This window comes from Pyrus communis, chromosome 6 (assembly GCF_041283825.1).
Source record: "Pyrus communis isolate YQ-2024b chromosome 6, ASM4128382v1, whole genome shotgun sequence".
Classification (NCBI taxonomy): domain Eukaryota; kingdom Viridiplantae; phylum Streptophyta; class Magnoliopsida; order Rosales; family Rosaceae; genus Pyrus; species Pyrus communis.
Window position 1 is genome coordinate 5,625,069 of NC_142570.1, and position 69,972 is coordinate 5,695,040.

The 69,972-nt window shown below is 36.2% G+C and overlaps 7 protein-coding genes across 12 annotated transcripts; 4 read left to right on the plus strand and 3 right to left on the minus strand.

Moving 5' to 3' along the window:
* The first annotated feature begins 4,884 nt into the window (after nt 1-4,884).
* Nucleotides 4,885-7,772, plus strand: LOC137711033 (cycloeucalenol cycloisomerase). 2 transcript variants are annotated; one of them, XM_088695584.1, is made up of 9 exons: nt 4,890-5,047; nt 5,160-5,302; nt 5,505-5,588; nt 5,988-6,029; nt 6,207-6,307; nt 6,456-6,566; nt 6,640-6,831; nt 7,153-7,250; nt 7,345-7,772. In XM_088695584.1, exons 2-9 carry the CDS (start codon nt 5,191-5,193, stop codon nt 7,535-7,537), a joined length of 933 nt encoding a protein of 310 aa, XP_088551710.1. In that variant the 5' UTR covers nt 4,890-5,047; nt 5,160-5,190; the 3' UTR covers nt 7,538-7,772. The 2 variants fall into 2 exon arrangements, with proteins under 2 accessions (XP_068306329.1, XP_088551710.1); XM_068450228.2 differs by lacking the exon at nt 6,207-6,307 and having other exon boundaries at nt 4,885-5,047.
* Nucleotides 7,773-8,307: 535 nt separating this feature from the next.
* LOC137710840 (ribonuclease J) lies at nt 8,308-15,924 on the plus strand. 2 transcript variants are annotated; one of them, XM_088695585.1, is made up of 17 exons: nt 8,308-8,654; nt 9,191-9,413; nt 9,770-9,893; nt 10,219-10,275; nt 10,549-10,740; nt 10,818-10,895; nt 11,328-11,510; nt 11,636-11,716; nt 12,370-12,435; nt 12,536-12,628; nt 13,074-13,199; nt 13,502-13,615; nt 13,792-13,887; nt 13,963-14,060; nt 14,168-14,670; nt 14,931-15,376; nt 15,476-15,924. In XM_088695585.1, exons 1-17 carry the CDS (start codon nt 8,468-8,470, stop codon nt 15,569-15,571), a joined length of 2,763 nt encoding a protein of 920 aa, XP_088551711.1. In that variant the 5' UTR covers nt 8,308-8,467; the 3' UTR covers nt 15,572-15,924. The 2 variants fall into 2 exon arrangements, with proteins under 2 accessions (XP_088551711.1, XP_088551712.1); XM_088695586.1 differs by lacking the exon at nt 8,308-8,654 and having other exon boundaries at nt 9,241-9,413; nt 9,770-9,879.
* A 1,622-nt stretch (nt 15,925-17,546) lies between these two features.
* LOC137711724 (putative calcium-binding protein CML19) lies at nt 17,547-18,487 on the plus strand. The gene has a single exon (XM_068450982.2). The coding sequence runs from the start codon at nt 17,784-17,786 to the stop codon at nt 18,204-18,206; it is 423 nt and encodes a 140-aa protein (XP_068307083.1). The 5' UTR covers nt 17,547-17,783; the 3' UTR covers nt 18,207-18,487.
* A 1,447-nt stretch (nt 18,488-19,934) lies between these two features.
* On the minus strand, nt 19,935-25,375 carry LOC137710900 (conserved oligomeric Golgi complex subunit 2). Its single transcript, XM_068450058.2, has 12 exons — nt 24,750-25,375; nt 24,140-24,346; nt 23,285-23,621; nt 22,604-22,765; nt 22,353-22,452; nt 22,037-22,252; nt 21,847-21,955; nt 21,427-21,627; nt 21,084-21,188; nt 20,576-20,701; nt 20,352-20,486; nt 19,935-20,255 (listed from the first exon to the last, which is right to left on the minus strand). The coding sequence occupies exons 1-12, from the start codon at nt 25,203-25,205 to the stop codon at nt 20,142-20,144; spliced, it is 2,268 nt and encodes a 755-aa protein (XP_068306159.2). The 5' UTR covers nt 25,206-25,375; the 3' UTR covers nt 19,935-20,141.
* Nucleotides 25,376-26,971: 1,596 nt separating this feature from the next.
* On the minus strand, nt 26,972-37,827 carry LOC137709933 (uncharacterized). 3 transcript variants are annotated; one of them, XM_068448914.2, is made up of 28 exons: nt 37,532-37,827; nt 37,186-37,384; nt 36,919-37,028; nt 36,659-36,775; nt 36,301-36,447; nt 35,784-36,146; nt 35,515-35,672; nt 34,713-34,834; nt 34,524-34,615; nt 34,081-34,321; nt 33,877-33,934; nt 33,098-33,243; nt 32,935-33,005; nt 32,673-32,846; nt 31,965-32,036; nt 31,694-31,795; nt 31,521-31,610; nt 30,604-30,679; nt 30,409-30,502; nt 30,232-30,301; nt 29,899-30,078; nt 29,550-29,672; nt 29,382-29,465; nt 29,111-29,295; nt 28,827-28,965; nt 28,688-28,747; nt 27,671-27,775; nt 26,972-27,567 (listed from the first exon to the last, which is right to left on the minus strand). In XM_068448914.2, exons 1-28 carry the CDS (start codon nt 37,625-37,627, stop codon nt 27,454-27,456), a joined length of 3,588 nt encoding a protein of 1,195 aa, XP_068305015.2. In that variant the 5' UTR covers nt 37,628-37,827; the 3' UTR covers nt 26,972-27,453. The 3 variants fall into 3 exon arrangements, with proteins under 3 accessions (XP_068305015.2, XP_068305014.2, XP_068305013.2); XM_068448913.2 differs by having other exon boundaries at nt 35,775-36,146; XM_068448912.2 differs by having other exon boundaries at nt 35,515-36,146.
* Nucleotides 37,828-42,969: 5,142 nt separating this feature from the next.
* On the plus strand, nt 42,970-46,184 carry LOC137710930 (SWI/SNF complex component SNF12 homolog). 2 transcript variants are annotated; one of them, XM_068450096.2, is made up of 3 exons: nt 42,970-43,099; nt 43,367-45,164; nt 45,752-46,184. In XM_068450096.2, the coding sequence occupies exons 2-3, from the start codon at nt 43,606-43,608 to the stop codon at nt 45,819-45,821; spliced, it is 1,629 nt and encodes a 542-aa protein (XP_068306197.2). In that variant the 5' UTR covers nt 42,970-43,099; nt 43,367-43,605; the 3' UTR covers nt 45,822-46,184. The 2 variants fall into 2 exon arrangements, with proteins under 2 accessions (XP_068306197.2, XP_068306198.2); XM_068450097.2 differs by having other exon boundaries at nt 42,987-43,134.
* Nucleotides 46,185-63,228: 17,044 nt separating this feature from the next.
* Nucleotides 63,229-65,377, minus strand: LOC137709851 (cytochrome P450 94B3-like). Its single transcript, XM_068448832.2, has 2 exons — nt 64,496-65,377; nt 63,229-64,099 (listed from the first exon to the last, which is right to left on the minus strand). Exons 1-2 carry the CDS (start codon nt 65,277-65,279, stop codon nt 63,345-63,347), a joined length of 1,539 nt encoding a protein of 512 aa, XP_068304933.2. The 5' UTR covers nt 65,280-65,377; the 3' UTR covers nt 63,229-63,344.
* Nucleotides 65,378-69,972: the final 4,595 nt, after the last annotated feature.

A 69,972-nucleotide genomic window follows, 5' to 3' on the forward strand; every position in this document is an offset into this window, starting at 1 on the left:
TGTTCAATGGGAAAACTTATTATAAGCCTTCTTATGACAATAATGGGTTTAAGGAAATGGGCTGGAAGCCCAAGTTCTATTTGGCCCTAAGGCCTTAACCTGGGTTTTAAATCACACGAGCCAAGTCGGTTCAACCCTAACCCTAAACCTGGTTTGACCAAACTGGTTTGATCCGACAATTGACTTTGACTTTGATCGTTGACTTTGACCGATCAACAGTCAATGTTGACTTTGCCCGTTGACTTTTCGGGTTTTCTTCCTGGACCCCTCCTAGGCTAATTCCGATGTCCTGAACCTATTTTCGACGTCCGTTTTCCCAAATTAAGTCATTTGCGTAGAGTTGACTAAATGTACCCTTTATGTACGTACGTGAAATTAATAGTGGTGTTCTGTTATTCCTTTTGGCACGGATTTGCACCAACGGTATACGGTGAGTGGACCCCTTCTAAAAATGCATGTTTTAATAACAGAAATGCATACATGAAAAACATGATTTAATAATTATGTTTTATGAAACATTTTATGAGATAACATGCTTATTGAGGTTATTTTGAATTATTATTATTTTTCCTATAATCCGTGTTCTTTATAGAATATTTGATGGATGACGATATAATATTTTGAACATGTTTCAAACATCTCTTTATAGTATATATGATGGATGACTTTATATTATGAAGTTGCTTTTCAAATATATGTATGTTCAATGGTTTTGTACTTACTTAGTGGTCCCTATTCCGCTACGGGGTGAGGGATAAATTCCATCTCGGGTGAGGGTACGGTGTTGGCATAGGGCCTAAAGATGGTTTTCCTCTGGAAAATTGGCATATGGATGGGGAGCTGGCATAGGGCCTGAAGGTGATTTTCCTCTGGCAATTGGCACAGGGACGGGGAGTTGGCATGAGACCTGGAAGGATATTGGACATTCACTAGTGATTACGATATATACGATATATGTTTTGAGACATTGCACGGCATGCTAGGTTTCGGAAAACCTATTTTTATCATGTTATATGAGTTTTCATAAAACTTGGGGGTTAGTATGTTGATAACTGTTTATTATATCTATATCAACTTGGTCCACTCATATTTGTTTTGTGTCTCCTTTAGGACTTAGAATCGAGGTATACAATTCCAACGTTCAGGCACTTTCGCATAAGCATATTCGAGTCATCACGGTGTAGGACCCATCCTCTTATTCATTCAATTTTATATTATTTCTTTTTAGTATTTTAGTTCGTTGTATACTCTGAACACGTTCCTTAAACGCATATTCATTATATTTAAATTTATAAGTCTTATTTATTCCTTGTTCTCAGCATTTGCATTCAATAAATGGTTTTCATCACCTTCGGATGTCGGCCAACACGTGTATATCCTGGTGTTCGGAGAATATCGGGATCGGAGCGTTTCATACACACTAAAGGGGGAGTGTTATAAACTTTCTAGTTTAAGTGTGATGTGTAAATCCTAGATTAGATTTGATTGTAGTTATTCTTTCCTATATGAACTTATATTCCTTGAGGATGAAGGATTTCTTCTTCCTCTTATTATTATAAATAAAGACACTACGTAGGAGAGAATAATACACACATTTCCTCAACACAATTCTACAAACATATATCTCGCTCTTCTCTCTTTGTCGCCAGCCTCCTTCCTCTTAGACCATCTCCAACAATGGTTTATAACCTAAAATTTCCCTTTTTTTTTCCCCTCAAAACCCACTCCAACCCATGTGCTAAATAAAACCTAAAACCCAAAACTTAAAAGAAGGCCAAATACCAGCCCGTTTTTTAGGCCAAAAGTGATTATGGGTCCTACCTGTTGTGAGTGAAACACGGGCTGTGAAGCCCAGTTTCCTTTCCGCCAGACGCCCATGCGCCGCATGCGCCAGGATTTTGCAATCAGCCGACAGCCCCACGTGGGGCTGTTCCCTCAGGTTTCAAAGCAAAAGCAGCCTAACGGCTACTTTTTGTAATCCAATGGTGACTTTAAATGGGCCGTTGGTTAATCCAATGGTCTAGGTTCAAATTTTTTTTTTATTTTAGTTTTATATTTATGTATTTATTGAATCCAACGGCTTAGATCAAATATAATTAAATATAACGGTAAAAAAAAAGATCTAACGGTCCAAATTTAAATCCAATGGCTAGAATAATTTTAAAAAATTATTTAACTTAAAATTCAACCAAAAACTCTATAAATACCTATGTATTTGTTCAAACATCCACACAAAACTCACTTTTCTCCTACAATTCTTCCAATTTTTCTTTATACCATTTATTCTCATTTCCAGAATTTTCAAGATGGCAAAAGAGCATGTTAGAGGTCGTAATTGGACCTTTGACGAAGATATTGCTTTATGTTTGACATGGATTTCGATTAGCGAAGATGGTGCCGTCGGCACCAATCAAAATAGAAAGGTTTTATGGGGTAAAATCGTTGATAAGTTCCATGAAAACTCCAACGCCGATCGAAGGGAAGTTGGTGGTGTTTATGATCGGTGGAAGATTATCAACAAAGCATGCACTTTATGGAAAGGAAGCTTGGAGAGAGCCATGGTTGACATGCCTAGTGGATGGGGCGCCTCAGAAATTGTGAGTTTATTTGTTGATATTTTAGTTGTCATTTACATAATAGTATTTTGCAACTAATTGTTTTTATGTATTTGTTGCATAGGGTGACAAAGCAATGGCAATTTACCAGACAAGAACTACACCAAAAAATCAAGCTTTTAAGTTGCATCATGCTTGGAACATCCTCAAGGATTGTCCGAGGTGGGGAACCGATGCGAACCAACAATGTGGAAGATTATTTCATAATGAAGCCCCACCCCCAAATGATGTCAATGAAGGTGTGAATTTTGCCGACAATGAAGGTGTCGAACAAATGACCCCAACTTTTTCTTTTGCAAGGCCCCCGGGTAGAGATAAGCAAAAGGAAGCAAAGAGAAAAGCGAAGTCCCAAGATCCGACACGTGCACAATTTGCTAGCGAAATGGCAATAATGAACGAAATCCAGTGCCGTCGACAAGAAGAATCGCCCCAAATGCTTTTGGCCATGAAGGAAGAAGGGGATAGGGAGCAAGAAAGGTACGAAACTAATTTGATAATTGAGGACCTTGACAAATACACTCCAGAGAGGAAGAGATACTTACGTGGTAAGTAAAAGGAAATTTTATGAAGGAATGCCACAATGAGTATATTTCAAGATGATGATTCATCTCAAGACTATCACCCAAGTCCATCACCAAGTCAAGATGGTGAATATCATTATTAAGTTTATGTAGTCTATGAGTTTTCGATTGTATTAAGTTTATGTAGTTTATTAATTGTTTTTTTTTATTTTATAAGTTTATGTGGTTTATTAATTGTCTTTTTTATTTTTTAAGTTTATGTGGTTTATTAAATGTCGTTAGTATTAAGTTTATGTGGTTTATCTTGATTTTCATGTATTGATTTAGTGATTTTTTAAAATTTATTGGAACCTAAATATTTTTAGGTTAAAATGTTCATAAAATTAATTTAGGATAGTCTACATAAATTTTTTTTTTTAAAAGTTAATTTAAAAAAAAATAGCCTTAATTCATTCTTTGATAATCTGGGGCTAAAATTTTAAACCAGAAGGGTTGGAGTAGAAAAACTGTTTCTGGGCTAAAACCTAAATTTTCTGGGCTAAATATTTTTAGGTTTTAGGTCACCATCGGAAATAGTCTTATAAGATAAAATAGGCCACAACAGTTCGATACATTTCAAGTTCGTATTTAGCTTGACTCATATTTGACTCATTAAATTTTCTTTGAATTATGAGAAGAACAAGTCAAGCCGAAATCAATTCATCAAAAAAATAAGTCAAGCTTGAACTTTACTATATTCACCGTTTATATAGAGGAAGTTTGCACAGAATGAATAATCTATTGAATAGTAACTTTAAACCAAGTCCATCTACATAGAAAAGTTCAAAGCATTGTATTTGTTTTCTTATTTTCTAAATTCTTTTAATACAACTAAATATTTTACATCAAGATGTGACAAATTTAGGTTAGGTCACACATTAATCACACTAATAAGTTAATATTAAAAGACATTTTAGCTAAAATTGCCTTTAAAATTGGTATAACTCTTTACTTTGGTCCTTAAAATTTAAAATTAATAGAATTGGTCATTGAGTTTGTCCACCATTAATTATTTTGGTTTTGCTGTGGAAAATCATCGTTAAATAAGTAAAATGGCCAAAATACCCTAATTTTTGTCAAATGATTTTGACCAATTGTTTACTAAATTGAGAGTATTTTTGTCATGTTGGTCCTTATTTTAACATAGATTTTTATGGAATGATCAAAATGATAGACGGTAGACCAACTCAGGGACCACTTTTATCGATTTCAAATCTCATGGACTAAAGTGATGAGTTATGCCAAGCTCGTAGACTACTTTAGCTAAAACGCCATATTAAAATCATTGTAGCGAGTTAGTATTACGATCTAGTGATATTCTTTTTCATTTTTACGTGAGAGGTCTTGGTTCGATTCTTGCCAAAGACGAATTTGAACCACATTATTGCTAGCCATTATGAGGCTTAACCCACTCCCCCACTTCCCACTATTTAGTGTAGATAATATCGTTTGTTAATATATATATATATATATATATCAGTGTGCACGACACCGTTGTATGAAAAAAAAAATCCTACTTATGTGGTACCAAATTTGATAACCTAATTGTAACACAAATTTTGGAAAAAAAAAAAAAAAAAATTGTAACACAAATTAGATTATTTTCTTCAAGGCCTTAGGTACATGAGTAAATACCGAACTTAACAGACCCCTTTTTGCAAAACCCGCCACCTCAGCTAATCTCTTCAGCAAAGTACGACAAGCGACAAGAAGTACAGAACAGCAGCAGTCTCGAGGCGCAATCACGACGGAGCTCACTCTCACTTAGACAGTGAAACACTGAAACACTCATAGCACCGCCCACCGCCTCCGCGCTCCGCCCCGATCCGAATAAAAACACCGGTTCTTAAGATCCGAATATCAAAATGGGCGGTAAAGTTCATACTCCTCGAATTCAAATACTTCAATTAAGTAGGGTTTTGAATTTCGGTATCCGAATTCGAATCCGGGTTTTTGACAAGCCCGTGTTTGGCAACGCGTGCAGGTAAAGAAGAATCGGATTGTTATTCGAGTTTATGGTTGGCTCCAAATCCAAGCAAGAGATGGGGGGAGCTCTTCTTCCTTCTCTACACTCCCTTCTGGCTCACTCTCTGCTTGGGAATCGTCGTGCCCTTCAAGCTCTACGAGGTTCGATTTCCTTATCATCTGTTTGGTTACTGACAAAATAACGAAGAAAATCGATGAAAATTGTAGAAAAGATGGAAACTTTAGTTGCCAAAATGTATTTGTAGTCCATAGCAGTAAAAGGTTTTGATTTTTGGTGAAATTGGTTAGTTTTCTTTTACCATATATTTTTTTGTATGGGAAATTTGATGTGGGTTTGTGGCAGAGCTTTACGGAGTTGGAGTATTTGCTAATTGGATTGGTTTCTGCAGTCCCTGCATTTTTGTTGCCGATGCTCTTCGTCGGGAAGGTAACTACTCGATCGTACTAAGTTCAGTTTGAAATTTGTTTTCTTGGGACAAATTTTCGGCTTAATTTGTAATGTTGTGTTCGGAATAACATTTAAAGTTTTCGTTTTCTACTTATCGAATGATGGTTAAATTAACAATTCCACTAGCCCTTTTATTTTTGGCGTCGAATTATATTCCTTGCGGTACAAACTTCATTACTTTCTTGAAACTAGTAGTACTTTAATCCAACATACGAGAGAGATAGAGAGAGAGAGAGAGAGTAAATATTCGCTGATAGAACCGATGTATGATTACGCTTTTAGTGCAATAGAGTGGAAAGCTTGGATTGTATTACCAGAGTTTGTTTATGTTCTAACCTTTTCTTTTTTCGTTTTAATTTTTTGCGAGTATTGTTGCAGGCAGATATCCGCTTGGCTTGGAAGGATCGTTATTGGGTGAAGGCAAGTGTTTTCCTGTGGTGAAATTCTTTATAAGTCATAATTAGGACAAGGTCATCGAACAATGAAACTTATAATTGGATTATCAGCTTTTTTCTTATTGATGATTTGTCTTTATCAATGAAAGTCTATACCTTTTGCGGCCAGTTATGCTGGACTTATCGCTTATTTGGAATGCAGTGATATTTCTCTTCTTGGTGCTTTGTATAATGCGCATACATTCATCATTTGTTTATCAAGTTGCAAAGCATGTGATAAAACAAATTTTCCCATTGCGACTCGTGAGTCTTGTTCTTGTCATTTGAAGGTTCTTTTCTTGTCACTGATTTACTACACTAATCGATCCACTAGCACTTTGTTTAATATAACATTCTCATCTGTATTATAACTTTATGCTTAGCTAGAACCGAACTTTGATTTCTGTAACAGGCCAGCGTGTGGGTTATAATTTTTAGCTACGTTGGGAATTACTTTTGGACCCACTATTTCTTCACCGTTTTGGGAGCTTCGTATACTTTCCCATCATGGAAAATGAACAATGTAAGCTGGAAATCTTGAAACGCTCTGCAATGGACTACCTACCTTTTGTAATAACTTTTTTAATTCTGTGCAGGTACCGCACACTACCTTTCTTCTCACACATGTTTGCTTCCTATTTTATCATGTCACATCCAATATAACGCTTCGCAGACTACGCCATTTTACTGCTGGATGTCCAGAACAAGTTCAATGGGTTGCTGAGGCTGCATGGATTTTGGCTCTTTCTTATTTCATCGCATACCTGGAGACTGTAGCTATTTCTAATGTATGTTATATAATTGTAAATTTTTCCTAATTTCCAAATGTGGCTTAATATTAGGTTCTAGCTAATGTAGAATGCAGAAGTTCATACATGTGTAGTTTCATCACGTATTCCTCTAGACGTATTCTTGCTTATCCTATCGTATTCCATTTGACCCCTTATGGCCTTGTCCACTATTTCCGTTGGTAGATGACACGCCTGCAATATGATGGAGCTCATACATAATTTGCATAATGTTGCTATTACATGCTTGCAGTTTAAGGATTCGTGAATATCTACATGAGTATATGCCGTTACAATGATGCTTGCTTTAACTCTGTGCAGTTCCCTTACTATCAATTTGTGGACCGGGCGTCTATGTACACAGTTGGTTCCTTGTTTTATGCTATCTACTTCATTGTTAGCTTTCCCATGTTTCTGAGGTAAGAACTGCACAACTTTTTTGTTTACCTCATTGATCAGAAATATAGGGGATCTTTTAGAATGCTCATTGTATCACCTTGTTAATGTGCACAGGATTGATGAGAAGCCTGGGGATCCATGGGACTTGCCTAGAGCGGCTATCGATGCTCTTGGCGCTGCAATGCTGGTCACCATAATATTAGATCTATGGCGCATCTTTCTGGGACCTATTGTCCCAATTCCAGAAACAAAACAGTGTCTTCAACCTGGACTGCCATGGTTCCCGGGACACGCAGCCCAAATTTGACAACTCCTTGTGCAAACAGGGAGCTCGATGAGTTAGTTCCCGGAGCAGGAAGATACCAAGCTTCGGGATTCATGCAGCAGTTGCTGCAATGGTTATTGTACCATATTTGGATGAGTGTAACTTTTATCTTGTTGTACCTTGGTAATTTATTCAGACGATATTTTGATTGAGTGTGAATTTATAACTCCATTGCGAATATGAATAGCGTATACAACTACAAGTCTGTTTTTTGGAAGATCTATTAGCAAACAAAAATTGCATGTCGACAAAAGAAATGGGAGATGATTTTTTGCTTAGAATATTCAAATACTCACCCCAAAAATTGACGGATTGAAATCTAACCTCAACATTTATGTGAAAAGATTAAAGATCAAGGCGGTGTCGTTGGCATTCTGAAAATGGTTATAATCCAATCCTTTTTTATTGTTTTCATGAGTACTGTCATATTTAAGGTCGTGTTTCGGATTCTCATTTTTTATGATAAATTTTAAAGTTCGTATGTCAGATCAGATGACTGTTCGACAAACATTAACTTTTTATTTGGTCATACAAAAGATCTTACTCTTCTCTATTATCGCTTGTATTTGTGTATTTATTTAGTTTCACTCAAAGGAAATTGGTAATACTAAGAGAGAAAAAGGCACTAAAACAAGTATATACTAGTACGATTCTATATTACAAATGTAGGGTGGGAAAATGATTCAAGCAAAAACTCATTCACACGTGCGAGGGCTTTATCCCCTTTATCCTTCCTTAAAAATGATAAGAAAGATATTTCTGAAGCCTACAAAAATCCTCACTCCCGCTCCCACTCTGCATTCTCCCTCCCTCCCTTCTTCTCCCGCTTCTCAGCAAACCCCAACACCCACGTAGATTTCCTGGGTTTCGTTTCGACGTTTCGGACCTTCCGAATCGTCCAACTCATCACTCATGCAATTAGGGGTTTTGGGGGGTTTATCTGTCTACCATTCTCTCTACCCGGCTCCGTTCAAACCAAGCGTGTCGGCCCAAATGGCTGCTCTCGGAGTTCTCTCTCCGTGCCCTTACAGCCTCCTGTGGCGGCCGAAAGCCGTGGGCCGCTGCTTTTCGTGCTCCGCTGGCTCTCCTACTTCAGCAGGTATTTAAATTAAGAAGTTGGGTTTATATTTTATCTTGTGTGTGTGCTGGGAAAGTTGAAGGATATGAAAACTGGGAAGTATTCTGAAATTTAGTGACCATAAATTTGAAATTGATGATGCTTTAGTTTAATTGGGTGCCAAAGTTTTTATTTTATTTTATTTTATTTCTCTTTTAGGATAAGGTGCTTAGAGTTTATTGGAATTTGAAGCAGGTAATTAGGGCTAAGTGGAATTCAAAACAAGGTTTAGTTTTGCTCTCTAGGTGGTTTGCAATGTCTTAGGCATTCCATTTTTTGACAAAAGATTAAATTTTGTTTAAAAAAATTAATGTTTTTAGTGACCAAAGGTGGGTGAAGTTTATGAATATGTTCTATATCTTATAGTTATAACTTGTTTCAACAAGCAATCGAACCGGAAGTTATGTTCCATCTCACAACCTATCATGCTAATTTCTATGTTTATTAGGAAGACATCTTTTACTACCAATTTTTTTGGAGATAATTTTGATGGTTGTTTTTTGGTTTGATTCATTTAGGAACACGTGGGTCGAATGTAAGAAGATCGGGAAGAATGGAAGGGCCTCGAAAAAGTATGGAAGACTCTGTTAAACGAAAGATGGAACAATTTTATGAAGGCAGAGAGGGCCCCCCAATCCGTGTTTTACCAATTGGTGGCCTGGGAGAAATTGGGATGAATTGCATGCTGGTTGGGAATTATGACCGCTATATTCTGATTGATGCTGGTGTTATGTTTCCAGAGTATGTGAAGTAGGCTAGGTTTCTATTGTTTATGCTCATGAAAGATTGTATCTGGGTGATAACTCGATGTATTTCTGCCTAGTATGACTTATCTTTTCTTAGAAGGTTTCTTCTGTCCACATTTTTACTGCTATGAATGCCGTTTATTTAAGTAGATTCAACAAATTTCGTAATACCAGCATAATTGGAAGGATACATTTGTTCCATACATTCAAAAAGAAGAATTTGTGTGCATGAAAAATGGATCCTTATTTGTATTTGCTTCTATGAATGCCTGTTGAAAGTGATCCTTATTGGTCTTCTCTTTTCTTCTACTTATGCATTGACCCTTGATTATATGTTATATGCAATTTCAGCTTTGATGAGCTCGGAGTCCAAAAGATTATACCTGATACCACCTTTATCAAAAAATGGAGCCACAAAATTGAAGCGATTGTTATTACACATGGGCATGAAGACCACATTGGTGCGTTGCCTTGGGTAAAGTTTCCTTCTGATACTTTGGAAATGCCATTTTGGCTCAATATCATAATTGTTATTGATGAATCTACTGCATTTTTTATTTTTGTAGAAAGAAACATCATAAAAGGACTGATTCCATAAATCACTTATTTTTGCTGTTTCTTTTACTTCTAGGTGTTTTTCTTGATGAAGATGAACACCGTAAATGTTGTTCTAGTTAAGAAGAGTTGTATAATATGGCAAATGTATCAAAGTTTTTGAATTACACATTCTGCTGGAAGTTTATTATTTTGGTCTTCATGGATTTTAGTTAATAGTTAATACATATTTTTTCTCTAAACAGGTGATCCCAGCTTTGGATCTCGATACACCAATATTTGCATCATCCTTTACCATGGAGGTAATTTTTGCGTAACTTCAGCAGCCAAAAGTTTTTCTCATGGTATGTAAATTTCAACAATGTTGTTTGCTGATGTTGACCTCCCACGGAATGTTAAAATACTTTCTTTGCAGCTCTTAGCCATATGCTTTTGAGGTTTTTTGTATCTCATATTGTCGATGCATATGAATATTTTTGTAATGAAGGATGCCTGTTCTCTTGAATTCCTGGGTTTTTTTTCAAATTTTTGTGTTAGCATAATGTTCAAAACGTTGATATTGTTCTTTTGAACAGCTTATTAAAAAACGCCTGAAGGAACATGGGATTTTTGTCCCGTCAAGACTTAGGACATTTAGAACAAAGAGGAAATTTACGGCTGGACCATTTGAGATTGAGCCTATTCGGGTGACACATTCTATTCCTGACTGTTGTGGATTAGTTCTTCGCTGTTCTGATGGGACAATTCTTCATACTGGGGACTGGAAGGTAACATTTCTTACCTGTATATCTTCTTCTCTTCTTTGATTAAATTCTCAAACTTAATAAAGAATTATGTTAAACAGATTGACGAGTCACCATTGGATGGTAGAGGTTTTGACCGTGAAGCTTTGGAAGAACTTTCAAAAGAAGGAGTAACATTGGTTTGCCCCTCAGTCTAGTAATTATATATTTTCTGATTTCTTATCTTTTGGGATCCACTTGGTAGTGAAACTGGGATTTTTCTTGGGGACAGAATAGGGTTTAATTGTTTGTGCTGTTATAATTTAGAATGTGAGATTCATGTTGTTACTAACCAATAACGGCATATATAAAATATTCTGAGTCTAAAATATCTTCTCAAAAGATGGAGTTAATTCATGAATTGTGCACGTAGTTCTTACATTGAATAATTAAGAATCATCTTGTAAACCAGTGATGTAAGTACATGAAATCCATATTTTTCGTCAAAACTGTTTTTCATGAAGGAAAAGTTGAAGATATCAATTAATGTACATGAAATCCATATTTTTTGTCAAAACTGTTTTTCATGGAGGAAAAGGTGAAGATATCAATTAATGTACATTAATTTTCAGATGATGAGTGACTCTACAAATGTACTCTCGCCGGGAAGGACAACTAGCGAATCTTCTGTAGCAGATGCATTGTTGAGGCATATTTCAGCTGCTAAAGGGAGGGTTATAACTACTCAGTTTGCTTCAAACATACACCGACTTGGAAGTGTGAAAGCTGCTGCTGATTTCACCGGCAGAAAGTTGGTAGGTTCTTCTGACTTTATCCAACACAATCCAGTGTGCTTGTTTTCTTTAAAATACCCTTCACCTTAGTTTAGCATGAAAAAAAAAATATGTGTCTAAGAAAGTGTTATATTGTGATCTGTTAGGTATTCGTTGGTATGTCCTTGAGGACATATCTTGATGCAGCTTGGAAGGATGGGAAGGCACCAATTGATCCATCATCCCTGGTAATAATGCATCTTCTCTATTTCTCTTTTGTACATGGGCTGATGTAGATCCCGTATGTTTTTTTCTTCCCCAAGTCTTTGTCATGTGTGCGTGTCCTTATCATATGAGATCTTGTGTTGCTTCATATGACATGAAAATACAATTACAGAGTTAAAGAGCTAGCTTCAGCTTCTATTGGCTGAGAAAAACTGTTTAGCAGTAAATAGACCGTGATTAGAAAATTTGAGTCGCATCATCTTTACATTCAACCTTATTTGAACCAAACGAGATAGCAAGTGGAAGTCCTTTTCTAGTTCCTTGCTCGTAAACTCTAATTGGGCCCATACACTCTATTACTCAATAACGTTGTAAGCCATCAAGTTCCTTCTTTCTACTTTGACCTGCATTTTGTGTGATTATGCAGAAGTATTATGTTTCTAGTTTAAATCTTCTAGTCTGGATAATTAAAGGATCTCATTCTTTTTGGGGAGAGAGATAGTAGAAAACATACTGGTTGTTACATTTAGGATTTAGAATGGGTGCCTGACGGAATCATTGGAGTTATATATGGTTATCATTTAGATCTCTAAATTAGTAGTGGCATCTGTTCACTTTTCTCCTCTCTTTAGTGAGAGATCTCATCATAAAGTTTTATTTTATTACATCAAATTAGGTGAAAGTGGAAGATATTGATTCCTATGCTCCAAAGGATTTGCTGATTGTCACAACTGGCTCTCAAGTAAGTTTATCTAGATGGCCTCCTATGGCTGCCCGGTTCCATAAAGTAAAACCTTCATCTGGACCTTTTTTCTGGCAAATGATGCATGCTATTGTGTCAGGCAGAACCACGTGCTGCTCTAAATCTTGCATCATTTGGAAGTAGTCATTCTGTCAAGCTGACCAAAGAGGACGTAATTTTGTATTCAGCTAAGGTAAGAGAACTTGATTGAATAAGCCTCCTTTTCCAATTGATTTTTCATATAAGTTACACCTATATGAGTTTTCAGCATAACCAAATTTATTTAGATGAATAAGAATTTATAAGACTTCAACTTCTTTTGTTTATTGGCATATACTGCCTATACCCTATTAAGTTTCCTATACTCATGGTTAACAGATCTAGCTTTTCATTGAAAAAAGAAAGAATGAAGAAAGTTTCCGAAATTTTTCCAAAGTTTAATTTCAACATGGTCCATGGTCAAATTTTAAATTTTCAAAACTGGAAGTTACACACAGAATATCAGCTTAAATATTTTGGAAATCTTTTCCAATTATTCTTCTATTTTTTCAGAATTCTGAGATCTGCTTTGATAGATTTTGTCGCTGCATATGCTGAGATTGATCTATTTGGCTTTTTTGACCTTGTTTACCTTATAGGTAATTCCTGGTAATGAATCTCGGGTAATGAAAATGTTAAACCGCATATCAGATCTTGGCTCAACTATAGTGATGGGTAAGAATGAGGGACTGCACACTTCTGGTCATGGGTATCGCGGAGAATTGGTAAGTCTTTTGAATCTCAAGATTTTGATTTCAAATGGTTTAATTTCTTAAATGGTAGGATTTTATTCTAATATTCTGAAAGGTGATAATAAACTCGATATTAGTGGCACTTTTGCATCTTCTTATTTAGAAAAACAACACAGTAGCGTATAATTTTTTGTGCAAAATCTGTGCAGGTTCCTTGCTTTTAGAACAATATAGACATGGCTGTCTTTCTTTGTTTCACCTTTCATGTGCAATTTTCATTTGGCTCCATCTTATATATATTTTAATTGGGAAAGAATCTTTTTTTTCTTTTAAAGGAAGAAGTGCTTCAAATCGTGAAGCCGCAACATTTTCTGCCGATACATGGAGAACTCTTGTTCCTCAAAGAGCATGAATTGCTTGGCAAATCAACTGGCATTCATCACACCACTGTGAGTCAATCCGTTCATCTTGTTATACTCAAGGAACTTGTCCTGTTGATGCTTCCTTGGTGGATGATATGGTCCAATCATATGTAGTATGCATGATAGTAGTTTTCGTCTGTGGTCATAATGTGGAAGGATTCATGGTATTAAGATACTAAAACATGAAATTTTTTACGCATCAGGTTATAAAAAACGGGGAAATGCTTGGCGTTTCACATTTAAGAAACAGAAGAGTACTTTCTAGTGGTTTCACCATGCTTGGAAAAGAGAATTTGCAGGTTGGTGTTAAGCTTTAATGTCCATTATGAGAAGTTAATTGAGCAATTTCTAATCAATCTACTATTATATTACAGTTGAAGTTTAGTGATGGTGATAAAGCATTTGGTACTTCAAGCGAACTGTGTGTTGATGAGAGACTAAGAATCGCCTTAGACGGCATAATAGTGGTCAGGTAGATCTCATAGATTCTTCAGTGACACATGTGACATGCATATTCTTAATGTGGAAATTTCTATATGATAGCATCCTGATGTTCTTTTTTGTTTTTCTGGTCTTAAGCATGGAAATTTTACGCCCTCAAAACGTAAACGATTCGGCTGAAAATAGCATAAAAGGGAAGATAAAAATTACTACTCGATGTTTATGGCTGGACAAAGGAAAGCTTATTGATGCACTCTATAAAGCTGCCCACGCTGCACTATCAAGCTGCCCCATAAATTGTCCTCTGGCTCACATGGAAAGAACAGTGTCTGAGGTATTGAGGAAATTGGTAAGAAAGTACAGTGGTAAAAGGCCAGACGTCATTGCCATTGCCATGGAGAACCCCGCAGTAGTTCTTGCTGATGAGGTCAGTGCAAGACTATCTGGAAAATCCCAAGTTGGTTCTGAGATGTCACAGTTGAGGAAAGTATATGATCGACATCAAAATAAGGGTCTGTCAACTAGGACACAAGCAGATGACGGCAGGACACAAACATATTTTCAGAGTCAGTCAACTAGGACACAAGCAGATGGAGACAAGGACAACACATTACAGAGCATCTCGCAACAAGATACGGAAGGTCCTTTACTCCCTCTCTCTCTCTCTCTGCATTCAGTAATTATACGCAACACTCCGCTGTAAAATGTGTTTCTTAGCAGTAACTGTCGATATTATCATATGGAAGAACTTGATCTCAGTTTTCCATTCATTATGTGTTGTAGACTTTTCTCTTTTCATAACTGTCACCTCTATGTCAATCTGATATATCTAAGTATTTTTTCCTGGAGTTGTGATTTACAGCATTGACGTTGAGTATGTTTTATTCTTTCATCTCATCAGAGTCCGAACTAGAAGATGATGGCATTGAAGTCGAAGGACTCCTACCCGAGGAAGATTCTGCTACTTCAAGTTCCAAGTCAGAGAAGCTTTCTTCTGATTCAGAGGATTCGGAGGATTTTTGGAAATCATTGGTTAGATTATCAACTGGTGACAAATCAGTACAAGATGAAAATGGTTTGGTTGCGGAACAGGAACATCCACAGAAAGATGGTCCTGAAAACAGTGAAATACCAAATCCTTCAAAGCCTGTGAAACGCAATAGATGGAAGCCTGAGGAAGTTAAGAAGCTTATTACAATGCGGGGGAAACTGCGTGGCAGATTTCAAGTTGCGAAGGGGCGAATGGCCCTCTGGGAAGAGATATCTAGAAACTTGTTGGCTGATGGGATCAACCGAAGCCCAGGACAATGCAAATCTCTGTGGGCATCCCTGGTTCAGAAATATGAGGTTTGTCCACCTCCACCCTAATGCCAGCGTTCCTTCTTCCATTTGTGCTTGTTACTTTGGTTTATCATTGCACTAATCAAACGACGTCTTCATGAACAGGAAAGCAAGAGCGGAAAAAGAAGTAGAAAGAGTTGGCCATACTTTGAGGAAATGGATGGAGCTTTGTCTGATTCCGAGGAATTGGCAACAAAATGATCGCTAGAGGCGAAAAAAGTTCCACGAACTTCTGAAAAACTCCCCAAGAAACAATACTTGATCCAATAAAGCTCGAGGAACAGCCAAAGGAAAGTTCACCAAGACTGAAGGTGTGTATGGTTGTCAGATCAAAGGGATTTGAAAATGAGAAACTAAAGTAGGTTCTTGTAGCATTTGTACCCCTTTAACCTCCATGGATATGATATATCAGTCAATCAAATAGATGAGCAAAGGGTCAGGGTGGGAATTTTGTACTGGGAAGAAACCCTTGGTGCCATAGTTTGTGATACCCATTTTTTTTCAATATTTATATTCTTATTTTATGGAATAGTAAATGTAGAAAAAATTTCTAACCCTTGTTGATTTTGTCATGGTTTTTTTCTTTCTGATTATTTAGACTATCGTGATTAAATTGCAAATTTGAACTTAACCAGGGTAATGGTTTTTTCCTATGCACTTAAAATTTGAATTTTCGTTTTGAATAGTTCAAATTCAAATGGATTTAATGTAAAATGTCGCTTTGTATCAAATTATCAAGACTAAATTTAATTGTCGAGTCAATGTTCATGTTTAGGTTCATGACTAATTAAATTAAAAACCTTAGTAAAAAAGATAATTGCTGATGATTCACAAATCATCGGAGAATGAGAAGGATTCTCTTCTCTTCTAATCTCTCTCTTCCTTTCTTCTTTCATACTTGAACGGTTACTGTTAAGTCACGTCAACATTTTATATTGATTTTTTTATAAAAACAATAAGAAAAAAAAAAACAATATGTGAGAGAAGGAAAAATAATCCTACTCTATCGGAGAATACATGCAGAATAATTTGAGTTTACATGGAGGATTGACTACACTAGTATTCTTTATAAATACATCTGATCTGGATGGATGACAACTGAATTTTGTATCACAACGCGTGGAGCTTTGATTTTGTATTTTTTTTTATTTAGTTTTAAAATGCAGAAAACCAAAAGAGCAATTTTGTACAAACTTCATTTGTAGTGTACTAATACAACACGTGTACAATTTTTTTTTCTTTTTTTTGAACAAGTCATATTATTTACGCGGGAGATGGTGGGTTTAGTCTTGTAATAGGTTAGCAATAATGTAGTTCAAATTTACTTTTGACGAAAATTGAACTTAAGCCATCCCACTTACCAATAAAGAGAAATAACATTATACCGTAGTACTAAATGACTAGTCTGTTATGTTTAATTAACTAGAAAAAGAAAATTTGAGTTTGCGAACTCTCAAAAGTACCGTACCACCCCATGGGGGGCGGCTTATGCAGGTACCATCCGCCTCCATTTAGGGAGCAAGCTCTTGGGTAGAGAAATTGGATTAGGGTTGGTGTGAGAAAGTGGGGTAGAGTTAGTATGATAAATCAAGGAACACGTGACCTGTGTGCCAGTGTAATCTCTAATACACGGAGATTCCATTTCCCTCTTTTTACAATATTCACTGATAATTTTTACTCGCTGTTAGAATCAGACTAGTCACGTGATCAAAAATATTCTGCTGAAGTTTCCTCCCAAGCTAAGATCAATTGGTTATAATTTAGGGTAAATTGACATTTGACATTTGACATCTTGAATTATTACTTCAGTTGAAATTGACCCCATGAATTATTACTCCAGTAAATTGTCAATTTCAACTGGAATGATAGTTCAGGTGATCAAACTGCAATTTATCTTATAATTTACTACTACGAGTACATCTCATACACCATATTGATACGTCGTGTACGCGTGTGTACAACGCAGTGTTTTGCCAAAAAGTCAGAAGTTGGAATATGTTGACCATAAAAGAGTGTTCGTATGGTCTCTCTTTCTACGGCGTTGAACTTCTTCCGTCTTCTTCCTTGCGCAATATCTGCTTCTGCGTTCCTTCCCTTTAACTATTTTTCCTCTTGACCTCACGCATGACTCTGTGAGCAGCCACGCTTTTCCCAGCTATTTGGGGTTTAGAAAACTCACAGCAACTTCTAACCATGATCATGGAACCTGGCAATAACTTGGTCCCAAAACCGTTATATATTTGCCTGTATCGCTGTGATAATATTAACCCATTGCAATCAAATTCATTTGGGCTTTTGCTAACTTTAAGTATATATAATTAATAGTTTTGCGTCGTTGCAAGTGGCTTGTAGCTCAAGTAGTTCAAAGCGTTTATCCGAGTTCCTCTTCATTCTCTTCTGATATCGCTTGTAAATGGGAAGTCACAAAGGATACGAACGTGTTTTCAGATACTTTGACGAAGATGGTGACGGAAAGGTTTCGCCTGCGGAGCTCAGGCGCCGGCTGGGGTTAATGGGTGGAGAGCTGCTGCAGAATGAGGCGGAGGCGGCAGTGGAAATGCTGGACTCGGACGGAGACGGGTTGCTGGGTTTGGAGGATCTTGTGGGGTTAATGGAAGGAGGGGAAGAGGAGGAGAAGGTGAAGGGTTTAAGGGAGGCTTTTGAGGTGTATGATGTGGAGGGGTGTGGGTTTATTACACCCAGCAGCTTGAAGAGAATGCTGAGCAAGTTGGGTGAGTCCAAGTCCGTTGATGAGTGCAAGGTGATGATCCAACGGTTTGATTTGAATGGAGATGGGGTGATTTGCTTTGAAGAGTTCAGAATCATGATGCAGTGACAGTATGCAGTTGCAGTGCTCTTGTGTGTATACACATAGTGTATCCATTTATTGATTATTTTATTTTATTTTATTTTATTTTATTAATATTAAAGAGAGGGAGAATGATTCAAAACTATTACAATAATTTAAGGAGATGAGAATTTCGAATCTAGATGCGTGGGTAGAAACTTAACACCCTATCCACTACGGTATTAACGATGTAATGATTAAATATTGCCAGCATACTAAAAATTAACTGGTTCTGCAGTTGGGATTTGAAAAATGATTATTTCAGCCAATTTCTCTTCATTATTTTTGTTTTTATGGTTTAATAATTTTGGTTACCAAATGACGTAATGACTTCTTTTTTTTGTTATGAATAAATGAAGTCTGAAATATATTTGAGAACAAAATTATATATTATGACATCAGCTTGTTACAAAAATTTACTGTAATAAGTTGACGTGTCTTGTAATGTCTTTTATGAATACAGACTTCAATTTGGTTCATAACCTTCAATTTTGTGAATGTGGAGAAGAATGAGTGGATTTGTTTTAAGAATCTGGTTTAATATTTGACGAAATTATTATTAGCATTTCAAAATAATTAATTTGTACTTCTTTTTTTATTATTTTAATTAGGGAAGAGTGGAGAATGATTTTCTTGGACGCCACCAATGAACAATCAAGTTTAGTAAACAGAAGTATACTCCGTAATCGAAATCTAAGTTCTTCTATCTAATTTTTGTACTGCATTCCTAACAAATTTTAGTTAATCCTTAACAAATTAACCTAAATTCATGTAACTTGAAAATCCATATATCATCGTCGAAACATATAGGATAAGTGAAATTTTCTATCATTTAGGAGAGGTTAGGTTTTTTTTCCTTTTTTTTTTTGGTTGTCTAAGAGCATCTTCAATCACATTCTCTATTTTATAGCAAAGTTTTAGCTAAACCTATATAAAAAAATAAAAATAAATAAAAAATGATGTAGGAGCTTTCTAAAAAAACTACATAAAAAAAATTGATTTAGGAGCTCTCTAAAAAAGTTATACTCTAACCGTACTCCCTACTTTAGGAGACATTTTTTAGTGTGCTAGGAACAAAGTTCGGTACACCAAGTTTCACAATGCAAATGGTTATGCTTGAAATTTTTTTTCCAACTTGTATTATGACACTTGGAGTACTGAGTTGTGTTCTCGGCACACTAAAAAATTTCTTCTACTTTAAAGTCGATTATGTGTCAACAATTAGCCAATAGAAAGTAACTATTTATAAAATAATATTAAAAGAATTAATATTAATAATAGAGAGTCACTCGGAGCTCCTTTCCATCTCTCTATATGTAGGAACTTCAAGATGAATTTTTATCCTCGGAGGTGAATGGATCATGATTAAAGTTGATTTTTTTTTTTAAGGAAAACTAACGAAAATGTCTTGAAAACTGTGAGTTTTAACGACAAGGGCAAAAATAAAATGTAAAGTGAATAGTACCATGATTGACTTTTTAGTATAAAAATATGATTTTTCGTTAAAATGAACAGTACCAAGAACTTTTCGTTAAAATTCTATTTTTTTTTTAATCATCTCAAAATTGTAGTTAGGAGCTCATTTAGAAAGCCCATTGGAGATGCTTAAGGTGGCACCAACAAGCGCTGGCAAACCTATAAAACTGTACGCCAACTAAAAATATTTCCCTATATTTTCTTTTCCACCTTCGGTCAAAAATATAAAAACTCGTAATATTTTGACAAACGATAGATAATTTATACTAAATTTATCATATTTTGTTGATGAGAATGTGAGAAACCTCTTGCAACAAACAAGACTTCACAACTAATCAACTTACAAAAAAAATCTTTGGATTTGAAATGTGAGAAAATACATCTACAAAACGGGTCAATGCCAAATGCTCAAATCTACAAACCGGGTGGAAGGCTAAATGCCCAACTTCAGAAATCAATCACACTTTTCCTGTCCGGAGGAGCAACGCAGTCCCACAAGGAACGGTACGCCTCAATATTGGAAACATCAACACCGAGGGCGGCGAGGTTACGCCCATACTCCTGACAATCATATACGTCGACATTAATCATCTTGTATTAAGTCAATAATTTGTTAGCCCGAAATTATATATATGGACGATGTAGGCCAGTTCTTACCTGAATGTCAAGAAAAATTTGCATGCATATCTTGTCAGTGTCCGACACATTGTGATCCGAAACATCTGAACTTGCTCCACCTCGTCTTTGTGCACCTTGCCTTATTCTCTGCAGTGAAGTCTCCGTTTTCCTAGCCTGATCGTGATAAAGAGTTTAGAATTCAACAAATATGAACTGCAGAAGGTTATATATTTCAAGGGCCATTTCAGCATCCGGACACTAACCACACTGACGACGTTGGCAGCTTGCTCATTATAACGACCAGTAATCTCGGTTGCAGCATTAAGCAGCACTTCGTTGATAGTGTCCCTTGTAAGATACTGTGTAGCTCGTTCTCCTTCCAAAAATGCCTGTTAGTAGTTGCTTGTTCAGTATATAATTTATAATTTGGAGTAAAATTTAGGGTGCACATTCCGAAGATCAAAAGATGCTGCAAACTTTACGAATAAAAAGTCCATCTAAAACAACGTAAACAACAGTTATGTTTCAGTTTTAACAAGTCCATTTAGCAGTTAGCACAAGGTAAAACTGTTCCACAGAGTATCGGACACTACACCTCATCTGAAAGACCCAGTTTTGCAAGATGGGACCCTGGAATATCGGACCCTAGATTATTGCTACAACTAAAACTATCAACTGAAAACAGCAGGGAAGGAAAAATAAAAGTAAAAAACATTCACTTGTCTGGGAACGGGATGAGAATTTTAGCCATAAAGAAAGAAGGCTGCATACCCTCAGGGGACGCAATACTCCTGCCACATAGGGTGAATGTCTGACAGGAAGAGGCTTATTCGTCATCCTGTATGTTGCAGTTATTCCCTTTAGCTGTGCCAATTCCTACATTTTTTTCAGGAAGGTAACATCAAAACGAATATAGACTTCACAAGACCGGAAATGATAAACCAAGAAAATCCGCTAAAGACCCAAAACAGAGCGGTAGGATATATTTCCCACATGATATTAAAAACCATCACGCAGCTTCACATTTTTAAAGGTGGGTGCAAACCCAAGGGGGTCCATTTTTTTTGCATTTCATGATTAGGCCAAAATATATTCTTAATCAATCAAAACCTACCGCAGCAGATTTTTCAACTAGTGCCTCTACAATTGTGTTGATAACTTGAGGCACTAAATCATTCAATGATTTTCCTCCTTGTAACAGGCTCTGTTTTACCAGATCAAGAACATCGGCAGGACAAGAAGAAAGAAGCTTAAGTACATGCCCAAGGAAGTCACCACTAACCACCTTGTACAGCCGGTCTGTGTCATGAATAATCTGCAATGCCAATATGTATTAGTCTGGGTTAAGATTCATTTTTCTTTTTTTAAATTAACTGATGTATATTGGTGAGATGTGGCACGATCATATTCCATTAGAGAATATGTGAAGTCTTTTATAAAGTCCAAGAAGACTTTTAGCCTTATTTTACCCTCTAGCTATGCATGGACTTACTGCATTTTAGACGCCATATTTTAATTAAGACATGAAGCATACATATATAAAATCGTCAGGAACAGCTGAAAAAGCCCATTCACAACCAGATTTGGAGCCGGTTTGACCCATCTTACGAGCAGCCAGTCCAGATGACAACCAACTTGAGTATCTATGATACAGTCACAACATGTCGTCAGTAATAAAACTGTGGTCTAGACTATAACATAGCATCTAATCTCCTCAAACTGACCTTGAAAGAAGCTGCAATGATAAGCGAAGAAACTTATCAGCACAAGAAAGAACAATGACATCTTCTCTCCAACAGGATTCCAAGCACTCCAATAAAGTGACACTTTGTTTTAATGTCAAATCCGGAGAATTTCCTTGACCAGATGGTACATTATGAATAGGGAGAAGACTAGTCTCCACAAGTATAGAATCTAGAGCCCCCGCAATTTCCTGAAACCTGAGGTAATCGTAGTAATACATTAAAAGAGCAGTCCACAGCATAAAAACTCTATTCATATTCGATAAATACAGCAACCACCAAAAGTTTTGCTGAGTACCTCAAAGAGAAATAAACCCCAAGGTTCCATTGCTTCATGAAGTCAATATAAACAGCTTCTGCTCGAAATTTGGAAACAGCTGATCTGGATGGACAATAGCCTTGCATGACAATACAATGTTATAACTATGATGAACGAAATATGCACTTATACCAAGACCAATAGACTATCACTCAGCATCAATTAAATTGTGGATAAGCCACGCGAAATTTTAGAACTTAAATGACACAATGGGGAATACTAATTTATACCTTCTAGATGAGCCAAGAACTTTAGGCTTGATTTGTAATTTTTCAAAAACTCTGTTGGTCTTCCAGGAGAAAAAGCACCGGGTTTCCCCTTTTGGATCGCTGAGAGAACCTCTTTGAGGATTGAATTTGCCAAGAAGTCAAAAACGTGCAAACCAGAATTCTCTGAAAATAGAAATCCATAAAAACAGTTAAGACTTAAAAATATAGAGATATAACATTCATGAATGCTTATCCATGTCATCTATTATAACCTATAGCATGGCCTTTCTATGTTACCATGGATTGATGGTGAATGAGCCATCTGCTTTGTTTATAAAACCAAGGTGCATCTCAGAAGCATCGTATACAAATAAAACAATGAAATTAAAGCCATGAGAATCCAGATAAATGAGTTAAAGATAAATGAGTTCAAGATAAATGAAATGATAACGCTACAAAAAAGAGAGAAAAACATGGTGCATCTTGTAAAATGATGACGTAAAGGAGTAACAACTGATTTCAGTCTACATGAATACACATGATTAATCCATAAACTAGGGTGAATCACAGAACCATGGTCATTAAACAAAGTCACACGATTGAAGCAATGATGTTGTATTCCTATAGAAATGAGTTCAGATAGTTGTAATGGAAGCATGATACTGCAAAGAAGAAGCAGTGGAGTTTGGACTTTTTCAATACCTTCGAAAGAAATTTCCAACAAAAATTTGCAGTCTTTCTCAATACACGTCCTGATTTGTTTATAATCATTCTCAAGGTCATCTCCAGAGGGTCTTGTAGCTGCCCCTGATGTTCCATGTGGAATAATTTTTTGTATCAATGGAGCTACTATAGTTGTGCGAAAAAGTTCCTCGGCACCCCTAGTGTTATCAATTGCAGCATATGCACGTAAACAATTGTAAATGGCATTTGCATCTTGATGTTCCAGTCCATCTACAAAACAATGTCCCAAGCTAGCATCTAATAATAGGCTGGCACTCTGAATCCTCTTCTCCATGTTTTCAATGAAAGGCAGGTTCTGTACTGGCATAATAGAGAAAATAGATGAGCACAAAAAATGTCCAAGCCCATGGTAAAACAATTCAAAGTTTACTGATTTTTTTACCATAGTCACTAAGAAAATATTTAATTTTAAATTATGATGAATAATAAGCAGAATTTCCTTCCACAGACAAACCAAAATTAGTACGGATGGAAGGGGGCAAGAATTCTCAAAATTTCAGGTCATCTAACATCTGAACAATTTCATCTTGCATATAGACCCACATTTTTTCATATCTTGTCTAGATAAACAAAACAAAATTAATAGCTTCGTTCAAAAAGGAAATAAAACCATCAAATTTCAACCGCTCAGCACTTCTTGAAAGCCAAAACAACAGGTAACACATATGTGACTCATGACTAAAAAAGCAGAGTTGAAAATCGGCACACAACAAGTTTGAACTGAATTCTGCTAGAATTCAAACTAAAGCCACAGCTACAGATATCAAAGTCGGATGTAATAAAAAAATGATCGCGAGAGAGAGAAAAAGCAACCTGTGCATGAGCAAAATAGAACTTCAGCCGGTTCATTTCACTAGCAATTCTCTCCAAAAGCATGCTTTGAGTGTCTCTGAGATTTGTTCCATTCTCAGTATGTTGCAAGGAAGCTCCATCGCTAATAGAATTCTTCTCTGCCAAATTTACATCTCCATTCGACCAGTCAGCCGGCACACTGGGCAGCTCTTTTATTAGTTTTTCAACCTGCATTCAAAGTCCGAGAACAGAAACAAAGATCAACACAACATTGTCGTTAATCTAGACTAGTTTTCCACTCTGTTTAATCTTCTCTTCTTCTTAAAACTAAAAGCTCTCAAATTGGAAATCCAGACAGTGCCAAGACATGCAATTTCAGATCGAAAAGAACACGAAATAATATGAAGGCTTCCATTATGCAAAACCAAAGTAAATTCAGAATTCGGAAGCCATCAAGTTAGAAAACAAAATAAAAAATTGCACTTTTTTGGTGTGTAAAATTGGAAATTCCAATCGAACTACATTAGCAACAAATCAATCAAGCAATGAAATTTATACTTAATCCTTCAACTAAATCACTGTCACGTGCTCTAAATTACCAAAGCCAAAGCTAAATTCAGTGACGCATTACCTTAGAAACGACATGAAACGTATCAAGCAGGAGCTCCAAGACCTCTCTGGCCTCGGCCGCCTCTGATCTCTGCTTCAATCCGTTCGTCAAAGCCACGAGCGAGTTCTGCACGGAGCCTCTGAACTGCTCGATCTTCTCCCTTAGCTCAACAAGCGGGGCCCGCATACGGACGACAGCGGAGTCCACGTCGACGAGCTTGGTGCTGAGGTTGACGAAGTCGGCGTAGTCGCGGTTGATGAGGTCGATGAGCTCGTGGTTGAGGGAGGCCATGTAGGACTGGAGCTCGGATCGGAGCGTGTCGAAGGGCACGAAGGTCCGGAGGTCGGAGATGTACGACTCGGAGTCGAACTCCGGCGAGAGGAAGAGCGCGGGCTTGAACCAGAGAGGGTGGGAGTCCAGCGGGTCCGAGAAGAGGTCCGCGGCGGATCTGTGCGGGGCTGCGATTGGATCCGCCATTGAAATTAGATTCCTCTTTTTCTCACTTGTTTTTCTTCTTCTGATTTCGTTACAATGTGTTTGGATGCCGAGAAAGTGCGTGGGAAAATCGGAATCGAGGAGGTGGTTATGTTGGGGTGTTAGAAAATACAGACGACTGGTTTACCGGGGCGGGTTTTTAACGGCTGGCCACTTTGCGGATCTGGATTTCTTATTTTTTACTGGGTTAATCTTTTTATTTGTACGGACTGTAAATGTTAATGAAAAAGAAACTCTTTCTTTTGGGTCGAAATTGTAAGCATGGGCTTTTATTGTGCTCCGGTAAAATTGGTGGCATAAGCCCAATTAAGACTAATCACAAGATGGGGTCCATGGCCGTCTAGTCAGTGACATGTTTACTTAATTGTAACCGAAATCAAAATAAAAAAAGAAAAACTAACGAAAAGTTCAAAAAAAACTTCCCTTTTAACGAAAAGCTATTTTTAAAGGTATGGTGAATAGTACCAGGAAAAGTTATAAATGTGGTTTTTCGTTAAAAGTGAACAGTACCGGGAGTGTTTTGTTAAACCTCTCAATAAAAAATAGTTCACTATCAATAAAAGTGATCCCTCAGATTGTCCACTATCAATCATTTTGATTATTTCATGAGAAATCTTCGTTAAATTAAGGTATGTTTGTCTAATCCACCTCTCCTCTTGAACTAGTGGTTACTTTAGTTTAACGAAATTTTTTCACAGAATGACCAAAATAATTGATGGAGGATAATCATAGGGACCATTTTCGTCGATTTTAAATCTCAATGACCAAAGTAAGGAGGATAATCATAGGAAACATTTTAGCTAAAAAACCTCAAAAATATGATTACGACTATGGATTCCATGCAATTGGGAATGCACATAATATTACGAACTCAACTCTTGATTTTGGAGGAATTAGACTATGATGGAATGCCACAGTCCAAAATGAGTCAAATTTTTATCTAGAATACAATATTTCTAAAATTTCATGCATGTCCAATCGATCTGGCATGGCACGTGATGTATCATTCCTACCACAATCCCAAATGATTCAATAAAACGCTTCAACAGAAAACCGAAAAACCTCATCAATTTAATTCCTCTACACCCGCTTGCAAATTAATAGACGTACCATCAAAGTTATTCTGAGATTACTTAGGAATTTTTTTGGACATCCGGCATCACATTCACATACACAAGGATATTGCTTGGCTACTTCTCTCGGAGCAATTTCTCCTCCATCAAATCACCATTTAACATATGCATAAATACCTCATCAGAGACATAAACTGAACATTCTCTTAGTGACGGTACTTGTTGCTGCTTGCAGTATCAAGTCCAGCTTCGACCATTCCACCGGTCGCCGGTCGATTTCCCCACCCCAGTTCGGTTAACGACCCAATTCCAGCCATTATGGACAACAAAACTTCACTCATGTGAATTAACTTTCCCCTATTATCTTTAAAAATCACTTAAGATACGTGTCAATTTGTAACATGCGGTTAAAGGGCGAAATACCCTTAATTGGAACCAAGCAGAGCCCGAATCGTGTGTTGAACTACTAATACAGGTAAGTAGGAATCATTACTTGCAAAGGAAGAAACAAGCAAGGGATTTGATTAATGAAAAATTAAATTAATCAAGCACCAGTTAATCATCACCCAGCATCACTTCACAAACCGGCATCAATCCAACAACGTTCAACATTAAAAGTTACGAGAAACTGAAGGAAAATAATGCAGTAAAGTATTGCAACTAATGCGAGACCAGAAAAAAACTGCCCAGGCAGCATCTATATGATACATGATACGGAAAACGTCAATGGTTCCTAACTGCTTATTGTTCAATTCCGACAAGCGCAATCAAAATGACTATATGCACATATCGCCATTCCGTCTTTGCCTCTGTTTTCTCTACTGTCACCACAATAACTGGGGTTAACAGACACATTCTATACGCCGACAGAAAGAGGATGGGGAACGAAACACAAGTGGTGAAGCCAAAGCCACTTCTCTTTAGATGGCTTTCGCTTCCCTTGTACCCGCCACCATCGAACTAAGGGGACAATAAAAGCAGCTTAAAAAACTGAATTTCATTTTACAGGAAATGATCGTCTACAGAGCCGTAACTAAGATGGAGGCAAAACTTACATCAGGCTCTAGGAGAACTGCAGAAATTTATGGGACGGAAAATTGTAAACGAAAATAAAAAATTGATAAGGAGAAAAAACCCTTTTTGTACAGCAGAAGCCTTCACATGAAGTAGCTTAGGGCCTTCTTTCTTCTTGAACCCCCTTCGCCGTATAGTTCGTTCCACTGTAAAAGCTCCGTCATGTTCACAGACTCCGATGAAACACTGGCACATACCTATTTCCACAAAACAAGTACAGAAAATAAAAGCACAATAATGTGAAGGAAGAGATAGGGAAGAGAAAGAAGGTATGATAATGGTATTCGATATGTATCTTACCCGTTCGTGAGCATCTTTGAAGTCGTCCATGTTCAGAGGCCGTATATCAGCACTGCCACTCAAAGCTGGAGCAGGTCTACCTTCTGCTACAGCTACAGCATGCTCCTGTCATCAGTAGAACATATCAGATCATACCTTCTCTAGAAATCAACTGGCATGCTCGACCCCAAAGTACAGAATAATGATAATGGAGCAACAGCGGATGGGCAGTCTCCTTTGGAGCAACCCACGTGTCTTCCTAGACTCCCAAGAACAATTGAAATTCAGTAACTCTCATTTTTGTCATTAAAAATGATGATGTCCTTGTTACCCCCGTATCCCTTCTCTCTCTGATATATCAAGATCCACAGATGCTCAACTCCTCTCTCCTCTCCTCAGCATGTCCGTTCACCTCTCTTATACCCAGAATTTATAAAATTGTTTGACAAATCAATTAAATAAGCAATGTGATTTAAACCAGGTTTGCTATTGACAGAGCCACAGCCATGGGAAGGGACCACATCTGTCACCGGCAGACATGTAAGGCCCAAAAAAATAAGTTCCATGACTTACCCCAGGTTTTAAGGGGCTTTTGGAACTTGAATTCGGAAATGAACGAACAGAATGAAAATCAAAATTAGTTGATTTTGCCAAAGTAGAATATGAAAAATTATATTAATATAAAATAAAATTGTGGGCTGTCTTTACAAAAACAATGTAGAGATGTCTCCTTGTTTTGTTTTGTTTTTGGTCTTCACTGTGGAAAATCAGTTCTTTGTTCTTGAGAGGAGACAAAAGAGATGACGGTCAATAGAGAATAAAAAAGCGAAAATGAGATAAACGATGACGTCTAATGCTGGGGAGTAGAGGGGCTAAGACTGGAAAGAAGAGAGTTGGAAATTTCAGATTTTCTTGGAAGCACACGTAAATTGATCCAAAGTGAGAGTACCCAACAGCAGACACTTCGAGTGACTGCCACTCAAAAAAAACAAAGAAAACGTGGACAAATCTAATGCCATAAGAAAGCCCAATACAAACCTTTTTTTCCTTCTCCAAAATCTCTTTAATTGGACGATGTGCAGAAGTTACACAAAGATTCTGCAATATAATAACAATTATTGATATAGATATTAATGAAACCATCAACTACTAAAATAAATAATATCAAATTAATTACCTTGAGGTCACTTCCAGAATACCCATCCGTCATGCTCGCAATAGCATCAAAATCAATAGTGGGAGACAAGTCCTCTTTTGCCAGTATGACTTTCAATATTTTTGCTCTATTCGGAGCATCTGGCAAATTTACCATCAACCTGCAGAAGGATGATTTAAAGCATAAACAACTTGACCTCATGTAATAAAAAAAGAAGGCAAGAAATGTGTGGGTTGATGGGTGCATAAACACAACAAGTGTTTCATATATAAGGTGCTATTGTTTCAATTTAGACATATATTTACCTGCGTGGCAGTCTTCGAATTACAGCCTCATCAAGGTCAAAAGGCCTATTTGTGGCTGCCAGTACAAGAACTCGCTCTGTTTCTTTTGTTCGTAAACCATCCCAATTTACCATAAATTCATTCTTCATCTTACGCATTGCCTCATGCTCCCCTGGATTTTCCCGTCGGCCCAACATACTGTCCACCTAGTACAAGCACAAATAATGTTAGAATTCAGTTGAAAGAAATAACCCAAAATAAGTAAATCCCCTAAGAATTAAAAGAACCTTACTTCATCTACGAATACAACACTAGGCGCAATTTTACTGGCCAGCGAGAAAACAGCTTTCACGTATTTCTCACCCTCACCAAACCACTGCACCGAAGAAGACATTGCTTAAACTTGTGAAATGAAATCACTTCCAAAATAGACCATAGTCAAACAATCTAAATTGCGAACCTTAGATGTGATGCTCGACATGGATATGTTGATAAAGTTTGCACCAGCTTCCGTAGCCACAGCCTTCGCAAGCATTGTCTTGCCTGTTCCAGGGGGACCAAATAAAAGGATACCCTTGCAAGGCTGCATAGAGAGGACATATAATCACAGTCATATACACCAACCATATTACTAGACTACTATAATTTGATCATGTGGCAACTTAGTACTGAAAAATAAAAAAGTTCATAGATGATAACCAGAACTATATAATCAACATTAAAACTCACATGCATACACAAGCCATACAATTTTCAAAGCAATCAAATAAAAGAAGCATATATCTCTCAATGCAGACAAAACGTTAAACCTTGGTTAATTGCCCCTTGCAGAAAAGCTCAGGCCTTTGTAAAGGAAGCATCACCAACTCCTTCAATGTATCCTTCACATTCTCAAGGGCTCCAATATCATCAAACGTAACTCCAATGTCACTAGGTGGAATAACATCAGCTAACAGCCTTTTCTCAAATTCATTTTCTGTTACAACATCCTGATTCAACCAAGAACAAACACTAGGAAGATTAACATAGAATTTTACCTTGCAGGAAGAAAGAAGAGCAATTTGAGATCTTGGGATAACTCCAGTCGGAGAAAAGATTATGGTCATAAAAGTTGTTGGAAACACAAAAGTCAAGCCAGCTACCTTAAGTGACTTCTTCAAACTCTTCGTTTCATTCTGGAGAGCCTGTAAAATTTCAAGTCCATACTGGATGCTGCCAGAATTGCAACATGGCATTACAACTGTGTAATATCCAACCAATAACTGATATTTCAGCTAACAATTATTCAGGAAGATGGCAATAATTAAGCTGTCAATTACCTCTCCGCAGATAGAACAACTTTTGTTTCTGGATCAGCTTCAGGATTCTGCATTAAATGATGGTTTAGAGCCCATCCAACTACCTTGTCTGAACCTGCAACAGATGAGATAATACATAAGTCACAGAAGATACCAGAAACAATACAGAACCATAAGCAACTAATGACATCTTAATGTATCATAAAAAGAGCATACTTTCGTTGGTAAGTGTTTGATCCTTGATGCATAGTGTCTCAAGTCCTTCACACTCTAGTCCACATCGACCCAGAACCTAGATATAGAAAAATACACCTTGATTATCATATTGAAACTCATTAGCTGTAATTATACACTTATATGAGCAAAATACAAAAAAACTAAAGACATTATGGAAATTCAATTGTCAAAGTTTTCACTTCTCCTTTGTATAGATAAAGCCAATTGTTCAATTCATGTCAACTTTATAGAAGCTCTTCATAGCATTTTAACAGATTTAGCAAAGAAGTGATGGACCACTAGTCATAAATGACATTAAATGTCCAAGGATATACAACCAAAGTACAACTATAAACTACCACAACAGAATTGAACAACAAATTTGTTTGGTATGTCCACAAGATCCATCCACCGTGACGAGTCGGGCATCTAAATAACTATGAAAACTTCAGCACTAACAGTATAGTTGTCAGATCTCAGGTAATTGCATTTAGACTTATATGTAAGCCAGGTTCAGCCACACTTGACCAGTAACCAAAACCATTCAGCTAAAGGACAAATAAGATTTAGAAAAGCCACCCTTACAATAGATTTGACTACTTAAAACCTTCTGTCTTGAATTATATTGTTTTGGATGAACCGTTCCAGGTAACAGTAAGGTTGGCACAAGATATATGAGGATGCCAGCCCAAACTCCTGGTACACGTGTCCAGAAAAGGGAATAGACAGAAAACTGTCCGAGAATTCACATTCTAAACTCCATAACAATGATTTCAATATCATCATATGATTTCTTCAAGCTAGAAAAAGATGAAACAACTCAATTCCCAAACTAGCACAAAAATGGACCTAACTACACAGTGTCCAAGGCTATCTCCGTATATATGATAAGAAACAGCCACGAAAAAAAAACTCACAGTGCGCAAGAGATTCAAGTTTCCCTTCATTTTTAGGGTTTCAACATCTTGATCCAATTGTTGCTTCCACGAGACAAGAAGTGCTTCATCCTGCAATGCCATAACATAATAAGGAAAGCCCCACAAAGAGGAAACAAAAGAAACCTATATGAAACAGGAAGCAATATACAAACCTGCGGCATATGAATGGTAACTTTATTGGGAAAGAGTTTAGACAGAAGTTTTGTCGCCTTCGGAACTTCTTTCCCTCTCTCATGTAGTCTTCCAAAACTATCCTGTAATCACAAACAATCCACACTCAGAAAAGCAAAAGGCCACCATCCAGAAATACCAAAAATTTATGGCAGAGATAATTCAACCAAGCTGCTATGCAAAAGATTAAAAGAAAAGGGAAAAAATGAAAGACACAAGCAAATATACATGTTAGAGGTATATGAACATTACCGGGAAAGCCAAGTCAAGAAGAGCAGTTTGATTGCTGCCAAACTTTGTGAAAAGCAAACCACCAGGGTGCGACTGCAAGAATGGATGAAGTTCAAAGAGGAAGCAAAATAAGCACTCAATTTTAAGCGCATCATACTTGACTTCATACAGTGTGTTCTTTATACAGGATTCCCCTGCTTTTTGACAATTTAACTGCCACCAGTTTGTACCACCTAAACCATATACCATGGTTACACCTAATGCCATTGAGTTAATCCTTATATGGTTATCAGTTGTGTTACTTTAAATCTAATACTGGCGCAAAACAGTGGGCATCAGCAGGGGAGAGAGTATCTAGAGTGGCTGAGAAATGGTAGAAACATGTTGTGGAAAGCATTGTCTAAAACGTAAGGATGGTTTTGTACATCATCAAAGAATTTTGACAGCAGTTCTAAAGAATATTTAGACTTGTACAGAAATCCAGCATCTAAATACTCATTTCTTCTCCATGATCACTGGATCACTATCTTTCACAGATTAATACATGAATATTATGGTATGGCATTAACATGTAGGCTTTGACATTTCAAGTTCCTTTACGATGTTCCATTTTTTCGTTTCAAGTAAGCTATAAGATATACTACATGACATCAACATCATCTTCTGGTGATATAGGATTAAAGAACAAATTACACACACAATATATGCAGAAACCAGCATAAATATTACCTTCTCCTTGCGACTGTCAGTTTGAGTGTGAGAACCAATTACAACCACATTATCTGGAAGCTTATCAAGTCTCGCTCTGAATGTGGAAAATGAATCAGAATTTCCTACCAGGGACTTCTCAGCATCTTTCATGAACAAAATGAAAGGTGAACTTCTGCTCTCACTTATTACAGCCTTAAAGAGAAGATAAAAACTCATAAGGAGATGATACAGTTAAACCAAAAGAAAGAAATGGAAAATCAGTCTATGGAAGATATGCCACCTCAAACAATGTGTTGATAAGTAACTTGTCCAAATCTTCTGCGCCCGTGGTTTCCAATCGAAGATCAGAGACTACAAATAAAGAGGATAAGCAAGGTTTCGCATATATAAGTGTGTGTAGACTTAAAGAAGACAAAAAACTGTCTAAGACTGCAAAAACATACCATTGCAGAAGTATCCATTGCCTTTACATAGACCCCCAAGATCAACACCATCAGGTATTGGTTTATCAAACTTTACGCCGACTTTTGACAAAGGATTGTCCTCAAAAAGCAGCACAACCTCTCCACGCATTCCAATCCCTGGGCCCCTGCATAACGAGTGATATAGATATGTACCAGCATGAGTGCAATATAATAGGTGGACCACCTTTATTATAGGGACAACCAAAGTTTAGACTCTGCTAACATGAAACATTATTATACCCAAATGTAACTGATGAACTCGGTAAATGTATGTTAGAAGCTTACATAATTATGTTGACAAGAAACAACGATATCAGTAATACATTACGAATTTACATTCCACTATTATTAACAGTAAATATTTCAATAAAGTATTAACCAACTGATATAGGAGAAAACCAATATCCCAACAAACAAAACCGAAAACTCATTATACGCTACAAATTTTATGAACCTCCTGTCGTTTCCTGGGAGCTGCCTAAAATTTATATGCTACAACAGGATACAGACCAAACGATTTCGAAACTGCCTAGATTAGATTAATAAAACAGGTAGATGAATGTACTCTTAATCAAAATTGTGTGTTATACAGCTCAAACTCAAAACATTACATCAGTACGAGAGGAAACTTATAGATACAGGAATCCAGTTCAATTCTAATTACACATACCAGAAGACAAATAATATCAGTAAATGAGGCACTCCATTAAATTAAAGGATAAAACATAACCCAAGTGCACTGTTTGCAAGAATTATACCGTAAAGAAGATGATGTAGCATATAAGGCACCTGAAGCAATAAATCTTACTCTGTCACCTGCACATTGTAGTTTTTAGGAATCTTGCCAAATTATGTACAAATAAATTTAAATAAATTTTAGAACGAAATTTAAAAATAAAAAAATAAAAAAAAAAACTTTTAAATTGAAAAAGAGCAGCTGAAAGTCCTGCAAAGTGGCAAACCTATTTTAAACAAGTAATTCCTCGATGCCCCCGAGGAAGAGGGGAGGGTGTCATTCTCCATTTTTGGTTGGGATTCCAGGTCATTCAGTGCATTTGAAGATCCCGGTGCCTCTGTTTCAGAAGATGAAAGATCAGTGTTCTTGGCCAAGTCTGGGAGTGCGGGACTTTGTTTGGTCAAGCTGCAGAGTTTTTCTGCACTCAATCCATCCCTGAGCAGCTCAGCTTCCTTTGATGATAAACCCTATTGAACATGTGTTATTGATAATTCCCACTAATTAGCTAGGGAATGTATACTAAAAAATAGAAGTCAAAAATAGAATATTGATAAGACAAAAGCAAAAGTTTTAACTTTATACGCCATGGACCAAAAACAAAATGATTAAATTGATTCCATATCACAAGAAGAAGTTGAGTGAACGTCAAGGAGGTTTTGTTTTTCTTACACCCAAAAAAGAGTGGCTATCAAATATGAGCAACTTAGCCCCAAAATACTGCGCAAGAGCCTTTGCCAACATCTCCTGATATATCTCAGACCCTAGAAAAGGCATTCAGAAACAAACATTCTCAATTGCGGTAACGAAACCTATGTATCATAAATGCCTTATTTTAAATTTAATTTGTTGTATCCATACCTGAAGGACCAGAGAGCAAAATGCGAGGGTTCACAGCTGTAAGCTCTGAGGTATACTTCACATGCTCTTTATGTTTCAAGTGGATAAATGAGGCTGCAATCAACACTTTCTTCGTATTCTCACTGAAACAAGAGAACAACATGAACTCAATGACAAGTGCATCTTGATTTTAACAATCACAAAGTGTATTAATCAATACCAAAGAAAAGACATGTCAGAATAATAACTACATCACTTAGAAGTATTATTTTCATAATCACCAAAACCACTAACGAGAATCGTACACACTGAAGAAAATATGTACAAATAAAAGCATGACTAAAGAGTCAACCAAAAAAATGGGTTCACAATTTGCAGTGTCAACCAAAAAAATTGACAAAGAAACGACCCAAAAAATTCAATATGATCCACTTAGCTGATTCACATCCCTACAAATCTCTCTAAGTATAAGAGAGGTTAGAGGGTTATATGTCAGTAGATGATAAAAGAAATAATTAGGAACAGAGAGCAAAGTACAGCAGAAAGAGAAAGGTCATGATTCACATATTCACATCTAGAATCTAATTTATAGATGAAAAGATAAATGGGGATGAAGATCTAACAGAGTACAAAATTATAATTGTTCATTCAGAAGAACAAAAGAAACGATTCATTGGTTGGGCTTCAATACTTGCAACAACACTGTGGTCAAAAAAGCACATATTGTATACATCAAACTAATAAATGTCAAAAAAGCGCATATTATACCACCATTCTAATTAATAAACAAACATGTCTTATCATCAAAAGAAAAAAGTAATACCTCAAATAGTATGGGAAGTTATCAAAGGAGACATCTATGCTTTTGCCATCAAGAATTCCTGCATGAAGGCCTTCTTTAAATGCAACACACCGGAGAGACATGCCTGATGTTGATGCTGATTGCAAATCCCTCGTCCACTCGTTTCTTTCTTCCAATACCTGTTTACAGATACCTTTGCTCAATTTTAGTTTATAACTAGGTGATCGAGCTAACATCCTCAATAAAGGCCTTAGCAAATCATTCATCCCAGAAAGTTTTACATTGCCTGCCTCTATGCTAGAATCAGGGTTGCAGTCTGGAGTGAGATTCTTGTCTATTGCTCCAATATCTTCAGCCTTGTCAGTCCCTCTATTTGGAGTTGAGCTGCTTTCGAGACCATCAAGCTCAATTTCTGTATCATCTTGAATGACAGACTGAGCTGGTACCTCAGCACCGGGGTGAACTTTACTGGTGGTCTGAGCTGCGGACTTCCATCGTGATTGTTCTGCCCTCGTGCTAAGAGAAGCCAGTATGGAAGCCCCAGCCACAGCTGAAGGATCTCCTGCCCTCCTTTCAAGATGCAAAAATTTTCCAATACTGCCTTGAACCTCTGCACCCTTAACTGCAGCCTCAGTCAGCAGTAGCTGAAAAATCTATGGTGATAAAAGTTAAGAAAATATCCATATGGACACAAATATATACCGGCCTAGACGGTTATACAAGTGACGCAAGTCCTATGCAGAAGTTAAGTTTAGAATATAAAAAAAGGGAATAGATAAGTAAACAACCCAGGAAAGAGAAGGATACATAAGCATGGTTGCCCATTGAACCAAAGACAACTTCATCACCCGGGCTAAGCATGCAACTGTTGCCTCTCTTGACATTTGTCCCATTTACTTGCACTGATCCCTTGCTTCCCGTACTTTCAAGAACTGCTACAGCACTGCCCTCACGCTGATCAGAAACAATGAGAGGTCAAGTACAAATTTTAATGAAGCCAAAAAATAAAAACGAATGACACCCAAGTAGGTCACTCCATATCTCAGTTCCACAAAAATAGTCTGACCACAGGTTAGTAACGGTAATAAAAGCTTCCGCCGTCTGCGTCCGGAGGCACGCACCAAAGTACCAACAGAATATTATAAGCAGGGTTCTCAAAGAATACCTGTGTGCGCTTGATCTTGCACAAAGCCCCACTAATGGTATGATCCTTCAGAGCAAAATTGCACTGTCTGCTTGCACCAATTGTGAATGTTACTGCACTAACAGAAATATTTACATTCTGCAGTTGAAAACAAAGGGGGTTAATATGCGCAACATGAAAAAGCCGAAGCAAAACACCAAAGAGTAGTTCAGTCGAAAATCACACAACAAGCTCAATTATTCAACTTTATAATATAATTAAAAAATATAAGCAAGAATTACCAGTGCAGACTGTGACAAAAGCTTGCACCAAGGCGTATCGATACTCAGGTTCTGCTTCTGATAGAAACTCCAGGAACTCCTCGGTTGCTTTTCCACCACCGGCGAAGACCCTTCATAAACCACCAAACCAACATCTCCAAGACTTCAAATTTCAACCAAAACCCAAACCCCACAACCCAAATTCAAGAAAAACAGCAGCCAAAACCCAAAATTCACAAACTAGTACCACGAACACAGAAATGCAAAGTCGGCGCGCCAAGAACCTACCTTCGGCGATCGGTGTCGTCACCGCCACAGCTGGCGCAGCAGCTTCGGTCTTTCCAGAAGGCACGCCGTCTCCGGCGACCGGCGCATCTTCGGGACCACATTCTCCGGGATCGGCAGCCGCCGCCGGCGGAAGCGTGCACAGCTCCTTCGAATTCTCCACCCCAGGAGTCGCTTTCTCCGAAGCACTACCATTATCCGCCTGCGAAATCAAGCCCAATCAAAACCCTAAATCTCACAATTCACCACCACCCCCCAAAAACCCAATCTTTGACCCTCGCCAATAAAAACCAAAGAAATGGACAAAAAATTAAATAACAAAAATCCGATTTTTTCAACGACAAAGAACCTTCGGTCGTTTCGGCGACGGTGGCTTGTCCTCGGAAGACGACGATCGTTTGCTGTTGTTCCCGGAGAGGGATCCACTTCGCCTCGTTGAAACCATGGCTCTCTCTCTCTTCGTTTCCTTATTCTCTGCTGGAAATGCTACTATGAGAGAGAAACAAACACAGAGAAAATAGAAAGAGAAAGATTTTAATTATTTTTATGGGTTTTTTTTTTTTTTTACATTTATATTTTTCTGTTTTTTTTTTAAATGATAAAATAATAATATTTTTTTATCCTCCTTCTGCTCGGTTGGCGCATGGAAGATTGATGTCCCCAAGTTGGATTTTATAGGGGGCGACGACGGCGCAGGTTAGCAGCGGTGCGACGACTGACATGCGGCGCAGGTTAGTGGTTCCTGTATGGTTATTGCAAAGATGCGCCGGGGGAAGACTCGAGGTCAAGGGGAATTTCAATGGGGTTTTGTTTCTTGAATCTGATGGGGTTTGTTTGTCTTGGTGGCAGAGAGAAGGTTTTATATGAGAGCACTCATGCAAGTGGGTCCTTGGATGTTTTGGGCAAAGTTTGATTCAATGGAAAGTGAGATTTTGGGTTGATTGCATTGCTTAATAAGATTGGATTTTTTACTATCTTTAAGCGGATAATGTTACGTGTTTATCACGCGTTCAGTTAACATTTAAGTATATAAATTGAGAGTAGCGACGTGTGTTTTATGCATGTTTAATATATTTGTATTAGTTGCTACTCAGTACTACGATCTGGTGGTATTTCTCTTTGCTTAAAAGTGAAAGGTCTTATATTCGAATTTCTTGAATGGCGAATTCCCGGCTAAATTTAGGCTGCACATTGTGTGGCTTAGCCGAACTCCTCATTCCCTAGTGTAAAAATATCGATGTACTAAAAAAATATATATGTATAATACAAAGTTTAGCCATAAAACATAAATATACCATATGTAATTTTTCTATCATTGATTAATTATACAATGTCACGCAATGGTAAACACATGGGTATAAATACAAATAAAACTTTAAACAATATGGGCACAAAAAGAAATTAATATATGGGTACAAATTAAAACTAAAAAGAAAATTGGTACAAATTAAAAAAGGTTTGCAAATTAAAAATGATTACAAACTAAAATAAAAATATACAATAAAAAATTTAGCTATAAACATAAATATACTAATTGTAACATTTTTAATTAGGGATGGGCACGGTCCGGTTTGGCCCGGTTCCACTCTCAAAATGGAACCGGAATCAGAAAATTTCAACGGTTCGGTTCGGTGCGGTTCCGCTTAAATTTATTACTAAAAATGTACAGTTCGATTCATGACGGTTTCGGTTCGATTCATGACGTTGTCGGTTCGGTTCATGCCGGTTTATGGTTCTAACCAAAATTATATATATGTTTTTTTTTCTAAATTTCTACTTCTAATACCAAAAAAATATTTCAACCACAGATTTAAGTAAATTTGAGTTTCCACTACTAGATCTACAAAATTTGTGACCGGAAGATAGAAAGTGTGCATATAAATATAAATCAAAAGATAGGAAGACTCATATCAAGACCAAAGTATAGATCTTAAACTAAAAATAAAATGTACATAATGCATAATATACTGGAAAATAATGGAGAAAAATAATGTAGGGGGAGTAAAGTGATAAAACAACAAAGGAGGGGGAGAGAAGTGAAGAAAAATATTGGACTTATGCACATAGTCTTCTTGGAGAAATGATATGTCACCCTTTCACTTGTGGAGACGTGAATTAAAACTCTTATATTGTGCTCATATTGTCTTTCTTATATGCGTCGATGTAAAATATGTTACCGTTTTTTGTGTTACTTTCGTGTAAAATCTACGAATATATTCTTGTATTTTTTATGGTAATATTCTATAGTTCCATCTACGGAAATCTATTTGTATTACTCATGTATTACAACCTTTAATTCAATTACCCAATATTGTATTAGGATACGTACGCATTACCAACTCCTAGTTTGATAAAATAAAGAGAAAATTCCAAGAGGTTTGTTTAGTGGAAAGTGAGTAGAGGTTTGAAATTCTGAACCCGAGTTTGAACTTTCACATTTTTTGGACTGCCGGTTTTACTTTGGCATACAGTTTGATCCAGGGGCTAAACAAGGGCGAATTCACAGAGGCTCACCAAGGCAGTCCCGGAGCCCTCTGGCAACCAGAAAAAAAACATGCCTATAAAGGTCTTTCGGTAACCCTCCGACTGTTTCGTCATGGAGGATGGATCTAAGCCTAGGATTATATGGGCTACCAATTTATTTTGTCAAATTATAGTGCAATCAAATTTCTGGTGCATCCATGGAGGAGTTGTAGCAACATTCTCGCGAGGAAGAAAACACATGCTGAAAATTTTCTTTTTCCTTCTACGTTGTCATTTCACATTACATAGATCTATATGGACTAGCAGTTTAAAGAGGGCTAAAAAGGTTTTTACCCAAAAAAAAAAAAGAGGCCACTATGTTTGACCTATAATTTTTTATTTTTGGAAGTTGACTTTTTTAAGATAATGTAATACAAAAAAAAAGTTCATAATATCACATAATAAAGAATCAATATCTTCGTTTCTCGTTAAAGAAAAATTTGATTTTGTTCTCTCTTTAAAATTTTGAAAATCTATCAATATAAGTGAAGGTGGGATATTTTTTTCCTAATGAAACAACGTTTAGCTTTTAGACTGTGTAACTTGGAGTGTTATTTTATCATGATTTATAAATGAAAAATATTATCATTTAGTTTTTTAATGTTATTGTTCTTGAAAAAAAAATTGAAAGTATTACATTGTAACCATCCGAAGTTATGATTTTAGATGTGTCACTAGAGTCCAGCACCTGATAAGATACCAAAGCTGCATGAGAAAAAGATTAAAAAAAAAAAAAAAAACATTTATTTATGTATTTGTGTTTTTATTGTCTTTATTTTTTTTCGGTTAATTGACTTCAAATTAGGATGCTTGACAATCTCCATTACCGCTCTAATATAATACCTGGATTGATTTCGTGACATTGCAGATGAATTTTTTGTATTTTATGAAAGATAAGTCAAATCCTACCAGCAAAAGGTTTAATTTATTTTTGTTGCGTAGAAAAATATAGTTTAACTGTTCGGGAACAAGACAAAAAAGATGAAAAGTAATTATTGCCAAAAAGTTGTTCATGTAAAGATTTCAACCGACCTAAATTAGTTGTAGACAAATGAGAATTGTTATTAACACTTCAAAAATCTCCTTTTATACTCCAAATTTTTTATATTAGGAAAAAAAAATACACTTATGAGGAGTGTAGAAGGAGATTTTTGAAGTGTCAATAACACTTTCTTGGACAAATAACCATTACTGTTTTGTATAAAGGGACAGTAGGGAAGGTTGAACCTAACGAGGCAGCCATAAATACTTCACGTGCAAGCGTTTTTAGAACAAAATTTTAGTGAAAATACAAGTGAATTATGTAAAAGCACATAAAAGTTATTTCAGTTATTTTAAAAGCAATTCTAACGTGCTCTTAAACGGCTAGACATGAGCCGCTTCAAATGCAATGTATGCTTTACATTGATGTATAGTAGAGGTGGCATATAGGAATCAATCGAAGTTGTATTAAAACCTGTACTCTAGGGAATCATAGGATTTGTGGACGTTCGGAACAAGAATAGCAAACAAACTGCAACTATAACCAAACCCAATGCCACGATCAAAATCATTCGTTATACTTCATTCGTAACTCAAAGTTGTAGTTTTGTGGAGTTTCAACAAAAAAATGTACTCCGGACACCGGCGGCAAACAGCTAAAAAAAATACAAACATATTTCGCGTTCCAAATTAATGAGCTCCAAGAAACAAAAGTACCACGATAGAACAAACACGAGGTTTCACCATACGAGTAAACAAAATTAGATAAAGATGTTCTCTTGTTACTGAGGACCAAAGGAAGTAATCCAGCTCACAACAACTTCAACTAGTCCGTCGCTGTTTAAGAAGAAGCACCGCTGCGTAGAGCCTTACCCTGCTCTTTCCTGCAAGCTAGCTGAGTCTCAGGCTGCATAACCGACGAGGAATGCCATAATATTAACGACGGAAGCTTAAGAAATACAACTATACGCACAAAATCCTAAGAAAAAATAACCAAGAACGTTTTCTCGGCAAAATCAACTCGATATGGCATGGAGACGACATGTAGCTGCCATGAGAGTATAAAGTTACTACTATTTGCTCGAAACATAAAAGAAACTGTATGGTAAGAATGTCCGAAACACTCACGATTAACTCTTCCATGAGCACGGTATGTGCGGCGCCTTTGCTTCGGAGCACGGTATGTCCGAAACACTCACGAATCCACATCTAAACCCTTCACCTGGAGAATATGTCAACAGCAAACATATATGCAGTTAGCATACAGATGTGAATCATAATACCTCTGCATTGCTCCATGCAGAAAGGGTCTTTGAGACGCAGGGTTGTGAGAGAGAGAGAGAGAGAGAGAGAGAGAGAGAGAGAGAGAGAGAGAGAGAGAGAGAGAGAGAGAGAGAGAGAGTGTGTGTGTGTGTGTGTAGGCTTTACTTACTGCTTCTGGGCTCGAAATTTTTTCTTTGGGCCGAAGTCCACACTAACAGTTGTGAAATGGGCCCTTGATTTGAGCTTTTTTTTGGGTCTTCGATTATGATATTTCCATTTTTCTGTCGATTTTCAATTTGATTAAGTGATATTTTAGGCAAAACGGTAGTGTATCATTGGTTATGTGTTTTTATTCATTTAAATTGTGACACGTTGTTCCGAACGCAAAATTTTCATCACATTTGTACGTTATTTTTTTATTTTTGAAGGAAAATATTACTCTCAATTTGACAAATTCGAGAACAATAGACAAATGTACATGTTTTAAAATATTAAGGACATGCATTCTTACTTGAAATTAAAGTTCGGACCTGGGAAAAAGAAAAAGGAATAAGCAAGGGATCAACTAGAAACGAAAATACTAAAAATATTAGATTACGCATTATAATGCGGAACTGCTTAAAATAAGAAATTAGTAAAATATGCCAAAAAGAAAATAAAGGAGTGGTGCGGACATGGACACGTGTATGAAGACTACGGTAGGTAAGTTCACATAAGGGTCTATGAGCTCATGCATCGTACGATTTGTACTCAATCATTGGCATGAGCGACATCGATTCGTTCAATTAAAAGTAACATATTTTTTATTCACAATCCAATTATGTTGAAAATTAATAAAATCTCTATATAAAAAATTTAAATTATTAATTATTTCAGACCAAATAGTGATGTGTATCCTAGAAAAACATTATAAGTAGAAAGTATTTTTGGAAATCTCGTAAATAAGGTAAGTGCATGTGCCCTTTCCAAAATTCTTCTTAGAAATTTAAGCACGTGCTAATCTAACTAAAAAGGGCAATTGTGTAACTTCGACAGGTGAACTAAACCGCAAAGAACAGAGAGAGAGAGGGAAAGAGAACCGGTTCAGCTCCATTGCCGATCTGGAAGCAGAGAGAGCGAGGGAAGGAGAAGCCCCAGAAGCTACTAACAAGTAATTACATGTCCTATGGTCAATTATTTGATGATGTAATTATCGTCGTATGATTTAATATTCCTAATTATTGTTTAAATTTTCCGTGATTAGCTTCTTAATTCTGATAGATAATAATTAGCTTTGTATTAACACAGCCTGCATAAGTTTTGAACTCACTGGCTGCTTCTGTAATGCTCAAATTTGGGTTGAATATTGCTGCTTTTGATATATGAATTATGGGTTTTGCTTCTGAAATTACTCAAATTAGGGTTTTATGTTCTACAGAAAGTTCTTGCTTGGAAGCTTGAATCTTTACAGTTTCAGCGCAACTTTAAGCCTTTATGGGTGAAAGATCGTGTCTTTTTGTTTGGTAGAAGGAGAAAGCTCGGTAGAGCCGAAACCCGGGATTAATTTCGTTCTTGGGGTTTGGAAGTTGAGGATTTCGGAGGTTGATTAGGGTTTCGGGGTTTTTGATGGAATAGTTTTTGTGTGTTGAAGGTTGTGATTTTTTGATAACCGCAACGATGAATAATAATAATGATCAGTCCAAGAATGTGGGCGTGCCACCTCACTTTGGCAATTCTGGGCCGGTGCTGCAACCTATGGCCATGAATCACCAGCCTAATCTTCTCACTCAATCGCAGCCTCGGACACAAGGGGGAGCTCATTTTCCGGGACACTTTCAGTTATCTGAGCCGCAAGCACAGGCACTTGCGCAGGCGCAGTATGTGAATGCTCACGCACAAGCCCAAACTCAAGCTGCCCATGCCCAATTTGTTCAGTTGCAAGCTCAAGCTCAGTCACGTTCCCAGTTGCATAATGCGAATACTAGTAATGCTGGTGCTTCATCACCCTCTTTGGCAACGCCTAGCACAGGAACTGCTAAGCGGGCGAACCAGAGGCCGCCTTCTCGGCCTCCAGGTTCATCTAGTGCCAACACGGGTTCACCATTTAAAACCATGGAGCTCACCCCTGCTGCTAGTAGAAAGAAGCGAAAGCTACCTGATAAACAAATACCGGACAAAGTGGCTGCACTTCTGCCAGAATCTGGTCTTTATACTCAGTTGCTTGAATTTGAAGCTCGTGTTGATGCTGCTTTGGCAAGGAAGAAGATGGACATCCAGGAGTCCCTTAAATGTCCTCCCCGTGTTCAAAAAACACTTAGAGTATATGTATTCAACACCTTTGCAAATCAGACACAAACAAATCCTGAGAAGACAAATGCGGAACCCCCTTCATGGTCACTTAAGATAATTGGGAGGTTACTGGAAGACGGGCAGGATCCTGTGGTGGCTGGGTTGACACCGAAATCAAGGGCAAAATTTTCATCCCTGTTCAAGAAAGTTACCATATACTTGGACCAAACCCTCTATCCAGATAACCAAGTGATTTTATGGGAAAGTTCCCGTTCACCCGCTCTTCATGACGGCTTTGAGGTGAAAAGAAAAGGGGATAAGGAGTTTACTGCAATACTAAGACTAGAGATGAATTATGTACCTGAGAAATTCAAACTTTCACCGGCCCTCCATGAAGTTCTGGGAATTGAGGTAGAGACCCGACCCAGAATTATAGGTGCTATTTGGCACTATGTCAAGGCCAGGAAGTTGCAGAACCCGAATGACCCTACGTTCTTTGTGTGTGATCCACCACTTCAGAAGATTTTTGGGGAAGAGAAGATGAAGTTTTCAATGGTTTCACAAAAGATATCACAGCATTTAACGCCACCACAGCCTATACATATAGAGCATAAGATAAAACTTTCTGGAAATTGTCCAGCTGGAACTACTTGCTATGATATACTGGTTGATGTACCCATGATATTAGAGAAGGAGATGTCTGCATTCTTGGGAAGCACCGAGAGGAGCAAAGAGATTGATGCTTGTGATGAATTGATATGTGCATCCATAAAAAAAATCCATGAACATCGACGGCGGCGGGCTTTCTTTCTTGGGTTCAGTCAATCTCCTGCAGAGTTCATTAATACCTTGATTGCTTCCCAGAGCAAGGATCTAAGGCTTGTTGCTGGAGATGCTAGCCGTAATGCGGAAAAGGAGCGCCGTTCTGATTTCTATAATCAACCCTGGTAAGCTTCTTCTCGGCATTTAATGCCTTCCCTTCCATTTTTTCACGTATGGTATGATCATATTGCTCAAAATAATTTCATGTCATTGTTAATAGCTGGCCAACGAAATACAGTTTGATTAGATTAAGGATAAAACAGAAAACTATACAGAACCCCGAGGTTCACGTCGCTTTTGTGTTGGTGATAAGATCCTTGCTCAGTGACTGTAGAATACTAGTAATTTTTAGTTTGCAGTAGAAGTTTATCCATATTATTTGATGAACTTCCACAGTTTCTTGGTCCAATTAAAGACATTGGTTTTCTGTTGGTTCTCTGCCACTTTTCCTTACGGTATAAAACGTACCAATTTTTAAGGCCTTATGATGTTAACTTCCGTACATTTCGCAAATCAAATATAGTAGAACTTCATCGTTTCTCACGAAAATGCGTGAATTCCACGGAATCTCAAATATTGCAGTATCTACGGCACTTTCATGTTGTATGAAATATAGACAATACTAGTTGCTCAGGGGATTATGTATAAACTTGGGACTCTGCCATGTTGTTCTCCCAATTAATTTCCAATTTGGTGTTCCTTTTTTTTTCAGGGTTGAGGATGCTGTTATTCGTTACCTGAACCGAAAGTCAGCCGGAAGTGATGCTCCTGGAAGCACTTGAAATAAAGAATTGCCGAAGTCTCGATAAGTGGCAGTCGTGTATTACAAAGATATCTAGATCCTGTTGTTTTGATATCGTCTTTATTTCGTTTCTTCAATCCAATTCTTTCCTTTTCGGTTAAGAGAGTATTCGACATTGTAGACAGGAAGCCTATGTTGAGTAGCTCCTTGGTCGATTTTTTTTTTTTTTTTTTTTTTTTTTTTTGTAGTTTTATTGAATTTGTGCTTGATAAAAACTGACTGCACGATGTATGATGAACGGCCATTATTTACGGATTTTTAAGATCCTCACCAAAAGGATACGGAGAGGATCCTGTTGGATACCTTTGAGAAGAAAAATATATTACTTTCATTTTATTAGAAACAAGATGAAACTTTTTTATTTAACATTCAAGTGCTGACATGGAAAATGGGTGTGTGCGGATTGGCTGGGAAGCATTTGGCATGTGTCTTTTAAGAAACGCTTTTATGATCTAGACGAAAGTTTACGTTTTTTTTAGCCAAATCCACCCATAAGCATTTTTATGTTGTTAGATCCTTCCATAAAGCCCAAATATGATTATACTTTTTGAGGGGTTTTAAACAAGTACTACCTGAACTTGCAAGTATGTGTGTTAATATTGTAAGTTTAAATATAGCGGAAACAAAAGAACTCAGTATATCCAATTAACCACTAACCTTGTAAAGTCGTAGTAGCAGAAAATAAAGGTTCTTCTCCTCTCAACACTATCTGTATGCATTGTCAATCAATGGGGCTTAATGTTTCTGTTTGCGCGTATTGTGCGAGAGTAGAGACCCTTTATTTATATTGTAAACAGTGCTCTTTGATAAGGATACTTCCCATCATGTAATCCTTATCAAAGTCATCAATTTGATAACCCTTATCACTAATATCCAAAGCATCCATGTCAAAATGGTTAACACCAATTGCACTTTTAGTCTTTATACATTCCTTAATAACCAACAACTGTTGTCATACATAAACTCTTATGATCTCAATCCCTCATGCACGTGCTAAACTAGTGTGTAGCTCTCATTAGACTTACAAATATCACTTGAACTTTTATTTTTTATTAAAATATGTCACGCACCCCTAACGTGGAAATATATTTTTGTCAATTCACTTCTTAGGGATAGTTGGAATTTATTTGTACAAAGGCAAGCGTTTTTTAGTGGCGCTTGAGACAGAATATGAAGAGAAAGGGAGAAGTTGATTTTGGGTTTGACTTTGGCATGGGTTGTTGAAGAGTTGAAGTGAAAATTATACAAAATTCTAGTATTTCATTTACACTGAACTTTCAATATTTTTTTTGTAGTTTTCAAACTCTTATGAAGGGAATTGCCGAAATGAGTTTGTCTTAAGCCCTAACTTTGGCGCCATATTGACCCAGGCAATTTTATTTTGGAGCCAATTTGATTCTAACCAGTCCTGTAAAGTTAATGGTAGAAAATATCTCTACACGTCACATGTTATAATGGAAAAATAGATAGAAAGTAATGCAGGTAGTACATTCTAATAGTTAAGAGAGTCCAGGTAGTAAAAAAATAAAAAATAAAAATTTAGGTAGTAGTATCGTACATGCTTACAAGTTTAGATAGTACTTGCGTAAGAGACCCATATTTTATTGAGTACTCTTTCTACACAAACATGTCATGCACATTTCAAACCAAGGTTGAGCGGAAGCTTTTTATTTTATTTTTTTATTTTATTGGTACAAGAATGGAAGCAACTACTAATTATTCACCCTCCACTCCAACAAAAACGAAAGAATTTACTGTTCATGCACACGATCGATAAGAATAAAGTGGCACGTACACAACTTTGTATTGTTTATGGGTATGAAATCTACTAGAATTTGCATCAATCACTTACGTATACATACACATAACACATGAAGTTTAAACCAATTAACGACTGTTAATCACTCAACCTCAAAAGCAATAGATTTAAAAAGAATTCAGAGGATGCGGATATATATATATATATATATATATATATATCCACGTGGCGCTGCTTGTTCATTGGCACTTTCTAGGCATGTGATGACTGTTGTTAATATATATATGGTACAGTTATTCACACATTCATTTTTACCTCTTATACATCTTAGTTAATTTTTATCCATTGATTTTCTTCAAATCAAACAATCCAACGGTCGAAAATTGAGAAGGATATGCGGATATATATGTGTGTGTGTGTGTGTGTGTGTGTGTGTGTGTGTTAGGCAATAATGTTGCATTTGCGTGTGTGTGTGTGTGTGTGTGTATTAGGCAATAATGTTGCATTTGCGTAAGATTCCACATAGGCTCTAAGTCATCTGCTTGCTAAAAATTAGTAAATATGGATTTTGGAACTTGAAAAAAACTTAGGGTATGTAGTTTACTTTTACCAATTTCTCAGGTAAATTGTATTGTAGCTATAAATATCACATTTCATGTCCTGACCCGAGTTCTCCTGCTTTTGGAAAAGACTTACCATCTTTAGATGCAGTCTAGTCTGCTATACTATACTAACATGGAACCCTAGTTTTGGTCCTTTGAAGTCACGTTTCACATGTGTATTCCTTTTACTGTATAGAGTACAAGATATTTCGAAGTGTGAAATAACAACTTCTTATCATATGTATTATATGTAGCAAATCAAATTGATGTACATTTGTATGGGACTTCAGCCAACCTGATCGATTTGAGCGTTGTTGGACTTGAGTTAAATTTATTTGAATATGTTTTTTTAAATATTATTATTAAAAGGTAGGGGAAGGGTTCGAAATTACTAATGAAATTAATTTATTTGAATTGGTTTAGTCGAAGTAAGGCTGCCGATTATAAGATTTTACCAAAATCCAAATGATAAGCCGGTTAAGCCGATCTACTAAGTATAACACAATTGGGATGTTTTAAGTGAATCGAACCAAATGAAGTTGATTTCTCAGTTCAAACTAAAAAAATGGATACTTGTTATCCATAAGGATGTCTAGTTAAGCAACTTCACCTTGAATTATAACTGCCATATTTCTAAAGACATTTTTGCATTTCAACAAATTTAACATGGCTACACAAGAAGTAAAAAAAACGTGCACATTCTTATGTAGTGCCTTTTCAATTGGAGTGCTTAGATGAGACTTAAGAGGAAGTGTTATATAATATATGCGTAGATGTGGACTTCAAAATTTTGTTGATATAAAAAATTGTTTGTAAAATTGTGAGGTCTCCACTCAAAGGTGGCTAGGGTCTACATCATCTAGAGATATTGAATCCGTCCCTACTCTACTTGGATAAAATGTGCAACAAAATCAATCAGTATTTAAAAAAAAAAAAAATGTAGTTGCTGTAACTCGTTATTCGTACTCACAGTTTGTTTATAAAATAATTGTTGCGTTATATTAAATCATATAAAAAGGAGTTTTTTATCTAAAATTGTCATTAAGATTGGCATAACTCCTTAATTTGGTTATGAGATTTAAAATCGATAGGAGTAATCTCTGAGATTGTCTGCCGTTAATCATTTTGGTCATTCTGTAAGAAATTGCCGTTAAATTGAGAGTATTTTGTCAAAACAACCCCTTCTCTTGAACTGACAGTTTCTTCAATTCAACGGAGATTTTTCACATAAGACTAATTAAAAAATAGTGTTGCAATATAACGAATTAGAAGGGAAAATTGTGGCATTTCCATTTTTTTAAAAAAAGGGGACAACTGGTCGCAAGCCATAGTTATTCATCCATTTTGGGGCCTGGGAAGACTCACAAAGGCATTTCAGCATCCCGCTGCTAATGTGGAAGCCCCTGACCACAAGTCTGGCTTCCACACTTGCAACGGTTTCGAACCTAAGACCCTCAATTTTTAGTTTTAAGAAAGCCTCATCCGCTCTTTACCAATGGGTCACCAGCTCGTGGTTGTGACATTTCCATTTAAATTAAACATAAAGATTATATATGTTTTGGTATTGTTAAAATTTATTAGGAAATATAATACAGAATTAATTAACATACACTAAAGAAGTGATTTATGTACATTTTTTTTCTTTGTCTACACAGTGATTATTATTTTTTTTAATTCTAATCTATTTAGTTAGAAGGCTCTAAGAAAAAGATAAGATGTGCATACAAGGAAATGAGTTTGGAGGTTTCATATCTTTTTTGTACATGTGTGTGCGTTTGATGCATTAATTAATTAATAAATAAATTAAGTTCACGTGTTATCTTTGAGTGGAACAATGACGCCATGTTTTAAATTTTTTTTTTTTTTTCCAAACGTCACGTTTTGATTTGAGTGGAACAATAATGTCATGTGAAATTCGCGTGTTATAATTTGTATTAAAGAAAAGAAAAAAAAAGAGGGTTTGATATGTTCTATTTGTAAATATATTAATAAAAAAATAAATTCACGTGTTACAATTTGAGTAGAACAATAACATCACGTCACTGTGAATTCCTAATACATAGAAAATTGCTTGTTTGATTGCTTCTTCAGTAAGCTTGGTCAAAATAAATCGTACATACGTAATAATATCATCGAGCCGTATAAAATTATAACGATGAGAAGGTTTTAATCAGTCAACATAAGGATATTCTTTGAATTCTTTTAGACAAGCGATATTTTAGTTTAAATTATTCTAACTAACTGAAATGAAATTGCACTCGAGTCAAGATGTTTATCCAGGAGTGAATGTTGTGTTTGAAGGGGATTCACGTGTCACTCTTGCTGCTATGCAGCGACAAGATGATGATCAATCAACGGTGGGGTTTGGGCGACGACAAGGGGATTCCATAATAGTGTTGTTGAAGGTGATTCTCCTCAGATTGTTGGAACTCTCGCTAATTCTTCTCGTAATTTGTCCACCATTGAACATATTATGGAAGATGCAAAGCTTTGGCTTCCTGCGATCATTGAAGAAGCTTGTACCACATTCCTCGCCAAGCTAACAATGTTGCTCATCGTCTTGCCCCCTATACTCAACATCGTCTTGCCCCCTATAGTTTGAGTATTGCTGATCATTGTGATTGGTTTTTTTTTTTTGGTCAAAGCTCTAGAGAGCAACATTTATTACAAACAAAAAACACAAACTTTACAAACCAAAAAAACAAACACAAACCAAAGGCCCAAAGCTAGCATTTGAATAAGCAAAATATGGGCCAAAGAAAAACAAACGAAAGCACAGCTCAAACAACAGTTGGAGCTCAGAACAGAAAAAACAATGCGAGAAATCGACTGCAGCTGCAAGATTGCAGCACAATCTGTCCAATTCCACTCCTCCAACCTCACGTCAGCTCGGCGATTGTAACATCCAACTCCAAGCACCATCAGGTACACAACCTCAATTGAAGAAATCCAACAACCAGATGAAGAAATCCAGCTGCCAGAAGAAAGAAGCCCGTGAGAACTCACGGGCAACACTACTAGTGAAGGCAGACAGAGATAAGAAGGTGGTGGTGTTGGGAACACACGAGCTTATGCAAGCACTAAAGCTCTACACACCATCTCAGTAAAGCAAGACTGCAGATAAAAGTAAGGATAAACGAGGAAGAATGACTCAGGTGGGATGAGAAGAAAATGACAAATTGAAATAAGGAGCAGGGGAAAACGCAGTCGAAGGAAGGAAAATGAGACACTGAGAGCAAGGGGAGAACGGCTAACCAACCCTAGCTGAAGCTAGGGTCAGCACCACCAGATCTGTGCAAATTTGAAGCTCTCACACAGATAGTGAGAAGAACTCTCAAACCGAGAGAAAGTCTAACCACTCCTCCCTTTCACTTGGTTTTCAAACACACAATTTCATTGTGATTGGTTTGATAGTCCTCCATCCTTCATTGTCAATCTCCTCATTGGGGATCTTTTGTAATTTCATTTTTGGTTGATTTTGGACTGTCTAACTTGTAAAAGTCTATCACTGGGTTTTCAAGGCTTTCGTCTTCCCCTTTATGAAATATCTATCGATGCATTCATAAAATACAACAAAAAAAAAAAAAAAAAAAAAAAAAAAAGCTTTCTCCAAGCATTTTCCTAGGAAAAATTGAATCATGTCTGTCGAGAGGCTAACCAGGCAGTTCATAAGTGAGAGGTATATTGATATTCCTCTTCACTTATAAGTGAGAGGTTTTAAGTTCGATTTTCGTCAAAAACGAATTTAAATCAACTTATTGCTAGCTCATTGTGAGACTTAGTCTACCCTCTATATAAGGTAACAACTATGATATTTCATTTAGAATCAGGATCCTCTCTGGATCCTCTTTGTGAGTATCCTGAAGATTCTCAAATCGTGTTCGTTTATCGTACATCGTGCAATCAATTTTTATTATGTACTATTCATATTTCATTTTAAATAAAAATATTTAAAATAATTTCTGACTGTACGATATACGATGAATGGACACGATTTGAGAATTTCTAATATCCTCACAAGGATGATCCGAAAAGAATCCTCATTCTTTCATTGACTACATTTTATCGAATAATATTAAAAAAAATCATTGAGACTCCACCTTTCAAACACAGATGTCAGATTGGAATTTTCAATCAAACCCTAAATGGAGGCGAAGTTTTTTTTCAATTCCAAAATGAAATTAAACATGGCTTTATTCTGTGCCGAAATATTTTAAAAACAACCACGTGGAAAGTATTAAGCACGTTTTTTGTTTCCCCAAGAGTAAATAGCGCTTGCAGTTGGATATGACAACATCAAACAAAGATTTTCCATGGAAAAATATGTACAGCAAATCTTGTGTTTGAATAAGGAAGGACATTTCAAATTCAACTGTATTTGCTCGTGTCATTGTCATTTGTTTGTTTTGAAGAAAAGTTGAGCCGGTGTACTGTCACAACAGTTCATTTTTAAGGTTCAGAAAAACGTGCAGAGGCTTTCTGATCTCTTTTTGACCATCATTAAGCCTTTTTGCCAAAAAAACTCTGAGAGGCTTTTTTGCCTCCTTCTGTCACAACAGTTCACTGTTAAACGACTTGTTAAGCTTCCTGTTTTCATTTGAAGTCGGCAGAGGATAAAGATAATCAACCGACAACCGAAGAATGTTTTCTTTTGCTACAACAACTACTTGATTTTGCATGAGATTAATTACCCCTCTTAATCAACTAATTCTTGGCTTTTTAGGTATCGGATCACATATATAGTGTAGTACGTATACTTTAACATTTTGCATGTATTACTTAATGTGAGAAAGTGATGAATCAGGATAGTTATAAGACATGTGTGTTAATAAACTCAAGGAAAGTGAGAAATAAAAATAATACTTGCATTTTAATTGGGGATGAGTTCATTCTTTCCCTTGTAAATAATGTATTTTCATCCTAGAAATTTTATAATCAGAACCTTTCAATGTCTTAATCTTCATTTGAAGATCATTCTATAAAAAATCATTCTAAATGGATATCGTTTAGTCATTCAAACGTATTATAAATCAAGGTACAGATACCAAGTATATATCAATGATGAACCATTCACTTATTTTATTCATTTAGATGACAAAACAATCTCCATTACAAATGACTTTTTTTTTTTTTTTTTTTTTTTTTTTTTTTTTTTGTAAGGATGGGTTTCAAATGAAGATTAAGACAGTGAATAGTTCCGATTATGATACTTCTACGGTGAAGATATATAATTTGCAAGTGGGAGAATAAACTCACCCCTATAGAAAGGAATGCAAGTAGTATTCTCAAAATAATGTCAACACGAAGTAAACATGCATTAAATCTTGATTCATAGTAAGAGTTGGTATTTGAACTAGAAAACTGATGAAAGTGGGGCTGAAGTGAGACGTAATAAATTGAAAAGTTCAATTTTGGTTAAAAACTGGTTTGGGTCTTATTGAACCAATCTGGTTGAATCAGTCCGTACGTTAGCGCATTCGGTTTTTTCCTTTCTGCATCTATTCATCTCTCCCCCTCTTCTTCTCTTCCTAACTTTTCCCTGAATTGAATAAAATCAATCAGATCAGGCCAAGAGTGAACCAAGCCAATTTATATCATTCAGTTTGATTTTTGTTTTGCAGTGATGTGAACATGAATTACTTACATCAAAGAATTGAATATGATATTAATGAATTGGCCTTTTTTCAAATTTTAACTTAAACTAATTTAAATCGAATCGTGTTGTGCTCATATTGTTTTCAAACTTAAACCAAATTAAACCGAACCATTTTTTCCATAAAATTTTGCACGTGAATTCCTTTACATGTATGAAAATGATTCCCTATCTCATGGCACGAAAATAATGGTATTTGGACCTAAAATGTGTACAATTTTATTTATTTGGGCCTAAAGTCAAAATAAGGGATTTGGGGGATTATTGTGCAAGAGGGCTAACTAGGAAGATATTTGGCTATGTCAAGTGAAACGGTTTGACATTAAAATATTGTTTTTCCCTTTTATTTGGATGGTGGAGGTGTGCCAAGAGCTTTATTTAATCAAGACAATTGCATGTTTCCCCATTGCAAGTGGATTGGAAGGCAACATGCAAGCATTTGGGCAAAGGACATGTGGTGAAAGAAGCTAGCTTGCTTCATTTAATTATTAATTTATTACATGTGGTGGAAACATGTGATGGAAATATGGGATGGAAATGTGTTGGCTTCTTTTAATATTATTTCATATGCAAGCTGGCAATTGAGTTCCATCGGGCAAGTTCAACGTTCTCAGCAAAGGGGTTTTCTCATATCTCTATATAAAGAAGTAGAGGCACAAGGATTATGGACACTGAACCAATCAATGAAGCAACTCTATCAAATCAGCTCCTCAATCTCCTTGTAGACATTTACTTTTAGCCAAGCACTCTTTACTTTCCTTGTTTTTAGCTATGCTGCTCATTGGTAGTATCGATCTCCCTTGTAGTTTTATTTATAACCTTCAAAGCCATTCCCCAAACCACCCGAAATTACCACAAGACTATATCAACTTGCCCAATCCATCGAAAACAAGCTCGAACCTTGTATTTGGCATCCCTTTTTACTTATAATGCTTTATACTTTAAATAATTACATTTCTATACAACTCATTTCCAGTCATTTAATTTATCTACAATATCAGTCGTTTACTTTCCTCTCTCATTCACTTTTCCAGCAGCCTTGTCACTTACATGTTGTTACATTTATCCACATAAGTGAAGTCCTTATCTTTAAGCCAAAGAAGGAACCTTGATTTGAGCTACTTTCACTCAATGACACAATCTCTTGGTTAGAAGTCAAACTCAAGCACAATCTCAATCATTCATATCCCGTCTACTAGCGGCATCTAGTAATGGTACGCTCGCACACAACAATTTCTTGTTCGAGTAAATTTCCGGCATGCCCGCGAGACCCATGACGAATTTAGGGGGCGAACAAATGGGAAATATGCTTATCATGTGAACCAAAAGCTCTCAATTTTGTTTGGTGGGAAACTAGCTTAGAAGACGCTCCTTTTTCGTCCCCATGGAGATATTCCTGTTGTCACCCTCATCTCTCCAATCCAATCAGAGATGCTTTTCCTTCGGAGAAGTGGCCAATCATTGAAGTTACACCATCCAATCATTTTCCCTTAACATCAATACGGCGCCGTGTGATTTCCACAATTAGGACAGGCACTAAACAAAGTAGGCTCCTCCACAAAGTAGGCCTTGCTGTAAGCATCCAAGCCGGTTTTAAAACTTGAAGCTTCTACTAAGTCCAACACGATTGGGATGCCAAATAAACTTTATTTGAATCGATCCAAATAAACTTTATTTCTTAGTTTGAACTAAAAAGGTCGATACTCGTTATACATTAGAATGTCTAGTTAAGTGACTTTTACCCTGGGTTATAACTGCCATATTTCTAAAGACATTTTTGCATTTCAACAAATTTAATATAGCTAGACAAGAAGGGAAAAAAAAAAACGCGCACATTCTTATGCAATGCCTTTTCAAATTGAGAGTTGCAAATGGAGCGTTTTTGAGGATGAAAAGATGAGACTCAACAAGGAGTATTTTATATATATATATATATATATATATATATATATATATATATATATTTGCGTAGATGTGGATTTCAAAATTTTGTTGACATAAAGATTGTTCGTAAATTTGTGAGGTCTCCGCTCAAAGGTAGCTGGGGTCACATCATCTAGAGTTATTGAATGAGATAGGATTCTTGCCGCATCCTCTTTGTGATGATTTAGGAGATCTTTTAATTCTATCCGTTCATTGTACATCGTGCGGTCAGTTTTCATCAGATACTGTTTGTATTCAATTTTAAATAATATATTTTAAAATGATTTCTGACCGCATGATGTACAATGAAATGATATGATTAAAGGATCTCCAGGATCCTTACAAAGAGGATCTGACAAGGATCCTATCTCATATTGAATCCGTTCCTTCTTTACTTGCATTAAATGTATGTGCAACAAAATTAATTAGTCTTTTCCAAAATAATGTAGTTGGTATAACTCGCTACGAATTAATGGAGTTCTATTCCTTTGTGGTTTGCACGCTTGTATGGTTTCTTCGCTTTTATTATATATTTTATTTCCCTTCAGATTTTATGCTTTTTTACTTTTATTTTATCTTTATTATTAGTAAAAATCCACATAAGCATTCATGCCATTTAATGAATAAATAAGAACACATTTGGATATCATGTAATCTAAAAGCTTAAAAAAAGTGTAAAAATATGTGTAACTACACACACACACACACATACATATATTAATAACATGTAGGGTTAATTAGCAGCTCTAGCACTACAAGAAAAATGGGCTAAGAACACAATTGTGTGCCCTTTGCATTTTCATTGAGCACAAAGACATATTTGTGCTTTTTAAGTTCCATTGAACACCAAATTATATCAAATGTGCCCTCTAACAAATAAGCACATTAGTTTGTGTCATGTAATTGTGCCTACAAAAATTTGAAATGTCCTTTTAAATGTTAGAGAGAATTTTTTATTTATTTATTAATTTACACACACACAATAAAGACATTTGTGCCCTCTAATTGAATATATTTAAATAAAAAAAAATGTTTTTGTGTCCTTTACATTTACTTTTTCCCTATTCCTAACTCCTTTACACTCTTAATTATTTAAAACTAAGCCAAGAAAATTAAAAATAAAAATAAAAAATCAACAATCATCATTGCACCAGAATTTTATGTGGGTATGTTACTAATATTTTGATGGGTTTTTGGTGTCCCGTGGGTCTTCACGCTTCTCCATGCACTCACTATTTTTTTCACTACATCACTCTTCCGTCTCTCCTTTACTCAATCATTCTCTCACTAACTCTCTCTACTTATCCACTTTATTCTCTGTCATATCCTTCACCATCTCTGTGCTCACTGCACAGAAAACCGTAGCACCATCTCCACCTCATTCGCCACTTCGGCGAACCTTGCCACCACCCAAACACCACACGGCCACTCTCTCTCTCCTCTCTCTCCCTCTCGGATTCTTCTTTGACACACGGCGGGGGAACTGCCGTTCTCTGGCCAGGCAACCACCAGCTTTCTTCCTCTCGTCACCACGGACTCCCATTACTCTTTGCTTTTTGGAAACCAAAATCAACTCGGTGAAGTGACGAGCTTTGTCACGGCCTGACTTCCCGGCGAGATTTTCCATCGAATCTAGTATAGGTGAGTCTCGAAAGCACCATAGTTAGGTTCTTTAGGTTGTTTAGAGACGTTTTCATGCAATGCACACCTAATTTGTTTAAGGTTGGATGTAATTTCAACTCGGGAGAAATTCCCCAAATTTCCGGTGAGGCCGCGAGTTTCAAGCTGATTTTAGGCTATCACTAGCCGCCCAATGGCCCTGAGGAAGGTATATTTTGAATCCTTACCTTTGTAGCTCTTTTTGGGCTTTTGAATTGTTGAAAATGATTTTTTTTTGGACCCAAAACGGATTCTAAAACCCCTGGTGTAGTTGCAGGAGGCGGTCATAATAGCACGCATGGAGCTGTGCGTGGTACTGCTGGGGATGGCATGTGGAGCACAGACGCCTCCACCGAAGGAGGAATGGCTGAAAGGAAGAATATACGTTTGAAATCGTTGTCATGTTTTTTTCTTTAATTTATAGTGTTGATTACTTGGTTGAGTCTGATCTGTCAAGAAGAGAAACTGAGCAATATTTTCCTATTCCGATTTGGTGTTTTCAAATGTTTGTTTCAGGTTGTAAGGTGTTACGATGATGTTTTTTTTATTTTTTTATTTTTTATATTTAACTCATAGGGCACAATTACAAAATTGTGCTAACATGAATTTGAAGTGTCATCTGACACAGGTGTCAGAACAGGGCACAAAAAAACCCTTATCTGTGCTCAACCCTTTGAGCACCAATAGTCATATCGTGCCCTCTAATCAAAGGTAACGCCCATAGAGGGCACATATACAAATATAGTTGCTGCATTGTTGCTACTGGTCTATGGGCACATATGTTGGTGCTCTTTGACCTCAAAAAGCACATATAATTTATTGTGCGCAATGCCCATATTTTTTGTAGTGTAGTTTTTTGACCTTAATATGTAGGGTAAAAGCATTGGTATTTCATTTACAACAATATTATTATCGAATAATATCAAAAAAACATTGAGTCTCCACCTTTCAAACATAGATGTCAGATTGGAATTTTCAATCAAACCCTAAATGGAGGCGTAGTTTTTTAAAATTTCAAAATGAAATTAAACATGGCTTTATTCTGTGCCGAAATATTAGAAAAACCACGTGGAAAGTATTAAGCACGTTTTTTGTCTCCCCAAGTGGAACTAGCACTTGCTGTTGGATATGACTACATCAAACAAATACTTTCCATGGAAAAATATGTACAGCAAATCTTGTGTTTGAATGAGCAATGACAGTTCAAATTCAATTGTATTTGCTCGTGTCGTTGTTTATTAAAAAAATAAAAAAAAATCAGTTGGTGATTTCACTACGTCTTGTTTATTTAAAAAAAAAAAATTAGTTGGTGGTTTCAATACGTCAATCTTTATTTCGCAGATCGAAATGGCTTATAGAGGTATTTTAGTCTTCTCTTGATCATATCGTGTGATTCATCAAAAGCAGGAATCAAACTCAGAACATAATGTGTGAAATACGGACCTGATTTAGTTTTTGGAGCTTGCTTGCGGCAAGTGTTTTTGGTGCTTTTAAAAAACGACTTGTTAAGCTTCCTGTTTTCATTTGAAGTGGGCACAAGAAAAAGATAATCAACCGACAACCATAGGATGTTTTCTTTTCCTACAACTAATTGATTTTGCTTGAGATTAATTACCCTTCTTAATCACCCTGATTCTTGGCTTTTTAAGTATTGGATCACATATATAGTGCAGTACTTTAAGATTTTGCATGTATTACTATTGTGAGAAAGTCATGAATTAGAATAATTCTAATATATGTGTATTAAAAAAACTCAAGGAAAGAGAGGAGTAAAAATGAGAATATCACTTGCATTTTTCATTGGGAGATGAGTTCATTTTTTCACTTGCAAATAATGTATTTTCATCTTAGAAATTTTATAATCATAATCTTTCAATGTCTTAATCTTCATTTGAAGATCATTTATACAAAAATCATTCTTAATGGAGATCGTTTAATTATTCAAATATATTAAATAAATCAAAGTGTAGGTACCAAGTATATATCGATGATGAACCGTTCACATATTTGATACATGTGGATGACAAAACGATCTCCATTACGAATGATTTATTCTTCTTCTTTTTTTTTTTTTTTTTTTTTTGTTTTGTTTAATGATGAGTTTCAAATGAAGATCAAGACATTGAATGTTCTGATTATAATATTTCTACAGTAAAGATATATAATTTGCAAGTGGGGGAACGAGCTCACCCCCAAAAAAAGGAATGCAAGTCATATTCTCAAAATAATGTCAACATGAAGTAAACATGCATTAAATCTTGATTCATAGTAAGAGTGGGTATTTGAACTAGAAAACTGACGAAAGTGGCTAAAGTGAGACGAAAAAATTTGAAAAGTTCAATTTTGGTTGAGACTGTTTTGGGTCTTATTGAACTAGTTTGGTTGAACCAGTCCGCACATTAGCGCATTCAGTTTTTTCTTTTCTCTTTTTCTGCATCTATTCATCTCTCCCCCTCTTCTTCTTTCCTTAACTCTTCCCTGAATTGAATAAAATCAATCACATCAGGCCAAGAGTGAACCAAACCAATTTATATCAATCAGTTTGATTTTTGTTTTGTGGTGATGTGAACGGGACTTACTTATATCAAAGAACTGAATATGATATTAATGAATTGACCTTTTACCAAATTGTAACTCAAATCAAATCAAATCAAATCAAATCGTGTTGTTATCATATTATTTTTAAACTTAAACCAAATTAAACTGAATCGTTTTTTACGTAAAATTTTGCACGTGAATCTCTTTCCATGTATGAAAATCATTCCCTATCTCATGGCACAAAAATAATGGGAAATATGCTTATCTTGTGAACCAGAAGCTCTCAATTTTGTTTGGTGGGAAACTAGCTTAGATTACGTTCCTTTTTTGTCCCCGTGGAGATATTGACACGTGTTGTCACCCTCATCTCTTCAAGCAGAGATGCTTTTCCTTCGAAGAAGTGACCAATCATTGAAGTTACATCATCCACTCATTTTCCCTCAACATCCATACGGCACCGTGTAATTCCCGCAATTTGGACAGGCCCTAAACAAAGTAGGCTCTTCCACAAAGTTGGCCTTGCTCTAAGCATCAAACCAGTTTTAAAACTTGAAGCTTCTAACAAGTTAGATACTCTGATCGGAAATAAAAGTACGAAACTGAATCCAACACGGGCGCCGTCCGGGCTACGAAACGGCAGTGTCAATTATGCATGTAGGTTTCAATTACTTGTACTTACACTAAAGTCATTTGTGTGACACTTCTTATAAAAATACGAAATTCTTTTGCCCTTTAATTTATCATACTTGATATTTCCCGTCCTAGTCTGTCAGTCAGACTGTCCAAAGGAACTTTGAGTTCCTCTTCTTAGGGTTTCTTTTTGTCTTTTAGTTTTTTATCATATTTGATATTTCCCACTCTAGCCTGTCAGTCAAACTGTCCAAAGTAAAACTTGATTATTTTAGTCCCTCTTAGGGTATCCATTTTTTGTTGGACACCCGTTACACAAGCGAAGGGCTCCGACGGGATCGAACCCTTTACACAAGAAGCAATGATCTTTCAAGTTTTTTGAAGAACTCCCATTTCCAGATAAACACATATTTATCTAGCTAGCTTGTTTAGTTAATTTATATTTATAAAAGATATATGCTATTATGCTTCATAATAAATTATTTTATATGTGGTAGTTAATTGGTAATTAGCTAAAACATATATATTTGGAAATTTCTATATACCAAATGATGATCATAATATTACAGCAGGCCTTGAATTTTGAAGCTCCATTTGTAGAGATATTGTACAGAAGGTGATTGTGAAGAGCTTTGAAGAAAACCCATCTGAGAGTTTGATTAGTCTTGTTTGACTTTTATTTGTTTTTCTTTTCTCACATTGTAATTTCTTATAAATAAATAAATAAATAAATTAATTTTTCCCTTGGCTTGTTACTCTACCTCAAATAGCTTCCGCATGCATATATAATTTCATATTTGCATTTTGGGAACTTAAATTGGATGCTTTGGCCTGCCAAAATTTGATGCAGGAGATAATTTGGTTTCACAGTTCTTTCATCTTTGAAACAGCAGACCACTGCAGGGACTTCACACCCATAACACTATATAAAATTCAAATTGCTTTGAAATTTCCATCGGTCAAAATCTGATACGATACCCTGTTGGAAGAAAAATATATAACTTTCATTTTATTAGAAATATGTTGAAACTTTTTTATGAAAAATTCAAGTGCTTACTTAGAAGAGGCTGTGGGGAGATGGCTGAGAAGCATTTGGCATGTGTCTTTCTTCCTCTTTCTTTCAAGAAACGCTTTTATGATCTAGAAGCAAGTTTAAGTTTTTTCAGCCAATTGCGGTCAAAAGTTTTTTTCTGTTGTCCGAAAGTTTCTTTAATCCTATAAGAATGTAACCCAAACATGATTATATTTTACTGAGTGAAAGCAAAAACTTTGTAGTCTTCCAACCATAGATATTGATCATCCCACCTCATGTTTGACTGTTTGACTACTATAGATATTGATCCCACCTCATGTTTGACATTGTTTTAGTCATCAGTCATCACAAACATGTCATGCACATTTCAAACGAAGGTTCAGTGGAAGCTATATATTTTTCTGTACAAGAACGGAACCAACTACTAATTGTTCACCCCCCACCCCAACAAAAACGAAAAGAATCTACTGTCATGCACACAATCGACAAGAATAAAGTGGCACATACACAACTTTGTATTGTTTGACTATAAGTGTGAAATCTACTAGAATTCGTATGAATCACTTATGTATTCAATCAACGACTATTAATCACTCAACTTCAAAAACAATAAATTTAAAAAAGTTCGGAAATATAGATGCATGCGTGACTCCACTTGTTCATTGGCATTAATTGTCCAGGCAGGTGATGAATTCTGTCAACATATATTATATATATCGAGCAAGCAATAATATTGTAACTCTGCGTAAGATTCCACATAGGCTCTAAGTTATCTGCTTGCTACAAATGAGTAAATATGGATTTGGAACTTCAACAAAACTTTGGTGGGGGGTGTTTGTAGTTTGCACGTTAACTTTTACCAATTTCTGAGGTAAAAGGGAAACCTAATTACAACTCTGTATTCGTCTAAAACCAGTAAAGTCTATTGTATTGTAGCGATAAATATCACATTTCATGTCCTGAGCTCTTCTGCTTTTGGGAAAAAACTTACCAACTTTAGATGCAGTATAGTCTGCTAGACTACACTAACATGGAACCCTAGTTTTGGAGTCACGTTTCCCAACTGTATTCCTTTTACCGGATAGAGTGCAAGATATTTTAAAGTGAAAATAACAGCTTCTTAATATATGAACCAAATCAAATTGATGTACATTTGTACAGGTCTTCAGGCAACCCGATCGATTTGAGCGAGGTTTTGCGTTTGGGTTGAATTTATTTGAATCCGATCTTTTTAATATTATTATTAAAAAGGGGAGAATGATTCGAAACTATTAATTACATTAATTTATTTGGATCGGCTTAATCGAGGTTAACTTGAATGTTGAATGTGAATTAAATAAGTGGGTTAAAACTCAGGTTAACCTTGTAAGTTCGCCCGATTATGAGATTTTATGAAAATTCAAATGATAAGCCATTTAAACTTGATCTACTAATTGTAACACGATTGGATTTAAATAAAGCAAGGGATGTTTTATTTAAATCGGACGAGATGAACTTGAATTCTCTGTTGGAACTAAATAAGTGGGTTAAACTCGTTATAAATAAGGATGTCCGGTTAAACGACTTTTACCCTGAATTATAATTGCCATATTTCTAAAGACATTTTTGCATTTCAACAAATTTATCATAGCTACACAAGAAGTAAAGAAACGTGCATATTCTTAATGAATGCAATGCCTTTTCAAGCATAGAGTTTACCAATCTAGCTAACTTCTTTTTCGAACCAACACCTTCAACCCACCTGCCATATGAGCCGTCAAGAGGGGAACAAAAGCCGGCCGGTCCTCCCCACAAACCGGTCTGATCTCAAACCGCCTCAACACCGAAGCCATCACATACTTCATCTGAATAAAAGCCATCTCCTTCCCAAGACAAACCCTTGGACCGGCCTGAAAAACCGGGAACTTGTATGGACTCACAAATTTCAAAACACTATCACCATCACAACCCGGTTCAATGTCAAACCACCTGTCCGGGTTAAACTCAAACCGGTCTTTTCCCCACAGCTCCTCCATCCTCCCCATCCCATATGGAAAATAAGTAACCCTATCTCCCTTCCCAACCCAAGTCCCATCTGGCAAGACAGTGTCAACCTCAGCATGCTTGGAATCCCATGGGACTGGTGGGTAGAGCCTCATAGTCTCACACAAACTAGCCCTCAGAAACCTCATTTTTTGCAAATCATCAAACCCTAGTTTTTCCGTACCATTGTTTTGTACGACGACATTTTCGACTTCGTTCACAATCTTGTGGGTTATGTCAGGATGCTTGCTGAGCAACCAGAAGAGCCAAGTCATGGCTGCTGAGGTGGTGTCACGTCCGGCAAGTATGAAACTTATCACCATGTCTCTCACCACTTCCTCCCCGTGTCGTGCTAGTAACAACCGTGACAATATGTCGTGGCTTTCAATTCTCTTTCCTTCATCTCTTTGAAGAATCTTCTTTTTGTTTTGGATTATTTCTGCAACAAATCAATCAAATCACAGTATTAAGCACCGATGACGACGGAAATGTCCGGGTATGAAAATATATACAAAAATATCAAATAAAATACCCGAATTTTGTTTACAAAAACTAAAATACCCGTACTTTATTTACAGTACATTGTCAGTAATTTTTCTTCCCAAGAGAATATTTTACGCTACTTTAATTTACGAAAAGAGATTCAATCTTAAGTATTTTCAGTGTCTTGTTGATATGAACAAATTAACGTGAATAGTATCGACTAATATCAATTATATTAATCAAAATTTTATCCTCCATATTGCCAAATATAAACCAAATCTTAACCAGTTATGGACAATTAATGTTTCAGTGTAAACCAAAATAAAACCGGGAAGTTATTGAAATTTCATACCATGAACAGAGCCATGAACGAGTTTCACTGCTTCCCTGAGCTTCTTTTCGGACCCAATGCTCAAAGCACGCTTCATCTTCCACATCAAATACAAAGGAGCTGTAGCCCTTCTGGCACTTAACTCGGCAGCACAATCAAAAGCTTTCACAAGGGGAGGCACGGGTCGGCTCAAATCCAAGCAAAATGGGTCGGTGCCCAATGAAACCTTACACACAGTGTCAAAAGCGAACATCTTCAGTATTTCCTGCATATCCAAAACCCTTTGGCTCTCTGCAGCTTCTTCCAGCAGCGGAATAAGTCGGCCCTCGACTTCTTCCTCAAGAGTCTTCACAACAAACTCCCTCAGGGACTTTGTGCTGAACTCATGGCTCGCGAGCTTCCGCTGCGTGGACCACAAGTCGCCATCCACGTTGAATATGCCGCAGCCCAGAAGGTCCCCGAGGAACTCAGTTAGGGGTTTTCCCTTGGGGAAGTTTACAAAGTTTGTTTTGAGAATGTGCTCCACGTTGGATGGGTTTGCCGTCACAACAATGCGTCGTGCACCTATCCTGTGCACAACTATAGTCTGTGACGGTGAGGCTGAGAGGAGACTGGTGTACCAGTCTAGGAGGTTGTGTTGGTTCTTGCAGAAAGAGATAAAGCAGCCAATTATGGGGTAGGAAGGAGGCCCATAGGTAGAACTCAATGGTGGTTTCGGTAGTTTTGTTTGATATTTCTGGATGGTGGTGAAGAAGACATAGAGGAGGAACAAAAGAGACCAAAGTAAAAGGAGAGCTACAAACATGGCTGCCTTTGAAGAGAAAACTTCGGTTTGCAAATGGAGAGTTTTTGAGGATGAAAGATGAGAGGGTAAGAGGGAGTATTATATACACTATATGCGAAGATATGGACTTCAAAATTTTGTTGATATATAAATTGTTTGTAAATTTGTGAGGTCTCCACTCAAAGGTAGCTAGGGTCTACATCATCTAGAGATATTGAATCCGTCCCTACTCTACTTGCATAAAATGTGCAACAAAATTAATTAGTCGTCTAAAAAAAATAATGTTGTTGGTATAACTCTTTATTCGTACTGTCCTTTTTTTTTTTTTAATTAACAACCGGCATAAGTCCCAAAGAAAATGAAAGATTATATAAGAATGTCATGAGATCACGAGAGTCATGAGACCCGAATTATAAAATAATTGTTATATTATATTAAATCACATAAAAAAAAAAGTGTTGCAATAAAACGAATGGGTAATGCTATGGAGACTTACTTTGTAGACTAAATTTTGAAAAAACTAAATGACATGAAAGCTGATGATTAGATTATTACTTAAATGTTGATTAACGTGCTTATTTTTTATTAGTCGCACATTATTTAGTTTGTAAATTTAGTTTATAGTTTAGTCTATTTAACATTACTCATAAAGAAATTCCAAGTGCAAATTGCGATATTTTCGTTTAAACATAAAGATTATATATATGTTTTGGTATTGTTAAAATCTATTAGGAAATAGAATTTAGAATTTATTAACATACATTAAAGAAGTGATTTATGTACATTTTTTTATTTGTCTACACACTTATTATTATTATTATTTTTAATTCTCATTTAATTTATTCAGTTGAAAGGTTTCTCGTGTCACTCTTTGTATTAGTTAGATGGATGTGCTGGGTACATATATGTATTATTCCGCCTAGTATAATTTAAGAATGGACAATAGAGTTTGATATGTCATATTTGTAGATATATTAATAAAAAAATAAATTTACGTGTTATAATTTAAGTAGAATAATAACACCATGGGCTATGTTAACTCATAGTACACTGCAAAGTGCTCGTTTATTACTTCTTCAGTAAGCTTGGTCAAAATATTGTACATATACGTAATAATATCATTGAGCCATATAAAATTATAAAGATGAGAAGGTTTTTTTTTTTTTTTATTCTTTAAAAAAATGGAGACAACTGGTGGCAAACCACGATTATTCATCTTTTTTCGGGTCCGGAAAGGTTATGGGGAATTTCACCTTGCCTGTGACCACAATCAAGCAAACTCACTAGCTTGGAGCATCGAACTCGGGACCTCCCACATTTTTTTTTTATTGGGAGTCATAGTCTGCACCATTTGATTAGTCAAGACCTAAGCATTGTTTGGAATTGTTTTATAGAAATGATATTTTACTTTAAATGAATCTAACTATTGTAAATGAAATTCAAACTTGAGTGCAGTACACTTGCTCTAATAATCGTAAGCTTGTAGCTACGCCCATATTTGCTTGTCCTGCAAATTAGGTGCATGACTTTACTGTGAGCGGATAATGAAGCTAATACTAGGAATGGTTACTAACTAATCGTGCATGATTGCCTTCTCTTCTTGACTGCCTCAAGTTTTAGCATTATATATATCACAGCTGTTCTGCCTCATAGGCAGTGAGAGAGAGAGATACATATAGTAATTAATCACCTTTCGAACACGAGATGATTATATTAATAATACGTAGAGTTCGTTGAAATATGCCACGTCAGGTAGAGACAGAATAAAAGTTTAAATACCTTAATCGTAATTCAACTGATATCGAGATCTTTTGATAAAACCTCATACATGTTATACTGTGCATATGTTAATTAATAAGGTAGAGACAATATCGATATAATTAGAAATGGGTCTTTGACCCTCTCTCTGATGGTTAGACAGGGTTAACTAGGAGCTCTGGTTTTTTGACCTTTGTTAGTATGTAGGGTTAGCTGCTTTGGTATTTTATTGTATTTTAAAAAATAATATTAAAAAAAATAATGAGTCTCCACCTTTCAAACACAGATGTCAAATTGGAATTTTCAATCAAACCCTAAATGGAGGCGCAATTTTTAACCTTTTTTCTTTTGACTTCATGTATAAATAACAAATCCAATTTACAAAATGAAATTAAACATGGCTTTATTCTGTGCCGAAATATTAAGAAAAAAACCACGTGGAAAGTATTTAGCACGTTTTTTCTTTCCCCAAGTCGAACTAGCACTTTCCAGTTGGAGAAGAATTAGAAATATAAAAGCCATCCATTTTTCAGACCTACCTTATCCCCATTGGATCCCATAATCAAATGTCCGATTGAATTTGGATTCTATTCGGACTTTAGTATCTGGAGCTTAAGAATCAAAGAATCTGGACTCTTGATTTATATGAAACAGAAATCAAACCTCTTAATTTGTGTAAGGTCGGCAAATAGGATGAGTTAATAATGATCATCAGATTTAATTTGAATGTTTTGGATTGCTTGGCTCTTAGACTCTGAACAGTGAGATTCGAAATTGATTTCTGTCATGTATGACAACATCAAGCAAAAATTGTCCATGGAAAATTAGGTAGTGTAAATCTTGTTTTTGAATAAATAATGAGAGTTCAAATTCAACTGTATTTGCTAGTGCCATTTGTTAATTAGTTAAAAGTGTTTTGGAGCTTGCGTCGAGTGTTTTTGTTGCTTTTAAAAACGACTGATCAAGCTTTCTGTTTTCAATTGAAGTCCGCGCAAGAAAAAGATAATCAACCGACAACCAAAGAATTAATGTTTTCTTTGGCTACAACAACTAATTGATTTTTCAAATTAGATTAGAACTAGCCTCCATGCACACGCGCATAAGGTATTTTTTTGAATTAAGACGTGCTACGCGCAACTTGCACGGTTTAAATGTATATATATGTGTAAATTGACAAAAACAAAGCCAAATATTTAAAGTAAATGAATAATCTTAGATCATGCTAGAAGAAACCCCTCATAAACCAATTAAAGCAGTTGAATTCACATAATAAAATCGGTCTCCATAGAATTTACATTAAGAATAGAGAAAATAATATTTAATAAACAATTAATTGAATCACATTATTGCTAGCCTATTGTGAGGCTAAGTTCACCCTCTCCCCCTTAGTATAGATAATATCGTTTATTAAAAAAAAAAAAAATCATCTCTAAATAATGTTGATCTTGCGTTAATTATTTATAAATGTATTAGACTTATTTGATACATTTGGATGCCAAAACGATCTTCATTTCGAATGGATATTTTGTAAGGATGAGTTGCAAATGAAGATTAAGACATTGAATGGTTCTGATTATAATATTGTTATAGTGAATATTTGTTATTTGCACGTGGAAGAATGAAGAATGAGTTCATCTCAAAAAAATGACTGCAAGCAGTATTCTCTAAGTAAACATGCAAAAAAATTCAATTCATAGTATGAGTAGGTATCTGAATCGACAAACTAATGAAAGTGGGTGAACTGCCGGGAGGATCCTCACTGGATCCTCCAATCATATCCATTCATCGTACATCGTGCAGTCAGAAATCATTGTAATTTTTTTTAATTTAAAATTGAATATAAACAATACTTAACAAAAACTGACCGCACGATGTACGATGAACGGATGTGATTGGAGGATCCTCTCTCGGTGAACTGAGCTATAAAAATTCAAAAGTTCAATTTTGGTTAAGACTTGGGTCTTGTTGAACCAGTCGTCACATTGGCGCATTCGGCTTTTTTATTTTATATCTCTTTCTGCATCTCTTATTTTCTCCCCCTCTCCTTCTCTTCCGTACTCTTTCCTGATTTGAATAAAATCAATCAGATCTACCCAAAAGTGAACCAAATCAATTATATCATTCATTTTGATTTTTCGTTACTAAATATAGTATCAATGAATAAGGGTTTTTTTTTTTTCTTTTCTCAAATTACAACCTAAACTAAATCAAATTGAATCGTAATGTTAATATTAGTTCGATTGTTTTCAAACTTAAACTAAACTCAACCAAATCGTGTTGTCACCTTTATATCTCCATTCCTCACATTTAAACTAATATTAATATTAGTTCCATTTCTCCCCACAGAGATATTGACACCAGATATTTTCTCTCATAGAGATATTGACACGTGTTGTCACCTTTATCTCTCCATTCCAATCAGAGTGATGCTTCTCCTTCCAAGAAAATAATATTTAATAAACAATTGATTGAATCATATTATTGATAGCCTATTATAAGGCTAAGTTCACTCCCTCTTCCTTAGTACAGATAATATCGTTTGTTAAAAAAAAAAAACAATCATCTCTAAAGAATGTTGATCTTGCGTTAATTATTTATAAGTGTATTAGACTTATTTGATACATTTGGATGCCAAAACGATCTTCATTTCGAATGGACATTTTGTAAGGATGAGTTACAAATGAAGATTAAGACATTGAACTGTTATGATTATAATATTGTTACGGTGAATATTTGTTATTTGCATGTGGAAGAATGAGCTCATCTCAATAAAATGACTGCAAGCAGTATTCTCTAAGTAAACATACAAAAAAATTCAATTCATAGTATGAGTAAGTATCTGAACTGACAAACTAATGAAAGTGGGTGAACTGCCAGGAGGATCCTCGTCGGATCCTCCAATCACATCTGTTCATTGTACATCGTGCAGTCAGAAATCATTGTAATTTTTATTTAT

What these genes read in the sequence shown, in the direction of transcription:
- LOC137710840 (XM_088695585.1), top strand. Translation starts at nt 8,468, where the DNA reads ATGCAATTAGGGGTTTTGGGGGGTTTATCTGTCTACCATTCTCTCTAC. An exon ending in CAAAAGAAGGAGTAACATTG is followed by an intron (nt 10,896 to 11,327) that starts GTTTGCCCCTCA and finishes ATTAATTTTCAG; the next exon opens with ATGATGAGTGACTCTACAAA. An exon ending in TAATTTTGTATTCAGCTAAG is followed by an intron (nt 12,629 to 13,073) that starts GTAAGAGAACTT and finishes TTTACCTTATAG; the next exon opens with GTAATTCCTGGTAATGAATC.
- LOC137710930 (XM_068450096.2), top strand. Translation starts at nt 43,606, where the DNA reads ATGAATAATAATAATGATCAGTCCAAGAATGTGGGCGTGCCACCTCAC. An exon ending in GATTTCTATAATCAACCCTG is followed by an intron (nt 45,165 to 45,751) that starts GTAAGCTTCTTC and finishes TTTTTTTTTCAG; the next exon opens with GGTTGAGGATGCTGTTATTC.
- LOC137711724 (XM_068450982.2), top strand. Translation starts at nt 17,784, where the DNA reads ATGGGAAGTCACAAAGGATACGAACGTGTTTTCAGATACTTTGACGAA.
- LOC137711033 (XM_088695584.1), top strand. Translation starts at nt 5,191, where the DNA reads ATGGTTGGCTCCAAATCCAAGCAAGAGATGGGGGGAGCTCTTCTTCCT. An exon ending in AGGATCGTTATTGGGTGAAG is followed by an intron (nt 6,030 to 6,206) that starts GCAAGTGTTTTC and finishes TTTGGAATGCAG; the next exon opens with TGATATTTCTCTTCTTGGTG. An exon ending in AGACTGTAGCTATTTCTAAT is followed by an intron (nt 6,832 to 7,152) that starts GTATGTTATATA and finishes AACTCTGTGCAG; the next exon opens with TTCCCTTACTATCAATTTGT.
- LOC137709851 (XM_068448832.2), bottom strand. Translation starts at nt 65,279, where the DNA reads ATGTTTGTAGCTCTCCTTTTACTTTGGTCTCTTTTGTTCCTCCTCTAT. An exon ending in CGTTCATGGCTCTGTTCATG is followed by an intron (nt 64,100 to 64,495) that starts GTATGAAATTTC and finishes GATTTGTTGCAG; the next exon opens with AAATAATCCAAAACAAAAAG.
- LOC137710900 (XM_068450058.2), bottom strand. Translation starts at nt 25,205, where the DNA reads ATGGCGGATCCAATCGCAGCCCCGCACAGATCCGCCGCGGACCTCTTC. An exon ending in TCTATTTTGCTCATGCACAG is followed by an intron (nt 23,622 to 24,139) that starts GTTGCTTTTTCT and finishes ATGCCAGTACAG; the next exon opens with AACCTGCCTTTCATTGAAAA. An exon ending in TCATTGCAGCTTCTTTCAAG is followed by an intron (nt 21,956 to 22,036) that starts GTCAGTTTGAGG and finishes ACTGTATCATAG; the next exon opens with ATACTCAAGTTGGTTGTCAT.
- LOC137709933 (XM_068448912.2), bottom strand. Translation starts at nt 37,627, where the DNA reads ATGGTTTCAACGAGGCGAAGTGGATCCCTCTCCGGGAACAACAGCAAA. An exon ending in ATTCTGGAAGTGACCTCAAG is followed by an intron (nt 28,748 to 28,826) that starts GTAATTAATTTG and finishes ATTATATTGCAG; the next exon opens with AATCTTTGTGTAACTTCTGC. An exon ending in TTTTGGAGAAGGAAAAAAAG is followed by an intron (nt 27,776 to 28,687) that starts GTTTGTATTGGG and finishes TACTGATGACAG; the next exon opens with GAGCATGCTGTAGCTGTAGC.